This window comes from Cydia strobilella, chromosome 14 (genome assembly GCF_947568885.1).
Source record: "Cydia strobilella chromosome 14, ilCydStro3.1, whole genome shotgun sequence".
Classification (NCBI taxonomy): Eukaryota; Metazoa; Arthropoda; class Insecta; order Lepidoptera; family Tortricidae; genus Cydia; species Cydia strobilella.
The window spans coordinates 4,509,169-4,581,257 of NC_086054.1; the positions used below are offsets into that span (position 1 = coordinate 4,509,169).

The 72,089-nt window shown below is 40.4% G+C and overlaps 1 protein-coding gene and 3 long non-coding RNA genes across 4 annotated transcripts; 3 read left to right on the forward strand and 1 right to left on the reverse strand.

The window, feature by feature from the left end:
• Positions 1-9,172: 9,172 nt before the first annotated feature.
• Positions 9,173-10,274, forward strand: LOC134747072 (uncharacterized). Its single transcript, XR_010128290.1, has 2 exons — positions 9,173-9,675; positions 9,840-10,274. It is a non-coding gene; the product is annotated as an uncharacterized LOC134747072 (long non-coding RNA).
• Positions 10,275-10,711: 437 nt separating this feature from the next.
• On the forward strand, positions 10,712-11,408 carry LOC134747070 (uncharacterized). Its single transcript, XR_010128288.1, has 2 exons — positions 10,712-10,809; positions 10,974-11,408. It is a non-coding gene; the product is annotated as an uncharacterized LOC134747070 (long non-coding RNA).
• A 441-nt stretch (positions 11,409-11,849) lies between these two features.
• On the forward strand, positions 11,850-13,029 carry LOC134747071 (uncharacterized). The gene is made up of 3 exons (XR_010128289.1): positions 11,850-11,943; positions 12,108-12,906; positions 12,990-13,029. It is a non-coding gene; the product is annotated as an uncharacterized LOC134747071 (long non-coding RNA).
• Positions 13,030-24,996: 11,967 nt separating this feature from the next.
• On the reverse strand, positions 24,997-39,385 carry LOC134747381 (uncharacterized). Its single transcript, XM_063682007.1, has 6 exons — positions 39,307-39,385; positions 39,107-39,254; positions 38,876-38,931; positions 38,600-38,728; positions 30,416-33,192; positions 24,997-25,236 (listed from the first exon to the last, which is right to left on the reverse strand). Exons 1-6 carry the CDS (start codon positions 39,383-39,385, stop codon positions 24,997-24,999), a joined length of 3,429 nt encoding a protein of 1,142 aa, XP_063538077.1.
• Between the last annotated feature and the right edge of the window lie 32,704 nt (positions 39,386-72,089).

Sequence of the window (72,089 nt, forward strand, 5' to 3'; positions counted from 1 at the left end):
TACATCAGCTCGTATGGTGTCTTATTAGATACCTTACTTGGTCCGGTCCGGTTGATCACATATGCAGCTGTACTCACTGCCTCAGCCCAAAGTTGTTTTCCTAATAGAGCTTCCTGTAACATTGTCCTTCCTGCTTCTACTAAAGTACGCATTTCTCTTTCGGCCCGTGAATTTTGCTCTGGTGTGTAGCTGACAGATGTTTGATGAGTGATGCCATTCCTGTTAAACAAATCCATAACATCTTTAAAAGTAAAATATTCTTTAAGTAAGACTACATCACAATGGCGTCTCATACAATCTAAAAACACCTTCATTTGTTTTCACATTGACAGACAAATATCATAGACATCAAGTCTATACTCTTTATTTTTGTTGTTGACATTAACAAAATCCTTCCAAAGATATGAAATTTGGCGTTTCATTCACTTTTCTAAAGGCATGTATTTAATTAAACAGGCATCTTATATGTATCCTTTAAAACATAACAATGTGGAACTTAAAGATGAAGTTCATAAGGTAAGTATGCCTGTACCTATTAGGTGTGTTCAATTTGCTGTAAAACCTTAATCTAAACCAATATAATATTGTCTACATATGGTGCAAGTATTAAGATGTTTAATTCCACTTACACGTAATCAACTCCAAATATTGTAAACATTGCCTTTTTTCAGCTTGAATAACCTCGTGCTGATTTTTATTATTGTAAAATTATTTATCATGCGGAAAAGTAGCACCCGCACGCCGCTTTTATAGGGTTAATATATACAATACGATTAACGACAAATATATAATATGACATATCTGACAATACACATGCCATATAGTGACCGCTAAAACATTGCCATATATAATTTTTAATTGAATGACAGCTGCAAATTTTGGTTGGTTTGACTCTCACGTCTACGTAGACTGCCGACTTCAAGTTTAGTTCATCATGCTCTCTGGAAAATCCCCTTTGCTTTTTTAAGGTTGGCGTCGACTATACTCGCCTAATTATTGCAAGTGCTAAAGGTAGGAAATTCGCACGTGTATTGTACAACGTTTTACAGGACATAATTATGGCCCTTTAAATTTTCGACATACGCACGTATAGTGCTAGTTACCGCACTAGGGCGGTAAAGTAGCACCATATGTACTGTAATAGTTATTTACGATACAAGTGCGGAAAAGAGGAAATTCGAAACAAGTGGCGATAAATTAAAACACGACCGCAGGGAGCTGAGTCATGGGTGTTTTCTATGTATTTAAGTATTTGTATACATATTATATATATATCGTTGTCTGAGTACCCATAATACAAGCATACTTGGGCTTACCGTAGGACTCAGTCAATCCAATCTGTGTAAGAATGTCCTATAATAATAAAATCTCAGTCTCCAGTTTGCTGTTCATTCAAACTGAGAAAATACAAATTTCTGAGTCAATATACTACCGGCTGTCTTATATGCCATTAAAAATTCAACATTAAAAACCCCACGTCACGTCGCATAAAAACTAATTAGGCATAGCGTCCAATTTAGAGTATAGCACAGGCACTAGTTCTTAAGAATTTTACCTTAATTTATTAATCAAAGGAGCTGAGGTAAACATGAGTTGGAAGAGGTTGGTACGCAGATGCAACCAGCAGTTATGTAGCCGACGCTCCGCTTCACACGGGATTAGCCCTTAAGCCTGCACCTAACAGACTCCGGCTCATAGCTATGAGCTTGCTGTTGCGTCAATTTTCATTTTTAGAAAAAAACTAGTCTACTAACTATTAACAACACAATAATTCAGTACGGTTTTTTACTCACTATTATTTTTAGTCGCTTTTGGCGACATGTTTCGGATTCTTTGGGAATCCATCCTCAGGCACGAGTGTCCGCGGCGGTTGTTCGTCGTGCACAACACAATAATTGCTTATTTTGCCGCGTTCTTCACTATCTCGCCCTGTCTCACTGCCATCTAACCCAGAGGGGAAAAATATATCTGATTGTGGCTGGTCCGTCTTCCTCGTGATATTTTACTTAACCGAATAGCAATTGGTATTTTGCACACGTTACAAGAACCGAGCCGGGGTTAGGACCCACAACCATTGGTTTAAAAATCAAAATTTATACCTGTATAATTCACAAATTTATTTACATACAAGATATATACAGTGGTATTACGTAAACGAAATTAATAACTAGCTTAAATCTAAAATAGGCCCTTGAGGCATTGTACCAAGGATGCTGGCGGCATTTACCCGCTGTATCGCAATGCTGATACGTTGTGCGAGAAAGCCGCCAGCTCTTTGGTCACCAGTTACGTCAACCAGACGCTTCGCGATTTCTGCAAACAACTTATGCGCGCTGGGACCCCATGGACCTAAGGTTTCAACTCCAAATGGAACGAAATGATACTCTCTACCGAGGCTCTTATATTTATTACCTGTATAATTTGTATATTTATAATAAATCTGTTTTTTTTTGACATTTCGTAGTATATGTATTACTTTATGTTAATTGTCAAGTATTTTTTTAAATCATAGATAATTGTCACATGTTCGTTTTCATGATAGATCTACACCCACGCAACTGCATGCCACGTTCTTGCGGTTTATTTTTATGACGCCAAGATCGAAAGTTGACTATAACTCCATCTTGCGTCCAGTAGAGGAATCAAAATAGTATAGAAAAATAAAATAGCAGTTTACTCTATGCCGTAGAATCCCCTTTTGAATGTGATAAATCTATATATGGCGGCCATACCCATCGACAAAAAAGTCTACTTTTGAAATCATTTCATGCATTTGACAACTAGAATCCTGACTAGAGCCGGGACACGTAGGCAAAGTGCGTACCAAAAGTACGTTTCTATGAAAATACCAGTTTTACGAGTACGACCCCCAATATGCAATTTACGTGCTTACCGTGCTTAAGCGTCTTACAAATAAGGGTTATTTATGCAAATATCGACTTTTTATTAGTAGGGATCTGACGTATCGTGACGTTTTGAGTCAAGGCCATTAATCAACTGACATATTAACAACGTAAAAATTACCTCCATTATTTTTTGATCCAACAGACACCCAGACGACTGTCAGTTAACAAAAAAATATTTTACTTAAAGTAAAGGTAAGAATGGCTGTACGAGGTGTTGGAAATTTCATATTTGTTTTTTTTTTTGGTGGACTTGAGGGCGGTGTTGCCCGTAGCCAACGTCATGTAAAAGGGTAGGAAATAACGCGGAAAGGAATAAAGGAAATTCGGAATTTGGAATAACAAAAAAAAGTGGTCAGGTCAGGTACACAATAAATAAATAAATACAATGTGGTAAAATAAAAAATAAACTATACTTTTATATTATTACGCAAGATGAAGCAAGTTAAGATATTATAAAGATCAGGATCAATAAGTAAGGAAGGGATGTCTGTTGGAAAGGGAATATGTTTGGATTGTAAAGCTTCCATAAAAACAGTTCGATCGTTTAAAGGACAAGAGAAAAATATATGATTGTTATCAGCCACCTCAGCACCACAGTCACATTTAGGATTATCTATAAATTCAAACCTCGCAAGATGAGAAGGAGCACTTGTATGGCCCAGTCTCATTCGTGTTAAACATGATATTTCGCGTCTATTAAATTTTTTATTGTAAAACCATGGCTTTAAAGGGATGTCGTTTTGAATCTTAAGATAATAGCTTCCGGATTCCAAGCTGCTCCAAAACCAAAAGAACTCCCAGGCTAACCTGAGATATCTTTTGGGGAGCAACAGAAGATCATGACAATAGTTTTTATATGGAAATATATCACCAGAAGCAACAGCATCTACGGCCAGACGATCAGCTTTCTCATTTCCGGGAATGCCACAATGACTCGGCACCCATACAAAGTTTACAGTGAGCCCTTTCTTTTCGCATTTTAATAAGATGTCTCGGATGTCATATAACAAAGGGTTGACATTTTGAAAGGTGATTTTAATAAAATTTGGAGGCAAAAAATTACACATTTATTTAAATTGAACATGCAAACATACTCAACCGCTTTATAAATACCAAATAGTTCTCCAGTGAATACCGAAGATTCTAGAGGCAGTTTAATTTTTTGTACGACATTATACTGATAATGAAATACACCAACCCCAACACAGCCATATGAAGAACTTTTGGACGCATCTGTGTATATCTGATGCCGACCAGACCAATTTTCGCCCACTAAGTTGTTACATACAGGTTTTGCACTTATTTTATCCTTCATAATATTGGAGTCCAGAATGACTTGTGGAGAAATAATCAAAGAGTCAAAGTCAAAGAGTAGGAGAAGACAGAGACAGAAATTTAAGGTAGCTGTTAATTATACAAGGAGGATTTCTATGACGCCAATATGGAGATGCCTGTATATTATCATAAAGAGCAGATAATTTAGTGATCAGAGGATGTATTGAAAATTGCATAGTCCTAAAAATAAATCTGTCAGATAAAAATTGACGTCTTAAATGCGCAGGTGGGTCCACACACTCCACTTGCATGGCATTAGCAGGACTGGTTCGCATAGCACCAAGGATAGTCCTTAGTGACTTATTCTGTATAACATTGAGTACTTTAACACGTTGAACGCCACTTCAAAAATGTAGAATTTCCATTCAAGCCACCGGGGTCACCGGTGGGCCAAACCATATTGAACCATTGGAGCCATGGGGGACACCGGTGAGCCACGGTGAGCCTTCAACTAAAACCTGCTTTACAGGCCACAGATCGCTTGTTCCAACTAAAAACGTATCTAGGGTGAGCCGCGTGGCCCCAGAGAAAATACAAACCCGCTTGGTTCTTATGTACCGTACAGGACTTGAAATTTTTTCACCATTTTTTATACTTTGCTAGGGTTGCCTTACGCATGGTTAAGTGATATATAGTAGAAACTGACAATGAAGATTTAAAACATGAAATATGATCAGAAAATGAAATGAAACTAGTTTTTAATATTGTATTTATTAAGCAATTAAAACGTACATTATTATTAACTTTTGGTTAAGTAAGTGGTATATGAACATACATGCTATTAGGATGGCACAAAAGTTTCGAAAGACTTAGTCTTCTTAGGTAACATAAACGAGTAACTTATCACAATCAGAAAATAAACTAAAAAGTATTCTCAACATACAGTAACATTATATAAATCTTATCAAGTCACAAAACTATAAAATCAATCAGCACATAACATGAGATCAAACGTAAGAAATCAGTCGCAAATACTTAAATAGATATTAAAATTAGTATTATTACAGAGTAGTAGGTAATTAACCACTCTAAGAGTGAACTCTGTTAAAACAATCTAAACACAGCCACGGTTTATTAGGACAAATTGCGCAGTATGTCGTAACTTTTTTGGTTTTAGTTTTAGCCATTTTCGCACCCATAGTTTTTGCATTGTCTTTATAACATTGCTGACAGGTACGTCTAACTAATCTAGCTTTGCCCTCCTTTTTGGTTAAAACGTGCTTTGTTCGTTTGGGCCGTTGTACGGTGACGACTTTTTCATTTTGACCACACAAATTCATGAAAATTTGTTTACGGAAGTCTATAATCTGGATACTAGCCTTCTTAGTGGTTTTAAACAATGTTAAAGCATTCACCATCGACGTGTTGAGAAGTAAATCAATTGCCAATTTTTTGTACCACTTCACTGATTTGCGTAATGGGCTAGCATAGGATGACATCTGGTCAGATAAATCGACGGCACCTTTGCCCTTATTATAATCTAAGATTATATGAGGTTTAGACACTACTTTACCACGCTTCGTCACGTTATGAAAACGAACAGAGTGTTTTGTGGACAGAACGAGAACATCTCGTTTATCTTTCCACTTCATAACAGTAATGCCGTCTGGACTTTCTTTGGCAATGTATTCGCCTTTCTTCAGTTTTTTCAAAGTGACACTTTTGGGAATATTTTTCCGATTTTTTCGTAACGTGCCAACTAAATGAGTTTCCTGGTCTAATAGCTTCTTTGCCAGGTCAACGCTAGTGTACCAGTTATCGGTGTACAATGTGTGTCCTCTATTGAAAAGATCACCACATAAGTCCATTACTACATTGGTTGGAGAACTGTTTGTAGAATCATTTTTACCAGCATAAACACTGATTTTATAAGCGTAACCGGGCAAGGTACACAGTTTGAATTCCTTGATCCCGTATTTGTGTCGTTTCTGCTTGTTGTACTGTCTGAATACTATTCTTCCTCGGAACGGCACAACGCTTTCATCTATACAGAGTTCTTCAGATGGTACGTAGTATTTTTTAAAGTTCGTATTCAGCATTTCTAAAAGGTGCCGAACTCGATGTAGTCTGTCAGATTTGTGGGCCTCGTCGTCAACAGAGAAATGAAGCATTTGTAGTAGCAGCTCAAAGCGATTGCGCGACATTACTGTTCGTGGAAAAGGGTGACTTATAACCTTATCTGTAGACCAATAATCAGCGATTCGTGGTAGTTTTACAATGCCCATGAACACCAAAAGCCCAAAAAATTTTTTTATTTCTGTGACATTAGTTGGAACCCACTTCTTAAGCCTTGCGAATTTAAAAGCATTGTTTGATGTAGCAATTTTATGTATAGCAAATAGGTTAGTGCAGTTAACAATCTCTTCAAATATTTCGTCAGGCACCATAAGTTCAAAGAAATCACACGGAGTTTGGTTATTCATGCTGTTACGGTATTCAAATGGCATTCCAGGAATGTCTGTGTATGGTATAACTACTCTCTGATTACCTAAGGGATCCGTCCATCGGTCCGAAGAAGGTGTATTACCTGTAAAATATAAACTTTTGATTAGAAGACCATACGATTCTACCTACAAGTATAATTGAACGAGTGAGCGAAGCGAACGAAGTTTTTACATTCGACTTGCAAGTGGGACGGCTATGCATTTCGATGGCATTTCCAGATTGACAGTTTGTTAGACGATAACTTGAGGATCGTTATTCCAATCTTTACAAAATTTCCACAAAATTTACTGATTAAAATCTCAGCAGGATCAATCAAGGGGTTGTGGAGCCAAAGGACCCCAAAGATTTGAAAAGAGGTCTTGTTATACTTGTCACCGAGCGAGTTCCTAGTTCGAGGCAGACTACTAGTTATATGTAATTTATACCTTTACAACCAACATTCACTGCAGTTATTAGTACTATAATTTACTTCTTGCCTACTTACCCGAAGTATCAGGAACAACCCTATTATCGATTTCGCTTTCTTCGGAGTCAGAGTGCAAAATACGTCGTCTTTTTCGATGCGATGATACTGGTTGCAACTCATCTTCTGAACTTAGTTGAAAACTGCTGTTTAAAAGGTTTATTTCGACGTTTTCAATCTCTGCTAAGTCCTCTTGAGATATAACCAAGTCTTCAAAGCCATCGTCATCCATAATGAACGAACAAGTTAAAAACACTGTAATAATCTATTATAAACGAAAAATCGTATGTATACGCATGGCACGAGTGTTACGTCACTGGATACTAGCGGTACTGTCAGCCGCTGCGAGTGCGCAGGCAAGTGCGGGGGCCGCGGGCGGGTGGGCCACAGCATGACCCCCGCGGCCCCCGAGAATTGCAAACCGCAATTCCTTCCTATGAGGCCACGCGGCTCACCCGTGAGCCTTTTTAAGAAATTTGATTTTTTTTACTTATAACCTGTTTTTTTTTTTAATCCACATAAATAAATATCATGGTCCGCTTCCAAATTACTCAAAAAATTTTTTTTGAAAAATCGCGTATTACTTGATTTTACTATGGCGTGTACGGGCATATTGCGTTGGCTCACCGGTGTGCCATGTGGCGTTCAACGTGTTAAAGGCATCTTCTGTTCCCGGTGTTAGAAGAAAAGAACCGTAATCAACAACGCTTCTTATAACCGAATTATAAATGAGCTTCAAATAGAAAGGATGGCTACCCCACCATACACCAGCCAAACATCTCAATATGTTTAAAGAGCGTTCGCATCTACCTTTAACATAATTACAATGACCTTTGGCTGAAAAATTGTAGTCTAAAACAATCCCTAAGTACTTAACTTGTTCACGAAAGGAGATTATAGATCCACCATAGGATAAATTTCCATTAACAGTTTTTTTCCTTGGAGAAAATATTATTGCTGAGGTTTTCGGAACTGAAAGATCTAACCCATTATTATTTAAATATATATTTAATTCCTTCAAACTAACATTTATAAACTCGCAGGCCTTAGGTACGGATCTATTTCTAGAGTAAAATACTATGTCATCGGCGTATTGTAAAATGGACATACAATCTGGCAAATTAGAACAATTTGCAATTTGCTGGAGCCTTCCGGCGTCCTCAGGGACGATGGTAAGAGGCCGGACGGAATGTCATTGATTCCGTGGGAGATGGGGCGGGTGTTGGTGTGGGACGCTACTTGCGTGGATACACTAGCCCCGTCCCATCTTCATGGCACTTCCGTCTTATCGGGTGCGGCTGCGGATGCGGCTGAGCGGAGAAAAAGGGCCAAGTACAGCTGTGTCGGCCAAGAATATCTTTTTACCCCTTTTGGTGTGGAAACACTCGGCCCGTGGGGTCCCGGTGCCCTGAAATTTTTCGGAGCATTATCAAAGAGGCTGGTGGATGTGACTGGGGATCGTAGGGCTGGCAGCTTCCTCGCACAGCGCATTAGTATTGCAATTCAGCGGGGTAATGCTGCCAGCATCTACGGCACCTTACCGAGGGGTGAATTTTTATTTTAGTTAAGGTTTATGATAGGTAGTATATTTTAGTTACATTTAGTTTATAAGTTTTGTTACTATATTTTTATTTAATTTGTTCCAATAAATTTATTTACAAAATTAGAACTAAGGTCGTATGTATATACATTAAAAAGTAAAGGGCTTAAAACTGAACCCTGCGGTAGTCCTTTCCAAACTGTCCTGTGTAATACTTTATCATCTAAATCTAACCTGATCGACCGTTCATAAAACATAGCAGCAATAATATTGCACAAGCGTTCAGGAACTCCCAAGAGGCACAATTTATTTACAAGAATTGATATATTTACATTATCGTAGGCAGAATTAATATCTATAAAACAAGCTACTACATATTCTCGTTTTGGAAAGGCTAAAAGAATATCAGAAACTAACAAACTAACAGTCTAAAGTGCTTCTGCTTTTGCGAAAACCATATTGAATATCAGGTAATAATTTCTTTCAATAAACCATTCTAATCTATTTTTAACTAAGTGTTCTAAAATTTTAATTAAAACGGAAGATAACGCAATTGGACGGTAAGAATTTGCATCATTACGGGGTTTATTTGGTTTGAGGAAAGACAACACTAGCTGTAATTTTCAACTTGGTGGAATGTCACCTGTCAAAAATATGCAGTTGATAATATTAAGAAAGTAACCTAGAATATTATCACTAGAATGTGTCAAAAAGGAATATGGAATTCCATCGCATCCTGGTGCAGAATCTATGACATACGATAATACATTCTTTAGTTCCAATAGTGAGAACGGACTGTTAAAACGCTGCATGTTATCATTATCAATATTAGACGGGGAAACCAGTTCAAGACACACAGGGAATGGAACAAATGGAGGAGCTAATTTAACTAAAAACATTTCGGCTACTGGAGGATCAAGTTTGGTGGCGCTATTTTCTACAAAAGCTCCTCTAAACATTCTAACCTTTCTCCAAACTTCTGACGAGTGAGTACTAGGGCTTAAGGATGCACAAAAGGACCTCCAACTGTCAACTTTCTTCTTCTTCAAAAACTGTTTTGTTACTTTTAAAGTAACTAATAAGGAATTAAAATTATCTTCGCTCATATTATTATTATACATTAACTCACTCTGTTTTCTCTTTTTAACAGCTTCTGAACATTCAGAATCCCACCATGGAGGACTGGGAATATTAAATTTAGAGGACTTCTTATGTGGAAATACTTCATCAGCTATATTAATTATAAACTTAGCAAAGGCATCAGAAGTTTTAAACAAATGTTCCAAGATACATCAGGCAATTCTTCCAACCTCTCATCCATATGTTTACGAAACTTATCCCAATGTGCATTTTGAAGTTTATATGCTAACAGTGGAGATCTTTTAAAAAATGGTTTGTTTTTAGAAGGAAAAGAAATGACAATCGGAAAATGATCACTGCCATAGGACAGAGGGAGTACCTCCCAGAGTAAGGAGTGTGCAATGGAAGAGCTACAAATTGATAAGTCTAATGCACTAGGATTCTCATTGGGAGCAGACCGACGCGTGGGAACACCTGAGTTCAATATATATAAATCATAATACTCTGCTATGTCTATTATTTCCTCTCCTAAACTACTAGCATTGTAACACCCCCAAGCTGGGTGATGGCAATTAAAATCTCCTAATATTAAACATGGAGTAGGAAGAGATGATATGATATTTCTTACTTCACTAAGTATGGCTATCGAGGGATGAGGTATGTACACTGAAACTATACAAATGTTATCTACAAGTGCTGAAATAATGGAAAATTCATTATTATGAGGTGCTAATGAAACATGAGAGAAATGATATGATTTTTTTACAAGAATGGCTACGCCACCATGCCCATCCGACCTATCTTCACGGAGGCAGGCATAGCCAGGAATTCTGAAATATAACTCGGACCTGAGCCATGTTTCAGTTAGGGTAATAACAAAAGGGTCATACTTCTTAATTAAATGGATTAAATCGCTTTTTTTATTATTAATGCTGCGACAATTCTAAAAACATTTCGGCTACTGGAGGATCAAGTTTGGTGGCGCTATTTTCTACAAAAGCTCCTCTAAACATTCTAACCTTTCTCCAAACTTCTGACGGGTGAGTACTAGGGCTTAAGGATGCACAAAAGGACCTCCAACTGTCAACTTTCTTCTTCTTCAAAAACTGTTTTGTTACTTTTAAAGTAACTAATAAGGAATTAAAATTATCTTCGCTCATATTATTATTATACATTAACTCACTCTGTTTTCTCTTTTTAACAGCTTCTGAACATTCAGAATCCCACCATGGAGGACTGGGAATATTAAATTTAGAGGACTTCTTATGTGGAAATACTTCATCAGCTATATTAATTATAAACTTAGCAAAGGCATCAGAAGTTTTAAACAAATGTTCCAAGATACATCAGGCAATTCTTCCAACCTCTCATCCATATGTTTACGAAACTTATCCCAATCTGCATTTTGAAGTTTATATGCTAACAGTGGAGATCTTTTAAAAAATGGTTTGTTTTTAGAAGGAAAAGAAATGACAATCGGAGAATGATCACTGCCATAGGACAGAGGGAGTACCTCCCAGAGTAAGGAGTGTGCAATGGAAGAGCTACAAATTGATAAGTCTAATGCACTAGGATTCTCATTGGGAGCAGACCGACGCGTGGGAACACCTGAGTTCAATATATATAAATCATAATACTCTGCTATGTCTATTATTTCCTCTCCTAAACTACTAGCATTGTAACACCCCCAAGCTGGGTGATGGCAATTAAAATCTCCTAATATTAAACATGGAGTAGGAAGAGATGATATGATATTTCTTACTTCACTAAGTATGGCTATCGAGGGATGAGGTATGTACACTGAAACTATACAAATGTTATCTACAAGTGCTGAAATAATGGAAAATTCATTATTATGAGGTGCTAATGAAACATGAGAGAAATGATATGATTTTTTTACAAGAATGGCTACGCCACCATGCCCATCCGACCTATCTTCACGGAGGCAGGCATAGCCAGGAAGTCTGAAACATAACTCGGACCTGAGCCATGTTTCAGTTAGGGTAATAACAAAAGGGTCATACTTCTTAATTAAATGGATTAAATCGCTTTTTTTATTATTAATGCTGCGACAATTCTAAAAACATTTCGGCTACTGGAGGATCAAGTTTGGTGGCGCTATTTTCTACAAAAGCTCCTCTAAACATTCTAACCTTTCTCCAAACTTCTGACGGGTGAGTACTAGGGCTTAAGGATGCACAAAAGGACCTCCAACTGTCAACTTTCTTCTTCTTCAAAAACTGTTTTGTTACTTTTAAAGTAACTAATAAGGAATTAAAATTATCTTCGCTCATATTATTATTATACATTAACTCACTCTGTTTTCTCTTTTTAACAGCTTCTGAACATTCAGAATCCCACCATGGAGGACTGGGAATATTAAATTTAGAGGACTTCTTATGTGGAAATACTTCATCAGCTATATTAATTATAAACTTAGCAAAGGCATCAGAAGTTTTAAACAAATGTTCCAAGATACATCAGGCAATTCTTCCAACCTCTCATCCATATGTTTACGAAACTTATCCCAATCTGCATTTTGAAGTTTATATGCTAACAGTGGAGATCTTTTAAAAAATGGTTTGTTTTTAGAAGGAAAAGAAATGACAATCGGAGAATGATCACTGCCATAGGACAGAGGGAGTACCTCCCAGAGTAAGGAGTGTGCAATGGAAGAGCTACAAATTGATAAGTCTAATGCACTAGGATTCTCATTGGGAGCAGACCGACGCGTGGGAACACCTGAGTTCAATATATATAAATCATAATACTCTGCTATGTCTATTATTTCCTCTCCTAAACTACTAGCATTGTAACACCCCCAAGCTGGGTGATGGCAATTAAAATCTCCTAATATTAAACATGGAGTAGGAAGAGATGATATGATATTTCTTACTTCACTAAGTATGGCTATCGAGGGATGAGGTATGTACACTGAAACTATACAAATGTTATCTACAAGTGCTGAAATAATGGAAAATTCATTATTATGAGGTGCTAATGAAACATGAGAGAAATGATATGATTTTTTTACAAGAATGGCTACGCCACCATGCCCATCCGACCTATCTTCACGGAGGCAGGCATAGCCAGGAATTCTGAAACATAACTCGGACCTGAGCCATGTTTCAGTTAGGGTAATAACAAAAGGGTCATACTTCTTAATTAAATGGATTAAATCGCTTTTTTTATTATTAATGCTGCGACAATTCCATTGAAGAATTTTGGAATTGTTGGCCATTGTTGAAGGAAAGATGAGAGTATGGACTGGTAATGTGTGCAACGTTGGACGGTTCTATCTTTTGATAAATTAAAATGTGAAACCGTATCAAAACCTTTCTGAGGTTTTGGTGGACTGCGAGGCTTAAGAAATACTGTTTTTGTATATGATTGTGTATGCTGTGTATTAATACCTAAATTATTAGTTTTAGTTGTCTGGGTCTGGAGAGATGTCGGAGTGGCCATAAGCACATCTGCATACGGTTTGGTCACAGGAGGGTGCAATTTTGATGCCTCAGAGTAGGATATAGCACTTTGAGCCATAGATAGCTTGATATTTTTCTGTCTCTCATATTCTGGACAGCGAGACTTATTGGTTGCAAAATGAATGCCAGAGCACAGACAACAAGATGCACTATCCTCTTCAGTAGTGCAAGAGGAGCCAGTGTGACTCTGTCCACACTTTTAGCACCGGGGTTTTGATCTGCATTGCGCCTGCGTATGACCAAAGCGGCAACAGTTGTAACACTGGATGGTTGGATAAACATATAAGTCGCCTGGCAAAGCGTTATAACACATAAATATGCGTTTTGGGAGAACCTGGCCACCAAAAGTTATAACGATTGTTTGTGATGGCTTCCACACCGGAGCGCCATCCACAATAACTATATAATTGATTATTTTTAATTTTAGAACTTCACCACAACCTATTGGAACACTGATGCTTTCCTTAACCTCGTCCAAAGACATTTCAGATGGAACACCCTTAACTACACCCATTCTAATGACGTTGAAGGATGGAATGAATGCTGTATATCTATTCTCCTTCAGTCTGCTGTCTTGCAGAAAATGGTTGGCGTCCTCATATTTTGAAAATGACAGTGAGACTCTATTGCGGCCGTTTACGTGAGTACGTTTAACACTGCCATTTACAATATTTTTAAAATTGTTGCGTTTTAAAAAGTTGCCAAAAGCAACTGAATGAATTGAAGTACCATCGCTGAGAGATTCTTGTTGCTTCTGTACGTGAACAATATATGGTGAGCAATCTGAGTAAATATATTCTTTCCTAACCGTGACTGTGGGCTGAGAGGTGGTAATATCGGCAGAAATCGCGGCTGAGGCCACGGCAGCAGCCGCGGCTGGGGCCGGGGCTGGAGCAGGAGCAGAGGCTGTAAGTGGAGCGTGAGAATGTGAACCATCATTACTGTTTGTGGAAACCTGACAATCACAATCGTCTTTGATAGATTCCCTATCCCTATTTTTATTTTATTTATTTATTTATTTTAAACTTTATTGCACAGTAAGAATATACAGTGACAAAAGGCGGACTTAATGCTACACGGCATTCTCTACCAGTCAACCTTTAGGCCAAACAGAGAAACATAGTTGGTGCGGGGTATGTAAAGAACACTAAAACTAAATGCTTTAATAGACACAAATATAAATAATAATATAATAGTAATATGTAGATAAAATAAATATATAGGTACAACAATAAATATCAATAAATATGTATATATATATATATATATATGTACCTGCTACTAACTTTACTATGCAGACACTTAATCGTGAGACTTTTCAAATAGATACTTGCGCAGCTTGCGCTTGAACGTCAACTTAGTCTCGGCTTGTCGTATGCTGAGAGGCAAATCATTCCAGAGACGGGTGGCTTGCACGGTGAATGAATTGGTCGTAGCACCAGAGCGGTGGTGCGGGATAGCTAAAATAAGTTTACGAGCAGTGCGAAGTTCGCATCCTGGTCGAGCAGTTACAAATTTAAATTTAGATCGCAAGTATTCTGGCGCCACTGGGTCAAAAAGAATGGAGAACAGGGTGCATAAAATTTTGAGACTTCTGCGCTCACGAATGCGAAGCCAGTTGAGTTGTCGGCGAAAGGCGGTTACGTGGTCATACTTGCGAAGGCCATAAATGAACCTAATACAGTTGTTCAATACTCGGTCGAGCTTGTCCAGTAATCCTTGCGTCACATTAGTGCAGCACACATCACAATAATCAATGACAGGTAACACCAGAGCTTGAATAAGGAGAGTTTTGGTAGAGATCGGTAGAAAATGATTAAACCTATACAGTGATCGCAAGGTATACGCAACTCTTCGACACATATCGGACACCTGGGGTTCCCAGGTCAGGCCACAATCAAACAGCAATCCTAGGTTTTTAACTTTTGTGGAAAAAGGAATGACAATCTTTTCGAAGAGAATCGGTGCAACTTTCGTGAAATCGGTATTAAGGACCAGGCGTGGACTCCCGATAATGATGAAATTTTATCTTTGTTATGTCGTTTTTTTTTATTACAATGACGACAAATCTTCCTCGATGCTGTCCTACGTTTTCTTACCACAGAAGATACAGAGCTATCCGTATCCACATTGTGATTTTCTTTCATTTCTGTATCAGAAATGATGGTATGAGAAACTGGAGGACCACCTCCCCCTGGGTCGTAAGGCTCATCGTCGTCACCGCCCATGGCGGTGGCGAATATACAATAAAACTTACCTAGATGATAAATTTATATATACAAAATATAATAAACTAACTACTAATGATATTTACAAACTATTTACACTGAATTGACCACTATTAACACAAAAATTATTTAAAATTTGTTAAATGAAAAAAAAACACGCGCGCACAGGTCGAAGTTTCCCGCCCTTTTTTTTCTTCATATTTGTTATGTTTCAACAATTAAAGTCCTTGCTTTTAAATACTCGACAAATCTAAAGGTCGTCCATTAAGAAATACCTGTTCCAAAAACTATTCCAGTAAAACGCCCCACCTCTAGTGTGGAAATGTTCAAAACCTGTCAGCGAATTTACCTATTCGACAACACACGATTTTTTCCATTCAAGACGAGGAATTCATAGATCGCTTCCGTATTTCCAAGGAAGTATTTCACTATCTTGAAAGTCTCAAAGAGACAAAAATTAAGGCAAGAACGGAAAAGTAAGTGTTAGCGCCTATTTGGGCTGTTTAAATAAGACAAGGTATCAACTTGAGATTACCATTTTAATGGGTTTTATTACAATGTACAATAACTATATGTATAGGTTCTATGACTAGGACACGCGCGTTTATCGTGGTGGTTAGATTGCAAGAGAGGGATGCGCTCGCAGCGATGCCCGAAGATGCGTCGTATGTGTGAAATTCTGGCGCTAGCATCGCGCTTTCTGGTTGGACGCCGATCCCGCCGTCTATGTTGGCATCTTGGGGCTGCAGGGCTGCGTTTCCACACATCATTGGTTGGCGAAGCTAGCGGTGTTGCCACAGCGCTAACATACTCCGGGGCGCTGAAAGACTGTCTTTCAGGACTCTCCCTGTTGGACAGGCAGCGGGCATATTCGGTTGAGTGCTCGCTTGACTATTCCCCTAGCGGTGTTGATGTCTGCTACGCGCGGCACGCCATCCTTTCCATTATACAGTTTGACGACTCTGCAAATGCGCCATAGCAAGGCGGCAAGCCTTCCTCCTTGACTAGTACGAGCTCTCCAAGCTGTAGATCGCGTTGCCTCTCGCGCCACTTGTATCGCTGTTGCTGTAGGGACACATGTGTGTTGCCCAAAACTCGTTTGAGATGAAATTTGGCGCTTTTAATACCGGCCTCTGCGTAGCCATCAAAGTTAAGTGCATAAGCTGGCGCGAATTTAAATCTTATACCCTGACCAGCTGCAAAATCAGATATATCGTTTTCATGTGACTTAAAATAATTATTTATTTCTTTGGCTGCAGCTACAAAGTCTCTACCATTATTACAAAACAGCTCCGCAGGTTTGACGCGCCTGGCGATAAATCTGCGGAGTGCCAGGCCAACTGCGTCCTTAGACAAGTCGCTAACAGCTTCAAAATGAACACATTTATATCTTAAGTATATAAATAGACACATATAACATTTAGTGATATTACATCCACGTCCACGGCGTTCAGTTATTAAATAAGGACCGGCTAAGTCTACACTACAGCTGTTGACGTGAATGGAAAATCAGCCTTTATGCGTTGCGCTGGATACCTATTATATTTTTTAAAGTTTGGCCAGCGATTCTTTTACAAGTGACACAATTGTGGGCCGCGCTCCTTGCTAGGTTTCTGCCCCCAACCGGCTATATCAAGTCCCGTACTGAGCATAGCAATAGCTGTGGTCCTGCATGTAGGAGACGTATGTGTTCATGTGTAAAGATGAGTTTGGTTAGTGTGTGTTTAGCACGTAATAACATGGGATGCTTCTGTTCGTAACTACAATCTGAAGCATCTAGCCTTCCCCCGACTCTCAAGAGACCTTGCGAGTACAAAAATGGGTTCAGTGTTATAATGTGTGACCTAGGACTCAACCTGTGACCTATGCGCATCGTTTCAAGCTCAGAATCAAATGACTGCTTTTGTGCAATTTTAACTAATGTATGTAAAGAGTTTGTTCGAGGCATTTTTGGCGAGGCGTTGCTTTGGTCGAGGCATCATACTCGATCATTAACCCGGCCCCTGGGGAAATAGAGCCTCTTCTCTATTTCTCACTTGGGTAATTCTCGTCCGGCGCGTCCCAGTCGCGGGGGTGGGCATCCTGCACCTCAGTAGTTCGGGGTGTAAGGGTGGCGGAGTTCGGATGAGGACCCAGCACCGCGGGGTATAGCGTGGTCCCCTGCCCAGGGTTACGGGTGAAGACCTCAACGGCTGCTAAAGCGGAGATGGCGGACATCGGTACGTGGGAGCAGGCGGAAGAGGCAAAAGCCCAGTGGAAAGCTGACCTGCACTGGAGCTGCATCGCCAGGCAGGGCGATGCAGTAGGGATGGCGGCGGATGAGGCCTCGGCCCAACGGCGGCGCCCAAGCTCTCCAGGAGAGTTACTGCCTTGGCGTCAGGCGGCAGCCGGCCGTAAAATCTAAAGCCAAAACCAATTTCTCCTCACAAAAATGAAAGTACAACAAATGGAATTGGGCAATACTACTAGGGCGTACCCCGTAAGCGACGCGAATACGAAGGATGCGATTAATACTAGGGCGTACCCCCCAAGCGACGGTCTATTGGACAAGAACAAAAATTCGCATAAGAACTTACTTCGCATAAGACTTGCAACATGGAACTTGGGGTCTCTCACAGGAAGGAGCCAAGAGCTGAGCAAAATTCTACACAAACGGTGCATTAACATCTGCTGCATACAGGAGACGAAGTGGAAAGGCTCAAAGTCTAAAGACATTGGAAACGACTACCAGGTAATATATCACGGAGTGGACAATAAAAGAAACGGGGTGGCCGTGGTTCTGGATCACAACTTCAAGTCACGAATAGTAAATATCACACGAAAGAGCGACCGCCTAATATCGGTAAAGCTGGCATTAGATCACCAGCAAGTAACCAACATAATACCAGCATACGCACCACAAACTGGCTGCACAGAAATGGAAAAGGTAGAGTTCTGGGAGGATTTCGATGAACTACTGCAAGGCATACCATCAAATGAATATAAGATAATTGGCGGCGACCTCAACGGACACGTGGGCGCAACAAATGACACTTCTAACAACGTGCACGGAGGTTTTGGGATGGGTAAATTGAATAAGCAAGGGGAAGCTATCTTGGATTTTGCAGCGAGACATTCACTAACCTTAGTTAACACAAACTTCAAAAAGAGATATGAACACCTAACCACCTACAAATGTGCGGGGAAAACATCACAAATAGATTACATCATCTCGGACGTCTCTATTAAGCAAAAGTTTAAAGATTGCAAGGTCATCCCGGGTGAGGCTCTGACATCTCAACACCGGATTTTGGTAGCCGTATACGACCTACCCAAGCCTATAAAAACAAATGTAGATAAAACACCAAGAACAAAGTGGAAAGAACTGGATGGCCCTAAGGGTGAACTGCTACTGGCTGGTCTAAAGACTTACTTGGAAGCTGATTTGGACGTAATGTATGAGCACGCTGAAGATATTTGGACTAAGTTTGAAGAGCACTGCAGAACAAAAGCAGCAGAGATTTTGGGAGTATCTAAAGGACCTCTATGCTCCGGCAAAGATCCCGAATGGTGGAACGATAAAATCAAGGAGGCTTTAGCTAACAAGAAAACTCTATTTAAAACATGGCAAAGTTCGCAGGCAGAAGAAGATAAGGCCAAATATAAAGAAGCAAAGAGACAAGCAAAGATCTGCATTGCTGTGCAGAGAACAAATGCAAACCAAGCTTTCTATGACGGATTAGAAACGGCTAAAACAGAAAATGAAGTACTCAAAATTGCTAAGGGCAGGCATAAAGCCACCACCGACATCAAAATTAACAGGTACATCAAAAACAGGGACCAAGTTCTGTTAACTGACAGCACGCAAATCAGACAGAGATGGTATGAATACTATGAACAACTGCTAAACGAAGAATTCCCCCACGAGGATCCCGCACCTCTTGAACCTGTCTATGGGCCAATACCTGAAGTCGATCCGCATGAAGTAAAGCTAGCTGTGGCTAAGATGAAAAATAGAAAAGCTCCAGGCCCAGATGAGGTCCCAGCTGATTTATGGAAACGACTTGGCCCGGTAGCAGTCAGTTGGCTGACCAGACTGTTTAACATCGTCCTGTCCACAAAGAGAATTCCAGAATCATGGCGCCAGAGCTATCTGCTACCATTCTATAAAAACAAGGGAGATGTGGCTGAGTGCGAAAACTACAGAGGAATTAAACTGACTTCACATACGCTAAAGATATGGGAGCGAATTTTAAATAGCCGTCTCTCGTCTCTAACGGAAATCTCCCCAAATCAGTTTGGTTTCACGGCATCCAAATCAACCATGGATGCTATACAGGCGGTCAGAATCCTGATGGAAAAACATCGAATAAACAAAAAAGACCTGCATCTTGCATTCATTGACCTCGAGAAGGCTTTTGATAGGGTGCCCCGTAAACTGGTGTGGCAGGCTCTAAGGGCGCAGAAAGTGCCAGAATACTATATAGACCTAATACGAGACATGTACCACGACGTCAGTACAAGAGTCAAAACCTTGGCAGGCTTAAGTAATGCGTTCGAGGTCAAGGTGGGCGTTCATCAGGGATCTGCACTCAGCCCGTTCTTGTTCAATCTTGTGATGGACTATCTCACAAACCACATTCCGGCACCATTACCTTGGACGATGCTGTACGCCGACGATATCGTACTGGCGGCTAATACTGCACAACATCTGCAAGTACTTTTAAATACCTGGACACATTCTCTCGAGAAGCATGGACTCCGAGTGAGCAGGAGTAAGACAGAGTATCTGAAATGCCCATTCAGCGGGAACACAACCCCTGAAACAATCTGCATCGGATCAACACCCATCCCTACAGTCAACAAGTTCAAATATCTGGGCTCCATGCTTACGGCGGATGCCAATATAGATGCCGATGTTACGCACCGAATAAATGTAGCGTGGCAAAAATGGCGGACTCTCACCGGAGTTCTGTGTGACCCCCGCATGCCTATAAAAACGAAGGGCAAAGTCTATAAGACAGCAGTTCGCCCGGCATTACTGTACGGATCGGAATGCTGGACAGTAAAGAAGACACACGAGCAAAAAGCCCACGTAAACGAAATGAAGATGCTGCGGTGGGCGGGAGGGGTGACCAGGATGGACAGGGTGCGCAACGAACACATACGGGGTAGTTTTAAGGTCGCGCCTATCACAGACAAAATGATAGAGTCCCGCCTTAGATGGTATGGCCATGTAATGAGACGCAGTGAAGACCATGTGGTAAAAATCGCTCTAAACTTACCAGAACGTAAGAAAGGTATCGGCCGCCCGCCATTGACCTGGTGGTCTAACATAGAGAGAGACCTCAAGAAAACCCAATTGCCAAAACCGACAATCCAGGACCGACGGGCCTGGCGCAAAAATGTGAGGAGACCCGACCCCAGATAACGGGAGCAGGGACGGACAAAGAAGAAGAAGAAGAAGAGTATGTAAAGAGTTTGTAAGCTCTTGTGGCGATAGTGAGCCGGTTAGTTTAGGCATGCTAGGCTTACAGTTATTTATGAACCGGCGTACATAAGCCACAGTATGTTGTATCCTTTTATATTTTGAAAATCTATTAAACTCTATGACAGATGGTTCGTCGCCTGTGCTTGTAAGCATAGACGTTACCTTGATTTCAGGCAAGACCTCCGGTTCTACAAACTTTAGTTCTGATTTAGTTGAGTCCGGAATGATTTTTATATAAGTGCAGGCTACATAATATGCAGTCTCTGCGGCGTCAGAAAAGCCATGTGATTCTGTCGAGTAGTGTGACTCGCACCATACACGCCTAGGTGTACTAAGCGTTTTAATGTGATGTAAGTTTTTAATAAATTGTGACCAGAATGACCAGATTCGCTGTATTTCAGGAGAAACTGGTGCGTCCCAAGATTTGCCTTCTTTCCACAAAGTTTGAATTAATATTTTAGGTTTGACTGTGCATAGGCTTAAAAGCCCTAAGGGATCAAATACTTGAAATGTTTTAGACAAAATTGTTCTTTTTGTAACTGTTTCATCAGATTGATCATTTTTAATTGAAATTTTTAATATATCTTGGCTGGGTTGCCGCCCTAGTCCAAGTGTTTGACAAGATTGACTCAAAGCTTGATGATCATCTTGAATAATGAAATCTGACTTTAATAAAGCGTTTGAATTTACACGGTATTTACTCAAATTAAAGCATCTAGAGGCCAAAGCCTGTGAGACGTCAGCTTGTATAAGAGGCAGCTCTGATTCAGAGTCTGCGTCTGTTAGTAAGTCATCACAGTAAGAATCATTTTGTATACTGGTCCTAACCAAAGAACCCTTGCTTTCAGCCCCTAACTGCCACGAACAGCGAGCTGCTAACCAGCTTGACGAGTCTGAGCTATACGTAACAGTATTTAAAGTAAGAGAGTGTATGTTGCCTAGGCAGTCTGGTGTATTTTTTAAAGGTAAGAGAGTTCCAGATCTGCCGTCAGATTGGCGGTGGGTATTTTCAACAAAATGTTTTTCTATAGGGTGAGAGTCGAACTCACGCCCATTTTTAATGGAGTCCGCTTCTGGCGGCAGCTCCTCTGTCTCCCAAAACTTAGTCGTGTGGGCCGACAGATCAGATAAGCAAAGATGGCTACGTGTGGTCAGCGAATTTACATGTGTAGTGGCTCCCTCTACGGGTCCAGCTACAAGCCACCCAAGTATAGATGGGATTAGGTAGGTGCGCTTGCTCGTTGGCATTGTTTTAGCAGCACCTGTTACAATGGCCCAAAACATTTCCACTCCCAACAGCATATCAATTTGGGATGGGACATTAAAAGTTGGGTCAGCAAGCTGCATATAAGCAGGTAAGTTAAGGTGACTAACGTCAACATATTTGTTTGGGAAGCGATCAGTTATTTGGTCTAAAACTAGAAAGTCAAGATTGGCATTGAAATCGCTTGATTTAGATTTAATATGAGCTGCACAAAGTACAGGCTTATAGGTCAGAGGTGTATTTCCTATTCCTGTAACATTTGAGGCAGTTAGAGGCTGAAGATCAAGTTGCAAGCGTTGTCTTAATGCTTCAGTAAGATAATTAGACTGTGAGCAACTATCTAAGAGACATTTCACAGTTTCCTAGTGCCGGACTCTTACCGGCTAAAACCCAGTTGCTCGCTCATAGCTCCTGTTTCCTCTCAGACTCAGACTTTATTTACATTTTTCTTACTTATTCAACTACATTTTTGTCTTATATCTTACTCTATGTTGTGATTGTAAACATTACATGCTACTTTGTGTCAAAAACTTGATATTTACAATTTTCGTACTTATTTAAATACATTATCATCTTATTTCTAATTTTACATTATGATTACCTTGCATTACATTATGATTGGATTGCGTTGTTTTTACATAATGGTTGGATGCTGCTTTATGTTTTATGCTTCTCCTGCGTATTCATTATAATACTGGTGAGAACATTTGTTTCCTACTTATTTCTGTTTCTTACAATTTCAACAATTTTAGTGCAATAATCAATAAATATTTCTCTACTGTGTTTGTTGTTTACTATTTCAGGTATATTTCCTAACTCAATCCTTTCGTCCATTTCCATTTCGCACTTCATTCTTTCATACGCGTGTGCTGGGCACTCTGTTATGATGTGCTCCACGGTTTCTGTCCGGTTTGCAGACACATGATGGGCTGTCCTTGCACTTGAACCTGTGCAAGTACGAGTAGAAACCACCATGCCCCGTCATCAGCTGTGTTGTAAGTCCTGTTGGTTTTATCTTTCGGACCAGCCTGTATTCGGTTTGCACATCTGGGAGGAATATCTTCGTTCCTGAGGCTGTTTTTCCCGATCTGTATCTTTCAGCCCATTCGCCAATGATTAGGTTAGGTTAGGTTTTTTTTATTTTTATTTCATTACTTCTACCTCCACATGGATCGGAGCCTATTCTATCAAGTATCTCATTCATTCCAGTTCTCGCTATCTTGCCTCTCGCACTTTCATTCTTCATACTGTTCTTTCTTGCTTTCTTCGTCTTTCGGTCTCTACGGCTGGGACTGCCGTTTGTTTATTTCCCTATGCTGTTGATCTACATTATTTGCAGTTTTTTATTTGCTTTATTTCTAGGATCTGGGGGGAGGTAATGTCCTCTGACATGGTTTAAGTCAGAGACTTTTTTCACTTTTATTATTGCTTTTTACAAACTTCTTATATCTATTGCACTTAATTATATTACATTTTCTGTTTACTTTTTTTTTTTTTGCACATCTGGGAGGAATATCTTCGTTCCTGAGGCTGTTTCTCCCGATCTGTATCTTTCAGCCCATTCGCCAATGATTAGGTTAGGTTAGGTTTTTTTTTTAATTCTTTCTACCTCCAACTGAATCGGAGCCTATTTTTGCTGTTTGTCTTTCATTCCAGTTCTCTCTTGTATGCTTCTCGTACTTCCATGCTTCATTCTGTATCTTTCTTTCATTCAATCTCATTCATACTGATCGGGTTCCAGCCCGTCTATTTTTCCTATTCTACTACTTTTTTATATTTGCTTATTGATCTACGTGTACACAGGACAGGAAAGGGTGGGTTATATTTATTTTTCATTATACAGTTATTTCCTTACGCGCTATTACATTTTTTACTTATGCTATTGCGATACATAGGTTATTGGGTTTTTATTTTATTGTTATTTTACATTTCCAGTTGCGTTTTTATTTTATTTACATGCTATTACATTTCTAGTTTATTTTTTTGTAGTTTACATCTTGTTTTGTTTGCATGTTTCATTTTATACTTATTGTTAATATAATTATTATATTACAAAAACATACATTTCCTAATTCTTATTTCTCTTATTCAGTTTTCACAATGTTGATACAATATTTTATAAATTCTTCTCTATTTGGGCTTGACATTATAACACTCATATTGTTTTCCACAATGCTTACGCCTAGTTTTTGCTCAATGTTGTACCTCTCCACTGCATGTATCGGACATTCCGTCAGGATATGCAGGACCGTCTCTTCCTTTGCTGGGTCACAGTGACACGATGGGCTCTCTTTACACTTAAAGCGATTTAAGTATTCAGAGACCCCGCCGTGCCCCGTTAGTACCTGGGTTTTCAAGCCGCAGGGAGTCATTTTTCTAACCGTCCTATAAGCCGCTGTAACAGTGGGGAAAAACATCTTTGTAGTGGAGGCGGTGTTCCCAGTCACGAATCTATGGTTCCACGCGTCAAGTGTTTCCATTCGGATACTTCGCTTGACATGTGCGATCGGGCATAAATCATAATGCGGTTTCCTTTTGGATCCAACAGCGGCTTCCTTGGCTAATTGGTCAGCCCTCTCGTTGCCTTCCAATCCTGCGTGAGCCTTTATCCAGTACAAAGATACCAGTTTGCTCTGCTGAGATATAGTTTTTAGGTTATCTCTTGTTTCCACGGCTAGCGGATGGAGGCAACGGTGATTTATGACCGTCTGGAGCGCAGCTCTGGAGTCGCTATAGATTCCAAAAGATGTCGCTCGGTGTTTTATTATGACCTTGGTTGCTTAGCTTAGTGCTAAGAGCTCAGCCTGGTACACCGTGCAATATGCGGATAGGGCAAGTTTGAGGGCTTTCGTTTCTGTGTCGCCACTCCACATGGATAGCGCGGCTCCAACCTTGCCCTCAATCTTGCTCCCGTCCGTGAACACACGGATGTCATGCTCGCTGTTAGGTGTCTGCGTGTAGGGCTCGTTGCGGCGCTTCCAAGGATGTATTGCACCTGTGTGTTGCGATTTCCTATCGCACTGTAGTATGGAACACAAATAATTGCCTTTCAGCGAGGGAAATCGAAGAAAATCGATGAAAATATCCCTATTGGAAATTCGAAAACTCTAAATAATGTCCCACCAGAACTTTTGGATGTTCCTCCAGGAGGAATCCTCCTACAGGTCATTTAATAAAAGTTCCAAAAGTTAAAGGTGCTCCAAATACAGAAAATAACATTTTCACATCACCTATTCGAAAAGGGAACTTTTCTTCCCTGCTAGGAGGGATCAAAGTGGCACTTTTCTGTTCAAGGACATTTTGTTGCCAGTATGAAATATTGACACAAAGACATATGAAATTAGTATGCAGATAATCGATTACAATTTCTTTATAATCGATTACGTGCATACAATTTTTCTAACTTAAATAATATTTTGTTGTAACTGTAAACAAAAAATGTAATTATGTAATTAACGTATTTTAAATTAATTAATATCATATTTAAATTAAGTAAATTAATTAATTAGCGTAATATTTACAAAGAAACGTAAAAAAACTTTAGTTTAATAATTTAATTTTCATTTTGACATTTTAGGTCTCCTTAAACGCAGCCATACTTGTCTATGCAATTTAAAAAGTTTATATTTAAAAAAAAATGTACAAATATTTCACCAAGCATTATGCGGTTCTGTATTCTGTATAAATTTGTAAATACTTAGTGTAAATCAATAATAATAGGCCTTTTCATCTGTGTCAGATGTTTTAAGCAGCATCCCGGTAACGACACTAATAATAATAAATATAAGTGATATCAGTCTTCATAGTGTTCTTCCGAAGATTTGGTTCAAAGGGGTAAGAGCTAATTTGTTATCAGAAAAATCTACAAAAATAATGTACTTGATTTTCATTGTATCATTTTAGTTGTTTGCTGTTGTTTTTGAAAATATATCCTCAGTACATAATTATGAGCTGTAGGTACTTTTAATTTGTCACTACAGTCACGTATGAAAATATCGATACGGACAAAGTGCCAGAAGTATGTACCTATACTAAGGTCGTGTACACATATTTTTGGCACTGTCCGTATCGATCTTTGCTTAAAATAATAATGTTTTGAAACCTAATGTTAGTATGTAATTTCCTCATAGGTGATGTGAAAAGCAGTATGTGTCACATGGTAGCAAAATAATTTTCACCTTGGGCGTTAACACTTGAATCCCTCACTACGCTCAGGATTCTATGTTAGAATCCCTCGCTACGCTCAGGATTCTATTATAGAATCCTTCGCTTCGTTTAGGATTCAATTGTACGCCCTCGCCGTAAATATGTCATTTTGGTCCCTTGTGACACAATCTACTATTTTTCTCAAAACACACGGAATTGTTTGCATCGTCGAAATATGACGTGGTTAATAAGTCGCTCCGAAAAAAAAATTGGAAAAAACTTTAAAACGCCACAAGCCCCAGCCCAGATCTTGAAGGTGATTTTAAGTTATTATTGTTTATTAACTACGGAGTGGGTTCAAAAACGTTTTACATGTAGATGTATAGACATTCACTACTTCATGTGTAGTCGTCATGCAAATCATACAAGCTAGGAACTGAACGAAGTTATGAACTTGGAACTTGACTTTTTGTAGAAACATAACTTACCTAAGGTTAATTATTAAACCACAATGTTTATCGATATTAGATGATTCGAGATGATAAAAACGACAGCCTCTCATTTAGGAACATATAATAGTATGCTGCAGTACCGTTACCATGAGTTGCTATCGAAAACTTACATTACTAATGCCTTAAATTGTCAGGCGAAACTAATATTTGGCAATAAATTTAGGTACCTATCACCCGTTGAAACGGCCATTATCGTCCATAATCTCCATCTCATTAATCCATTTCTTTCCTTCTACAGCTAAATTTATACGCCGTAATCTTTCGCACGTACACCAGTTCACGCCACTGCGGAAAGCGGACCGTCAGAAAAACAATTTGTTTTGGTTATATTATTTTTTTAAATTCTATGTGTAAATTTTTTTAGTGACTTTCGGAAGTGCTAATAAAATTATACGTGTTGTGCAGAAGTATTTGTTTTACTGCAAATTCTACACTCGCTAGCGCCTAACTAAACGCGGTTTGAGTAATTTCGAAACAACTGGTACCATGAGTCAGTTACTCGTTTACTATACTCGCTAACGTAAGCTCGATTCATCGTGTAGTTAACGTTACGAATCGTAACGTTAACTACGAACCTATCGTAACTTACGATAGGGAATGACCTTGGAGTGACGCGCCTAACTTCACAGCAAAGAAAGCTATCTCTTTTTGACCATACTGAAACGACAGAATAGGTAGCACAAAGATTGAAATTTGGTATGTATGTTAATTAAAGGTCTCTTTTTCATGTCCACACTATTTGACATTTGGGAACCTCGAGGAATCGCAGCCATCTTGGAAAATGTGTACCATCCTGGAGAAATTTGCGTTTTACTCTAAATATACGTTCTCTATGAAAATATGGTGTAAGGCAACATTAAAGCTTATCAAATTCTACACAAAAAAGTCCTAGATATCTTATAGAAATTAATAGCTGAACCCAGATTTAGCGCTTATACCCTTTCAGGGGATATTCTCTTAATATGAAACTTGGAGGAATATGAATTCCACTTTTGTCTATACATTTGTACACGTTCTCGTCTCCCTAGTTTTTATGGTGAAATATTTTAGTTTCAAGTGGTTAGCAAAGTATTTTAAGTGCCCTCTCTTTGTGTCAACAGGCATGGTGACAAGCCGAATGATGAGCCACATGGAAAAGCGACTAATTTACGCCAGTGGGCCGAACTCACAAAACTTTTAAGTGCTGATGCTACAGGCGACAATAAAAGTATAGAGAAGTGGAGAATGGTATGTATATAACCTATGTGATTAGCCTTTTATTTATAATGTTTTCATTTTATTTTTCACTTACCTATTCGTTCACATCATTTTTTCTTTGCATGTACATTTGGTTCGCTCTTCTTCACTGGTTTTGTGTGTGTGTGTGTGTGTGTGTTGGGTGTGAAGGTATGGAGTGACTTGAAAAACAACACCAAGAAAAAGTCTGCACGGATATACAAAGCTGGAAAAGGAACTGGTGGTGGCAGTGCCGGCCCGAGTCCTTGATCAGGGTAGAACGAAATCGGGTTTTGGCGCCCTTCGTTGAAGCTTTTTACCCAAAAGCAAAACGAACCGTATTTTGGGCCTGCGTCACACTCGTGCCTTTTAAAACTTATTTTTTTTTCTCATTTGCCATTTTGGCGCCCCCCTTGCCATCCGGCGCCTAGAGCGGCCGCTCCACTCGCTCTACCCTGGATCCGGCCCTGGGTGGTGGTCCTGGTCCTGCTTGTACCCTAAAATTAAGTTTTTTTTTTGGCCTGGAGGTAGGGTAATGGGTACTTCATGCTTAATAACAATTTCATTCCATAGAGGTTCTTTTACCTGTCATTACCTAGCGCTGGCAATACACATAACTAATAAGTCATTCATTTAATATCTATGGATTAAGTATAAATAAAGAGTATGAACTCCCATACTTAACTCAAATTTAATGATACACAGAAACAGCCCATATGTTAGGTTTATAATACTATATCATAAAATCCCTGAAAGTATAAAAGCCGAGGACAAACACCACATATTTAAACGTAAATTAAAGAACTTGCTTACAGAAAAAGCGTATTACACTATTGATGACTTTCTAAATGATAAGAACTTGACATATACACCGAAGGTATGACGGTGTTGTTCGCCGATGACACAAGGATCACGTAGATAACTTATGTGAAAGGTTGGGCAGCGCTGTGTTTGCGCTGCGCAAACTGAAACCAGTTGTCTCAAATTACGCGTTAATACAAATATATTACGCGTATTTCTTCTCACTAATGCACTACGGCATTATTTTGTATGGCAACTCAACTGATTCAGACAGAGTATTTCTGTTGCAAAAACGGGCTATACGAATATTGGCAGGTGCGAATTCAAGGCACTCATGTAGACAGCTCTTTAAAAAATTTAAAATATTGACCTATTACTCGCTTTACTTGTATGAAATTATAATGTTTACGCGCAAAAATATTGATAATTTCAAACGGTCGACTGTGGGGATCTTAATGTGGGACCTCTGGTTGACCCGCGGTATCCTGAGCTCGTTTGCCTGGAGCGCGCGCCTGGCATGCTGGAGCTCCGCGGCCAGATGCTGGTCATCACATCGTCGCTCCAATTGCAAAGTTACGAAACTGCCAAAAACACATTTTTCAGGGCAGGCGATTTGAAGTTGCAAAAAAAATTTTTTTTTTTTTTTAAGTGGTCGTTGAAGTTGTATTGATGAGTATACTATGTAGTGTATTCAAAATGCATTTAGTGCATGATTAATTTGCCAGATATGCATTATTTTATTGGAATTAGAAGTTACGGTACATTCGCAAGTTTGCACCTCCATATAAAGTAAAAAAAGGTATGATTTTTCACCATAGAAAACTCATGAAAGTACCAGTTTCGCAAATTAAAAATCGTTTTAATCTATTTAATCTGAGGTCAAGTTACGAAAATGACAGTTTCGGGTGTTTACTATGGTGTCTTTGAATTAAAATGCCTACTTATTCACCATGGTGTTCAGTAATAGATTTGCGAATCTGTATTAATTTTTGGTTCCAGCAAAAAATATTTTTTTATAATAATATATTTATCATGCCAATTGTTTTTTGAAATACGAACTCTATGTGCTACACACAAAATTGACAATTGGATTAAATAATATTTCGACTTATCGGGTTTGACCACGCAACCCTCGTTATGTATATGGGTAAGATATCATTGTTGTTCCTAATTAAGCAGTTTAAATCACTTATATTTGATTACTTCCAGTGTGTTAGGCCAATTAACTATTAAAGGGATTACTAATATTCGTTATACACACATGTGGAAGTGAAGACGATTTAAACTGCTTAGTTAGGTACCACAGGATCTTTTTAGTGTGAACCTAAAGTGGAATTTACAGTGCGTGCGGATAAAATAAACAAAGATCAATTTGCAAGTATTATTTATTTATCAACAAATTCTCATGTGAAAAAATGAACTTAAATAATTAACAAAACCAAAAAACAATATTAGATACATTTATCAAAGTTATCTATAAAAACTAACATTCTTCGATATCGGGTTCCGGTAAGCGATCTATTACTTCTTCAGAATCTGGAAGACTCTCATAATAAGAGTGATAGCACCTAGGTATCTGATTATCATGACAAAGTTTCATGAGGTCCCGTTTTTTTGCCTTTGAAATGGGTATTTTGGTTGCATAAGCACGAGCTGGTACTATTGCAGCACTTTTTCCTCTTTTAGGTTTTAATTTGAGTTCTGTGAATTGTGTCTCATTATAGTCAGTCTTTATAAAGATTGACTTGGGGCTCTCTTTTCTATACTGAATCCACACTGCGTTACTGAAATTAGTTTTTTCTTTTTTTTCTGTCTCATCTTGAGACGCGTTCTCTTCGGCTTCATTACTTTTGTTACTTTTCTTTTTTCGCGGCCGTTTCGTAGCCTCTACTGCAAATTTTACTTCGTTAGAGTTGAAGTTCAGAAACTCCTCATGGCCCATGATATTTACTTTAAATGGACGGGGATTCATTCTAGCCGTTCTCATTACTTGAATCCATCCATCAGGTGTATAAATTGGTATTTTTTTTGCCTTTTGTTCAATTTTGGAGTGAACCGAGTCGCACTCCATGTGGCTATGTCCTGATTCATAGAAAACATGATCTACTACTTCAATCGTTTGGTGCGTCGAGACAAGGTGTAAGAGCATGCAACAGAAGGCGTAATTTTTCTGTTGTCCACCACAATTATCCGACATCATTCTAACATGTGTGATACCTTCGTTATTGACAATGTATTTGTATACGCAGGTCGCAATCTCGATACTGCCACGATTACCTTCAGTTTCATCCCAAGTATAACAATCTACATCTTGGTTACCAAACTTATAAAAAGTCAAGTTATAGACTGCCAGCTTTCGAACATAAAAGAAAGGCCCTGCTGGTCCTTTATGTGTATGGAGAACAGCTTCCAAATCAAAGTTAAATGCCAAAGTTGTCACATCATTATTTGCAGCGTTTTTATCGGCATCCCGACGCCGATAAGACTCGTCTCTTCGTTTCAGGTGTTTGGCATGATCGTCAGAACTAGTGTCGCCATTTTTAAAAGCTATGCATGTTTTGCAAAGATCTTTTTTTGGCACATGAAACTTTAATTTATAAGATCTGAAAATGTTTCTGTATGTTTCTGAACATGCTGGAATAAGTTCTTTCTCTACACATTGCTCTTTATAAAGTGTATGCATTGTTTGTATATTGAGCGAAGCCTCTAAATATTTATATTCTGTGGTACTTCTGCAATAATGTGAGTCCATGGTGGGAAATGAAAATATATGTGACTTTATATCATTCAACCTGTCAGCGGAGAGTTTGTTAGGTGGGGATTTTCGGCCTCTGTTGTCTTGTTCGAGAACACCTTCAGAGGAAACCTTTTTCAATGTTCCTCTAACCATACCTTCTGTTATGTTCAGAGTATCCAAAAAAAACTCTCTGCATACGTGGACCTTCGTATTTTCGCCTATTGTGAATGAATAATGGTTAGTACATTCTTTACGCGAAGGACCATCCGTTGTTGATCGTTTTTTTTGCTCTCTATGTACGTGTAGAGCTATAAAGTGGCGTTGCTCATCTAATGATTTCAGAGACCTGAAAGAATTGTAAATACTTTCTCTTAACGATTTTGGCACGTTTTCATTACATTTATGTTTTGGTTTCGTCACACACCTAGGTTCTTTTATCGGTCTTGCTGCAATGTCTTTACCATTAACGGTCTTGTATGCTTCTCCTCTGGCACGTTTCTCCCTTTGTACATAACGTTTCCACTTTGTGGGATCAGAACGAGCCCTTTTTTTCGGAGAAATAGGTTTATTTTGCTCGAGTGGCAGAATAAGACCTGACAGCGAAGCACTCCTTCTTACTTTTTTTACAGATTTTGCAGTTTCCAACAAATCATTTTCTGAAGCTCTTCTTTTGCGTGCATTCGGGACAAACGCATGCAATTCCGGATTATGGCCTAACATTTCTCGACTTTCGGATCCAATTTCTGTAAAAACCTCAATGCCATCACCGTCCATTGGTACATGTGACGAAGCATCATTTTTATTACTTTGTAATTGTCCTTTTTGTCTTAATGGAAGAATATGAAAGGAAGATGTGGGTTTTTCTATATGAACATCTGCTACAGTCAAAACACTAGAGGAAACACGAGTAGAATCATCAGAGGAACTGTCATCTGAATCATCGTCCGGAGCAAAGTCGGGATCTTTAACACTGTCATCATTTAAGTCTCCGAATTCAAAAGCATTAGATTTCAATAGCGATTCAATCACGTTTAGTTGATCAGGTGATATTGATATCGATCGTACTGGTGAATTAGTTTCGCTACTATCGCCAATAATTATATTTTCATTCTCTGAAATTACCGGAAAGTTCATCGGTGCGTCAGATATTGCCGTAGATATTTCGGAGTCCTGAATTGAGTCAGGGCTTGCATTTTCATAATTTATGGACTGGAAAGTGTTTTTGCCTATGGGACTTGCTGTTTTATTTCCAGACAAAAAGGTATATTTGTCTATTGGGGTTATTGGTGAGTATATAGGTGCTTCAGGGGTTGTTAGGGCGAGATCACAATCGTTTATTGTTGATGTCGGAGTTGGGATACTTTCATTATCTAATCCTGGACTGTCATGTGGAAGCCCAATTTGCACATAATTTTCCATGGGTATACTTATAACTTTCTCTTGGAGGACTTTCACATGTTGTTTACCTCCTAACTTGGTTTTCTCGAAGTTCGGACTTGTACCTTTATTTCGAAAATCGTTTAAAGAATCCATTGACAGGAACTGCTGAGCTGATTCTGATGAAGCTGAAAACAAAGACAAAATAAATATAATTTAAAGTTGGAGAAATAATGTAAGAAATAAAGTTTATTAGTATGCATATTTGCATACTAATGAACTTTATTTCTTACATTATTTTTCCTTGCTTTCAAAAAAGGAATTGTTAAAATCTAATTGGTCATTATGTTAATTGAAAGCGAGTTAAATTATTGAGGGAAATAAAATTAATCATACGATAAATTTCAATAATTCGTTTACCCAACTAGCGTGAGTTGTTACATAAAAATGAACTTAGTATCAATTTTGTGACGACAATTACGTATTCAATTAGTATAAAAGTTAACTATTTCTTTTCAATTTAGAATTTCTAAATTGAAAAGAAACGCATAAAGACGTTATTTAAATGTATTCAAGTAAAATATTACATAATTTATATGCTTAATTGTCGTCACAGAACTGACACCGGCTTAATTTTTATTTAACACTTCCGCTAATTAGGTACGCAAATTAATAAAAATGCCTACACGCATAATAAACAGATATAATGAATGATTATGACATAAGCTTTATCTGTTTAGCAACCAAAGCAAACTTGCGAATATGCATACTCTACACATTTTAAAACATACTTTAAAGTATTAACATTTAGGTTGATATTTCAAGTTCACCAAAATTGAATATTCGCAAGTTTACCATGGTTGTGATTTCTATTGCTGAAGGTTTCTAAAGTGCAATGTAGAAGACCCATTATAAAAACACGGTGGCAGTCATTTGTTTTTGCACTGATAAAAGAGTTAATTTTATGTACGATCGAAATCAAATGACTACTACCGTAATTACCAAAACAATAGAGAATAAAATTCCCAAGAGCAAACGATTAGTTTCAGTTTTTTTTTCGTGTTAAGTAGCCTTTTACCATGGAATTTTGCAGCTGACTGTACCTACAGGGTACAAAATTCCTTAGGTGTAGCGCACAATATGGCGCTCCATGAAATTCAGTCATCGATGAAGCCAATCAAGTGTTTACGCAATATAACAGCCAATCTGTCACGTTACGGCGAACTTGTGCGTCCGAAAACAATTATCTATGGCGGCGCGTGGCACGGAGCAGGCGAGACTTGACCAAAAATTGGACTAAGATACTTACTCTTCGATGATTCAGCACATTCTTCATCTTCAAAAACTTTAAGGATCATTTTCTTGTTTCTTTTCATATTTAAAATACCTGTTTCCACAAAATGCAAAAAAGAAGCTCAACAACAACTTGCCATTACAACGATAAACTACTTTTCACGTAGTGTCAGGGTGAAAGTTTAAACCCAAATCGGCAAAGGTAATTAACTTTTCAGCCAAACAACAAAACAATTTATCATTTATTTATGAATTAACAATTCGTAATGTTGATTATTAAAATTCGCAAAGTTTATTTGGCTCATTTATGTAATGTGGTAAAAATAGTCGCCATAATAAATTAACAGATATGCCAGATTCACAAACTTGCTATGGCTAGCTTGGTTGCTAGGTTTTATTTTCCACCATAGTAGATTAACGAATCGGTGGATTCGTAATTATGTAAAGGGTTATGAATGTAAATAAGCATTAAATGCCACCACAATAAACTAACGTATGTGTAGATTCGCAAATATTCTGTAGTTTACTAATATAGATGAGGAATAATTGCCACCACAGTAAACTACCGTATCTGCCAGATTCGCAAATTTGCTGTGGTCTACTTGTGTAGTTGAGTAAAGTTGCCACCATAATAAATTAACGAATGTGCTGATTCGCAAATATGCTATAGTTGACTAATATGTATGAGGAATATACGCGACCACAGTAAACTGCTGAATCTGTCAGATTCGCATATTTGCTATAGGCTAATCATACCTGTTAATAGTAATTCCCACCAAAGAAAATTAACGTAAATGGCAGATTCGTTAACTATCCACCGGCATCACAACTTTATCTGCCAAGATAAATCACCTTATCTACACATCGCAAGTTTACCATGGGACAAAAAACGTATAAATGCAGATTGGTACAACGGTAACTCGGGAAGCTTAAAAGATAGAAGCCTGAAAATTTGTGACATTGTGCGTTGTCATAATTGGTACACTTCTACATCATTAACTCAATTTTGACAAAAAAGCAGTTTCGTTACTTTAGCATTGGAGCGACGACATATCCTCTGGGCTCTCTGAAACAAAGATTTGCCTACTGTAACAAGTTGACTGGGATCCCAGTCAACTTGTTACAGTAGGCAAATCTTTGTGGGTATCATATGTCGGGCAGACGAAACGGAGCATTTCCACTCGGGTGAAGGAACACATAGCTGATGTCAAGCACCGTCGACCTAGGTCTGCAGTCTGTGAGCATGTCATGGATAAAGCCAATCACTCAATCAAGTTTGATAAGCCTCTGGTTCTTGCCAAGGAGAAGCGTTACATACCCAGAATGCTGCGCGAGGCCATTGAGATTAAGAAATATCCAAACTTTAATAGGGAAGATAAGTATATATATATTATAAGTATATCTTTCCATGAAGTTTCAAGTACCTAGCTTAAAATAAAATTAGGACCACGACAAACTTTCAACCCCTTTTTAACCACTTTAGGGGATGAATTTTTAAAAACGTTGAAATCACTTTTCTTGTATTCTAAATTCTAATAACATGCCTTTATGCAAAGATTCAAGTCGCGTACTTAAAAAATGTTTGACCTCCATACAAAAACTTTCTACCCCTTTTTCACCACCTTAAGGGATGAATTATCAAAAACGCTGAAATAAGCTTTCTTCTCTTTTAATGAAATACCTTTTAACGAAGTTTCAAACTCTTAGCTTAAAATATAATTTGGACCCTATACAAACTTTCAACCCCTTATTAACCCTTTTAAGGAATGAATTTTTAAAAACGCTGAAATTACTTTTCTTGTATTCTAATAATATGCCTTTATACAAAGATTCAAGTCCCAAAAATATTTGATCTCCATACAATTTCAACCCCTTTTTCACCACCTTGGGGGATGAATTTTTAAAAACGCTGAAATGAGTTTTCTTGTTTTTTTATTATAATTAATAAACATTTATATTATAAAATTTAACCCCAAGACAAACTTTCATCCCCTTTTTAACCCCCTTAGGGGTTGAATTTCCAAAAACGTCAATATTACTTTTTTTTGTAATCGGCTATTATGCCTTTCTAGGAAGTTTCAAAGTATTTGTAATGGATTCAAATTTTCAACCCTTTTTTAACCCATTTAGGTGATGAATTTTTAAAAACGCTGAAATCACTTTTCTTTTATTTTAATAATATGCCTTTATACGAAGTTTCAAGTCCCGCACTCAAAAAAATTTATGATCTCCATACAAACTTTCAACCCCTTTTTCACCACCTTAGGGGATGAATTTTTGAAAAACCCCTTAGTGGATACTATTGTGAATAATTCAGCTCTCTAGGTCCAACGGTTTGGGCTGGGCGTTGATTTAAGTGAGTCAGTCAGTCAGTTAGTCAGGACTTTTACGTTTATATATATAGATTTTACATCTCAATTTTCAAGCGCCTTGTAAATATACATGTTTTGATAAATTTTGTATACTAAAAATACTAGCCTAGTTTATTTTTTGTAAGTAAGTTAATTATAATCTTTAGTTTTGTGAATGGTTATGCTAAACATACTAGATATTGTAATATCAGAACAAAATGACCTTAACAATTATAATAGAAATAGAAATATAAATAATTTATTCGTTAGCACACACAAATAGAAAGTTATACAGAACAGAGAAACATAAATAAAAGAAAAAGTGCCACGAAATGGTCTCACCTCAGCATGTTCCTGGCGACTTCCAGCGCTGATCTTCCGGTGAGACCATCCGGTGAAACAATCACGACAGGTAACAAAAAAAACAACAAAATTAATATATAATATAACATACAAAAGACAAAGAGATATAAGATACAAAGACATTACTGCTTTATTACTAGATATTTCAAGCATTTTTGTGTTTGTTTGTAAACAAAATGGCGTTTCACGTTCTAAACACATGGCTAACTCCAAAAGTGATAATTTTACCTTATGTAGAACTGACAACTTTTAAAAGGCTATATTTGATGTGGTATTCAACTTTAATGGTTTATCGTGATACATTGTTGTTTAAAGGTTATAGAGAGAGGTATCTTATACCTGAAATACTTAAAAATAACTTTAAGCTGTAATAATGTTCGCACAAACACTCTTGAAGAGCTACGGTTCCATACTGCTGTTATAGCACTTCTAGCACTAAAAAACTACGTGATTTAACAGGGAAAATTATGTCGGTTGTATCACTATATTACTAAGAGCTATAAGAATTACTGTTGCCAGTCTTAAATGGCTTAAGAGTATTTTTATAGCTGTTGTAACACTGTAGGCGGCATTAAGCAAAAAAAGGTAAACATAACACGATTAAAGAGCTATAGCGCGAGTAAGTTATAATGGGCACCCCAAATAAACCTTCAGCGTTAAAATCTACTTACCACCATAATATATAAAGAGGCAGCTAATACCACCTTATTACAGCCTTGAGCTGCATTATGCAATCATATGTCTATTAAATCACCTTACCCCTGGGCCAAGCCTGGGCTTAAAGCCTGGGCTGGGCCAAGTTGCAACCAAAATCCGGCGACATGAAGACCTTGGGAATAAGCTCGCGCGTGCTCGTTGCACTCTGTATTTTGTGATGACGCGCCACAGCACGCACACATACAAGGCGGCACCGCAACACAGCCACGCAGAACCGGCCACCTGTCCGCGCGCCGCGCCCCACCGCCGACCGCGCCCCGCACCCCGCGCGCCGAACCGTATATAACGCCGCGCACTCGCAGCGATCGGCCCAAATCAGAGGAGGAGTACAAGGCGGTCTACGACAACCTAGAGAACGACGACGTCGAATGGCACGTCTACGAGCTGGATGGGGATAAGAAGATGAAGGTGGCACTTCGAGGCCTCCCAGCAGACACGCCAGTCGACGAGATCAAAGAAGCATGTGTGAAGCTCGGCTTCCCTGTAGAATATATCAGACAGATAAACGCCAGGGGGGGCAAGCCAGGCTGCGTCTATTTCCTGCAGCTGGCAGGGCCCCCGCGAGACCACACCGCCATCTACAGGGTCAGTGAGCTCCTTTACTTGAACTGCGTAAGAATAGAAGCGTGGAGAGGAAAGTCTGGCCCCCCGCAATGCCACAGATGCCAGGGGTTCAGACACCACTCCAAGGGGTGCCATAGGCCGCAGAAATGCGTCCGATGCGCAGGCCCCCACCCAGCATCCCAATGCCCTCGGCCAAAGGAGGAACCCTGCACGTGCGCCAACTGCGCGGGGCCCCACACGGCCAACTACAGAAGATGCCCAGTTTACGTGCGGGAGGCCCGAAATTGGAAGGCGGGCACGAACGCACATACAACACCCAGGAAGGCGGGCCCGGTGACAAAGGCCAGCATAGTCAAGCCCACTGTGGAGGAGTCGGCGCCTGCCTCACTCATGGCGCCGGCCAACGCCCCCACCCAAAGGGGCGATACAAGCCAGCCTGCAGTCGCCAAGCCCAATAAAAAGAAGAGGAAAAAGAAGACGCCCATCCCAACCACTGATACCACAGCAAAAGCCTCGCCCCCAACCGCGGCTCCAACTCAGGCGACAGGGGGAGAAGAACTGGCAGCAATAATAACTGCCTTACTAGAAGCAGCAGCCAACCACGGTCCAGAGGCGATCCGGTACGCGCTAGAGAACACACTGAAACCCCGCCAAGTTCAATTATAAGTTGAGGGTGGTGTTTTGGAACGCGCAATCGCTGACCGGCAAGGAAGCCCTGCTCCGCCACTTCCTCCGCGAGCAGAATGTGGACATATTGCTGGTCAGCGAAACATTCGCCAAGAGAGACCTGAAGATGGGGGGCTACGTAGTATACCAACGGAACGAGGTAAACCAGCAGGGACGCTCGTTCCGCGGAGTAACCGTGATGGTCAGAAGATCCATCATCCTGTCGACTTCGTGCCCTATGACTCCTTCACGGCGCTCGGAGTCGACATTAGGGTGGCCAACGGAGACCTCCGGCTCTACACGATCTACAGACCCCCTCAGAACACCACCAGCCGCCTAAGAGCAGACCTGCGTGCGCTATTCCAGTCCTCAGGGCCGACCATCCTGGCGGGGGACTGGAACGCCAAGGACACGGCATGGAACGCATCCAAGATTGACGCTGCCGGCAGGACGCTCGACAGCGCGATCACAGACGCCAACTACGATGTCGCAGGCCCAGGGGAACCCACGCACTATACAGACCACCAGAGGACCTGCGACATCATAGACTTCGCAGTACACAGTCAGAAATTGCGCTACTGACTAAGCAGGTCGCCAAGCTCACCGCCCAAATGTCGAATATGGAGCGGTCAAGGTCGCGGCAGAGAAACCAGAAGCAGCGAAGACGCAGCTACGGGAGGTCAACGTCGCGCGGTAGGAGCTCTTCGCGCGGACAGCCTCGGCGCGCCAAGGACGATCCAGAATGGCTTTGCGGATATCATTTCAAGTTCGGCGAAAAGGCCCAGCATTGCTTCCAGCCGTGCGCGTGGAAACTGTCGGGTTCGGAAAAATAAAAACGATGGTGCAATCGTCGAAGGAGGTTTGCACTACATCGGTTAGCCGTCGTTTGTGTGTTACGGATAGGGAAAGTGGACTTAAGTTTTTAGTTGACACGGGCGCCGTTGTATCTATTCTGCCGCCCAAGAATCGTTTTTATTGTAACGAGTGCGCGAGATATAAACTTTATGCCGCGAACAATACGGAAATAAAAACGTTCGGGACTAAAACGTTAGTGTTGGACCTTAAATTACGTAGACCGTACCGTTGGGAGTTCGTCGTCGCCGACGTTAAGCAGCCTATTGTAGGAGCTGATTTTTTAGCCCAACATAAGCTGGTTGTTGATTTAAGTGCACGTAGGTTGATAGACCTGACGACGTTTCTCAAGGTCACCGCAAAAATGGTAAGTACCACTCAGCCCTCTATTTTCGCATTTAGCGAGGAGCATCCCTTCCGTAAACTGTTGTCCGAGTACCCGGAAATTACTAAACCCGCCTCTTTTAAAGAAACGGCACCGCATAACGTACTACATTACATTGAAACTACAGGGCCACCAGTTTTTGCGCGTGCTAGGCCACTTCCCCCAGATAGGTATAAGAAAGTTAAAAAAGAGTTTGAATTAATGCAGGAGTTAGGTATTTGTCGTCCATCAAAAAGTGCGTGGGCTAGTCCGCTACACGTAGTAGCGAAAAAGAATGGCGACATTCGACCTTGTGGGGACTATCGGATGCTTAAAGCTATAACTAAGCCCGATAGGTATCCCATTCCGAGACTGCACAATTTTACTTACATTCTGGCGGGGAAGAAAATATTTACTAAATTAGATATTAACCGCGCGTACCACTGTACTAGCGTTGCGCCAGAGGACATAGAAAAAACAAGTATTATTACACCATTCGGATTATTCGAGTTCCCCCGCATGAGTTTTGGCCTCAGGAATGCTGCCCAGACATTCCAGCGATTTATGAACAATTCCGTACTTCAAGGTTTGGATTTCCTTTTTAATTACTTAGATGATGTTATCATAGCGAGCGACGACAGCGAGCAGCATGAGCGACATCTAGCTTTAGTGTTTGAGAGGTTCACAAAGTACGGAATCACGATAAATCTTGACAAATGCTGTTTTGGTCGCTCTTCGGTTGAGTTTTTGGGGCACCATGTCTCGACGGCAGGTATCAAGCCGCTCGAGGATAAGGTAAGTGCCATAGTCGACTATCCGAAGCCAGAAACTGTGGAAGAGCTGCGCAGATTCCTAGGAATGCTCAATTTTTATAGAGGTCACATTCAGGGCGCGGCCGTCAAGCAAGCAGAGTTAGATAAGTATTTAGTTAACACCAAAAAGAAAGACAAAACCAAGATTGAGTGGACAACAAAAGCAGTGCCCAGGTAGCAAAATGACGTCAAATGACGTCAGCGACGTCATAATGACGTAATAATGCCGTCATTATGACGTCTCTGACGTCATTTTGCTACCTGGGTGGAGGCATTCGCGCAGTGTAAAGCAGGTCTTCAACAGGCGGCTACACTCGCGCACCCCAAGCCCGACGCCATTTTAGCCCTGATGTGTGACGCATCAGATAATGCCGTCGGCAGTGTCCTTCAATAACTCATGGGAACCCTTGGGATTTTTCTCAAAAAAGTTGTCCTCGGCCCAAGCTAAGTACAGTACGTACGATCGAACGAAGTTCGCGAACTTCTAGCTATTTACTTATCGATCCGACATTTCCGAAAGTCGTTTGAGGGTCGCCAATTGACCTTGTATACCGACCACAAGCCCTTATGTACAGTGTTTAATAAGGTAGGTGATGACAGCAAGGAAAGTCCCAGACGCGCGAGGCAACTCCTTTTTATTAGCGAGTTCACTACGGACATACGTCATATAAGTGGCAAGGACAATGTAGTCGCAGACACACTGTCTAGAGTCGAAACAATTGATTGCCCGTCGGTATTAGATTTCTCAGAATTAGCCGACGCACAAGCTAAGGATGATTATGTTTTGAGCATGGCGCAATCGAGTACCAATGACGCGAGCAAAGTGCAACTCAAACTAATAACATTACCGACTTGCACTAAACCTATTCTTTGCGAAACGTCTACACACGAAGCTCGACCTTATTTACCTTTAGAGTTCCGTCGAAAAATATTTGACAGTTTACATTCATTAAGTCATCCCGGAGTCCGCACCAGTAGGAAAATGGTTAGTAAGCACTACTTTTGGCCAGAATTAAACAAGGATGTAGGAAATTGGGCTCGGTCGTGTATTCAATGTCAAAGGGCGAAGGTCAGCCGACATACGGTATCAGATCTCGACACATTCCCCGACTCAGCAGCGTTCGAACATATACATGTAGACATCGTGGGGCCATTAATAACAACTGCAGACGGGTATAAGTATCTCCTAACCATTATAGATAGGTATACACGTTGGCCCGAGGCATTCCCTATTTCGGAAATAACCGCAGAGATAGTGGCCAAAACCATTTACAAAGGCTGGATTGTTCGCTACGGTTGTCCGCTAAGGCTAACTAGCGACCAAGGACGCCAATTCGAAAGCAGGTTATTTTCGGAACTAATGAAGTTATTAGGGGTAGATAAGATAAGAACCACCCCCTATCGACCAGAGTCAAATGGCCGTATCGAACGCTGGCATAGGTCACTCAAAACTGAGCTCATGGCAAAGCTCGGAGATGGAAGCTCATGGGTAGATTTGCTTCCCAGTGTAATGCTCGGGTTACGCACCGCGGGTAGGTCCGACAGTGGCATAAGCGCAGCGGAAATGACGTTCGGCCGCACGCTTCGTCTGCCAGGAGCGTTTTACGATACGACGCGGGATAGGGACCCCGTCGATCCTTACAGCGTGGTAGAGAAAATTAGGGATCACATTTCTAGTCTCAAGCCAGCATTCAAGCGTGATAGACGAGATAGGGCTATTTTCGTACATAATGACTTGCTTACGTGCACGCATGTTTTCCTTAGAGACGACACCGTGCGTAAGCCTTTGAAACCGCCGTATGATGGACCCTTTAAGGTCATCGAAAGGGGTGAAAAAGTATTTTTAATACAACTTCCCAGCAGACAAGCTCGTGTATCTATCGATAGGTTAAAACCGGAATTTATACTTAATTTGAATACCGATCAAGACGTTTCTGATAATCAAAGTAGCTCAAAGAATATGCGTACGTCCCAGGATACGGGGGATCGGGAAACGCCATCAGCGGCCCCATCGCCCATTCCTGTTCCGGTGACTCGGACCACACGTAGCGGAAGGACTGTTAAGAGGCCAGTTCGATTTTTGATTGACGATTGAGTTCGTATTAACCTATGTGCACATTAGATTTTAGGATCGATCCATAGCATTAATATACCTATATATTATGAAATAATTTAATAGTGTTTATGTAATTATGGTGTCGATTTCCGTAAGGAGAGGAGAGCATTCTTGTGTAAAGGAGCAAAGTCCTCCTTACATACATGTTGTATTTATCTACTGTCATGTGTTATTTAAAATATGACTTATTACTTAATGGTTATGGCACCAAGTTGCATTGCTGTTGTAACATCGTACGGTTCGGCCGACCGAGATGCAACGTCAGTAATGTTTACGAGGTCAGCTGTAATGCAAATGAATCATTAACACTTGTGTTTAAATTATACTTACCTATAGCGCTATATCTTAGGTTGCAACCTAGTTAAGATTGTTTTGAATTAGACATACTTTTAAATAAATCTTGTGAAACCTCAAGTTGTATTTTGCCAGTAAGCTAATCTTGTAATATTTAAATAGCGATTTCGACGGGACGTAACCAATTTCAATCAGAGACCAGCGTAAGCGCTACTGCCTTACGTTTCGTTATTATTTTCGTTAATCATTATTTTACTTGGAAGAATGGGTCTGGGTCAAAGTAGAGACGAGAAGTCCCAGAACAGCAACATCGCGATCGCCCAGGTTCAATCGATCTCCGGGCAGGTCGAAGCAAAATTAAATTATGTGGGAATAGGGCTCATAGTAGTCGGCGTGGTCCTATTCCTCGTATTGGTGTATGTCCTACGCGCCAAATGTAAAAGTCACATGAGAAATTGGTTACGGAAAGCCGTCGCATCGCTGCCGCCTCCTACTGCAACTCGAGCCGGCAACGTGATACCGGAGCAAGTGTATTAAAATTATTTTGTTATTTTTTTTGTGTGTGCTTGATTTCTTATTTTTTCAAAAAGGGGGGGATTACTGTGGGAACACACTTGGTTAGCTAATCCCACTACGCAGCGAAAATGGATCGGGCGCGGGACGCGCGGGGAGTAAGCGTCAGGTATGTTCTCACGGGCCCCGCCACTTCATTAGAGACCATTGCTGTAACTATACGTGAAATAAAATAATAAGTTAAACCTTCTGATTTTTAATGGGTCACCACTCCATCTAGCACAAAGACCTTGAGCGTGCGGCATAAAACCATAAGTCGCACAACTGCAACGCCACGCTCACACTGGAAGTGCTGCCGGTCCTGCCGTCAGACCATCGCCCAGTACTCATGACGATCGAAGCAGCCCCATATTCCGTCCCGAGGAGGAAGTCGGGACGAAAGACGAACTGGGGGGCATTCACAGAAGCGTTAGAAAACCCACAAGTCAGGCCGGTCTCCACCGCCGAGGAAGTCGAAGCCGCAGCAAACGCCATCACCTTCAATATTCAGCAGGCGCTTGAAACATCATCGCACACCATCGCTGCTGGTGGGAGGTGCAAACCCCTCCCAGCGGCGATTACGTCTCTAATCCAGCAGAAGCGCCAACTGAGAAGGAGATGGCAACACACTCGCTGCCCCGCCATGAAAACCGAGCTCAACAACCTCGTGGAGAAGGTGAAGACCGAGCTCAAAAACCACGCAGCAGCTGACTGGGAGGCCCACATTGCCAGCATAGGGGATGACGTGCCCTCCATCCATCGCCTGTGCAGGCAACTGGGCACCGCCAAGGAGGAGTAAGGTCACTAGTGGACACAAGGGGATCGCTCCACTACAAGGCCGAAGAAAGAGCAGAACTGTTCGCGGACGTCCTGGAGCGAACATTCCAGCCAGAAGTGGAGGAGCAATTGGCAGGGTACTTCGAGCAACCGCCGAGAGCAGAGGAGGACCCGGTCTTCTTCTCACCCGGCCAAGTGAGACGCGAAACTAGGAGAGCAAACCCGAAGAAGGCCCCGGGCGCCGATTCGATCCCGAACATGGCGCTCCGTCACCTGCCACAGCACACTATAGTGGCGGTGACCCGCTTGTTCAATGGGATCATGCGCTCGGGGCACTTCCCAGAGACCTGGAAACTTGGCCGGGTCATAATGCTGCCAAAACCGGGGAAAGACAGGAGAAGACCGGAGAGTTACCGGCCTATCACACTGCTCAGTACCCTGTCAAAAGTCTTCGAGAGGCTCCTGCTCAGAAGACTGCAGCCACACGTGGTGCCGAGACAGGAACAGTTTGGCTTCCGGTCAGAGCACTCCACTACGCTGCAACTCACTAGAGTCCTCTCCCACATGGCGGAGAAAATGAATCGGAAGGAGCACGTCGTCGCGGTATTCCTCGACATGGAGAAGGCGTTCGACAGAGTCTGGCACGAGGGCCTGCTAGCTAAACTGTCGAAGTCATCGGCCCCACGTCGAGTCATCCGAGTCATACGCTCCTTCCTCACCGACCGGCGCTTCCAAGTGGCAGTTGAAGATGCCACATCTTCAGCACGCCCAATCCTCGCGGGAGTCCCACAAGGAAGCTGCCTCTCGCCCACATGCTACGCCTGGTTCACCGATGACATCCCGGTGGTCGGCGACGTCAAGCTGGGTCTGTTTGCGGACGACGCGGCGTACTACGCGTCGTCCATCTCACCAACCCACGCTGCACGAAAGATCCAGCGCCAGCTTGACGCCCTACCAGAATGGCTGACCAAATGGAGACTCACGGTGAACGTGACGAAGACTCAAGCACTCCTCACGGGAGCAAAACACCATCCGCCGCCACTCCAACTCCTGGGCGAGGAGATACAGTGGCAAGGAACGGCGAAATACTTGGGGGTCACTATAGATAGGGGCCTCACGATGAAGACGCACACTGAAGAGGTGGTAAGGCGGGCCAAAACGACACGCACCCTGCTTCGGCCAGTACTCAATAGCAGCCTCCCCATCCGCACAAAGCTGGGGATCTACAAAACATACATAAGATCAAGGCTGACATACGCAACTCCTGCCTGGTACGCCAGGACGGCTGAGAAGAACAGGCGGAAACTCAGAGCCCAGGAGACGCTCAGCCTTCGATCAATAGTAAGAGCCACACGCGGAGTGCGGAACGTAACACTCTACAGGGACCTCAAGATTCCGAAACTGGACGAATTCATTGGCCACCTCGCACGTAGGATGTTCGAGCGTGCCGATTCGTCCAGTCACCCACTGCTGCAGGGAATAGCCCCTCTTCACACCCGCCCCCCCCGAAGCCCGCCGGACACGAGCCCAACCACGTGAGCTCGTGCCACCACAAGACCCCTAGTCTCCACAAAGTCGCAGATGGCCAACATGTCCGCAAAGCCATGATGGCCACCAAGAAGCTATATATAGCAAGAAAGAAGAAAGGCCAGCAACTTGAACGCTGGCCCAAACAGACCGGGCTGTAGTGACAGCCCGCGACAGAAGCCGCCAAAATGGGCCTAGCCCAGAAATGGCCTCCTCACACCCCTAATGGGGAGTGTAAGAAGACGAGTAGAGCGATCGGCCAGTGTTCTTCGCAGTCACGGATCGGCTGCTAGGGGCACTGCACTCTAGCTGAGCGGTGTGTGGTTCACGCGTCAGCTCCCTAGAGACTCCTTCCCCCTCTTCCTCGGTACGTTGAGCGGTGTGTGGTTCACGCGTCAGCCCGGGTACCTTGCTAGAGGATTCTATACCTTTCCCTTGGGGACAGTAGTGCCGGGAGCGTGGTAGACGCCCAGCACACTGTCCTTGCCCCGAGATCCCGTCACTCCGCCCGAAGGAATAGCAGCGCAGCGTGTGGTTACGCGTTGGCACTCTATCCTTCGGTACAACCCCGATCCCCGTTCCGTACACCGTAAGCCTGGCCCTGCCGACCGTCCCGAGGGTCAGCACAACCCCGTATGGTTGTCGCGGATAGATTAGGGATTCGCGCCCGTCATTAACATCCCGGATAAGGGATCCCGTTCCGTGCGCATTAGCGTAGGCTCTAGCATACAAGTTTGATCCTATTATAAATAAACCGGCATAAAAGCCCGTAGATTGTAGAGATATAAATCAGTGTTTCTTTACTCGCCCCTCTGTCCTCTCATCCCTGAGCTGTCGAGTCATAACCCGAGGTCCCGTCTGGACCGAGGGAGATCGTACATACTGCCAGACTCGTCCCGACGCGTGTGACAACATTACATCTGGCGCCCAACGTGGGGCGCGAAATCAATAACGATAATAACTCGCACAATATTCAATGCACCTCACGGGAAGCAGAGATGGAGATCACAGCGACTTGTAAACAAACGAGGTCGAGCACACAAAAATGAACCGTACGCAGTCCGCATAAGGTCTAACCAAAAATTAAGTAAATAAAAACTCAAAATTAAAATCCAGAATAACACAGATTAAGTGAATACAACCTCGAAAATGTCTCCAAAAGGGTACAGACGGACTATTACAAATAAGAAAAACGATATAAATATACAGGAACAAAAAATAAAAATTAGAAAATAGTAAAAATAAAACGTACAACCACAAACCTTAAACACAGGCAAGAGAGGATAGAATGCAACGTCGGAAATAAAATACAAGATTACCCGCAAGTTCAAAAAACATCAAAGCACAGTATAAAACAGGGATAATCACATACAGAGTTCATATAGCGATCGGAAATGGACCAGTGCGCGACGAAAACCCCGACACCCGTACTCGTGCCAACAGGCACCAGACCGCGGTTGACACTTATAGTGTCAACAAATCAGATAGCAGAAGGAGACCCGGCACGCACCAAACTATGGCCCGGCGGGCTAGGCGTAGTACAAAGCGAGACCCAAACCCGAACCCCAGACCCACCGTCACCGGCGACACCGGGACAACAGCAGCCCGGCAGCCCCGCGGGGGCAGGGGCAGGGGTACAACCGGCCCCCAATGAAGAGCCACAACCGGACCTACGCGCACTCATCGCAGAGGCCGACGAGTGCGTCCCCCACCTTCCATCTCGCGAACTAGCGTCACCAGCAGAGCCGGACGATGTACTGGCCCTGATAGCGGACTACCAGGAGTACAGCGCGTTCTTCCAGGCTCAGGACGGGCCAGTCACGCCGGAACACCCACCGGCATCAATACAACCGCCGACGTTTCCAGCGCCAGCCCAGGCCGGAAAGCATAAAAAGACAAGACGGGCCGGAAAGGGGAGGAACGGCGGAACACGGCTGGGCATGGTAAGGGGCCCTAGAACGAGACAACACCAGAAGACCTAGCGACCTCACCCAAGAACTAAATAAGGTACGAAGAGTAATAAAATCACGGCGACGAGTATATATATTTATAGGCAACAGGGAACACCTACATATAGTTTAGTCGTCGCAGTAAATATAAATAGGGTAAAATACAACCCACATTATCTTTTCTTTTCGTATTAGTCGTATTTTTATTTTATTTTTAATCTGTTTTAGCCAAGCAACGTGAACGTAACTTAGTGATATAAATAAGCACGATCATAGGTGATTTTTTCCCCTACAGGTAAAAATCTCCTCAGCCGGGACGGGACTGTGATGACGCGCCACAGCACGCACACATACAAGGCGGCACCGCAACACAGCCACGCAGAACCGGCCACCTGTCCGCGCGCTGCGCCCCACCGCCGACCGCGCCCCGCACCCCGCGCGCCGAACCGTATATAACGCCGCGCACTCGCAGCGATCGGCCAGTGTTCTTCGCAGTCGCGGATCGGCTGCTAGGGGCACTGCACTCTAGCTGAGCGGTGTGTGGTTCACGCGTCAGCTCCCTAGAGACTCCTTCCCCTTCTTCCTCGGTACGTTGAGCGGTGTGTGGTTCACGCGTCAGCCCGGGTACCTCGCTAGAGGATTCTATACCTTTCCCTTGGGGACAGTAGTACCGGGAGCGTGGTAGACGCCCAGCACACTGTCCTTGCCCCGAGATCCCGTCACTCCGCCCGAAGGAATAGCAGCGCAGCGTGTGGTTACGCGTTGGCACCCTATCCTTCGGTACAACCCCGTTCCGTACACCGTAAGCCTGGCCCTGCCGACCGTCCCGAGGGTCAGCACAACCCCGTATGGTTGTCGCGGATAGATAAGGGATTCGCGCCCGTCATTAACATCCCGAATAAGGGATCCCGTCCCGTGCGCATTAGCGTAGGCTCTAGCATACAAGTTTGATCCTATTATAAATAAACCGGCATAAAAGCCCGTAGATTGTAGAGATATAAATCAGTGTTTCTTTACTCGCCCCTCTGTCCTCTCATCCCTGAGCTGTCGAGACATAACCCGAGGTCCCGTCTGGACCGAGGGAGATCGTACATGCTGCCACACTCGTCCCGACGCGTGTGACAACATTACAATTTCTTGAAGAGGTGTCGAGATGAAGATCTTTTGAAAAGGAATTTGCCTAGAGATGAATTGGCCGCGTTGAAAACGTTACGCGATGATCCAGACCTTACTATTCTTCGAGCGGATAAGGGAAATGCGACGGTTGTACTTAATACTTCAGATTATAACCAGAAAATTTGGGAATTATTAGCGGATACTACAACCTACAAACATGTAAATACGGACCCGACTATGAAAGTATTGAAAACCACTAAAGAACTAATTGGTGATTACTCGGACAGCCTTGATCTGAATGTTGCAAGTTTAGTTCCTGACTGCCCCGTGCCTCCAAAGTTGTATGGGTTGCCAAAAATACACAAACCAAGTGCCCCGCTACGTCCCATAGTGAGCCAGATAGATGCTCCCACATATAAATTGGCTCAGCACCTCGCGGAAGCCCTCTCAGCATTACGTGGTAACACCAGCACGCATACAAAGGATTCTTACCATTTCATCGGTGAGATTAAAGACCTAACATTGACTGATGATGAGATCATGGTCAGTTTTGACGTTCAGTCGCTATTTACAAGTCTACCGGTACAAGACTGCATTGAAATTGTCAAGAAGAGGTTATGTGAGCAGAACATGTCAGAGGAATATGCTAAGCTGTTGGAACATTGCCTTACATCTGGCTACTTGCTATGGAATGGTGAATTCTACCTTCAAGTCGACGGTGTGGCCATGGGGTCTCCGGTGTCTCCAGTAGTCGCTGACATCTTTATGGAGGACTTCGAGGAGAGGGCAGTCTCATTGGCTCCTGTGCGACCGAAGATATTTAAAAGATACGTAGAACTTTCTTGGATCACCTAAATTCCATCCATAGCAAAATAAAATTTACTATGGAGTTGGAAAAATACTGTTCTCTCCCCTTCTTAGATGTATTGGTAAAAAGAAATCCTGATAACACCCTAGTTCGCACTGTGTATAGGAAACCTACTCATACTGATAGGTACTTAAATGGCAAATCGCATCACCATCCCAGTCAACTTGTTACAGTAGGCAAATCTTTGTTTCAGAGAGCCCAGAGGATATGTGATGACCAGCATCTGGCCGCGGAGCTCCAGCATGCTAGGCGCGCGCTCCAGGCGAACGAGCTCAGGATACCGCGGGTCAACCAGAGGTCCCACATTAAGATCCCCACATTCGAGCGCAGGCCTGCCATTCTGCCTTTTGTCAGGGGGGGTCACGGACAGGATCAGCCACATCTTGAAGCGTGCTTCTATAAAAACATATTTCAAGCCAATGAAGAAGATGTCACAATTCCTGAGGCCAGTAAAATGCAATACCCCTCTAAAGATTGCAGGAGTGTACAGGCTGGACTGTGAGTGTGGCCTATCATAAGTCGGGCAGATGAAACGGAGCAATTCCACTCGGGTGAAGGAACACATAGCTGATGTCAAGCACCGTCGACCTAGGTCTGCAGTCTGTGAGCATGTCATGGATCAAGCCAATCACTCAATCAAGTTTGATAAGCCTCTGGTTGTTGCCAAGGAGAAGCGTTACATACCCAGAATGCTGCGCGAGGCCATTGAGATTAAGAAATATCTAAACTTTAATAGGGAAGATTGCTTTTCTCTACCACCAGCTTGGGATCCTGTAGTCCATCTGATAAAGGAGCAAGCGAGACATAGACTGTGAGACCTTAGTGTTGGATAATGTTGCACATTCTGAGTATAATATGTTTTGAAAAGATGTGTCCCGTCGAGTTTGTTGCCGGTCCCATATTGGGATACCCTCCTACAATTTAGGAGGGAATTAAATCTTCTCGGGTCCGTGGTGTAGGGTTGGAGCCGGCGTAGTTTTTATCGCGTATGAAAAAAAATGAAAAAATGGAAAATATATTTATTTTGCACACAAAGATGGGAATTTGCAGATGGAGTATACATGAGGTCCAGGTTGCGCGCATACAGCGGTACATTTATAACAGTATGAACAGGGGTCCCCAAACTAGGCATAGCCTGTATCTTGGGCGACCAGTTAGTGAATTAAAAACTAGATTGAAAAAAAAAGTATGTCTAAAGATGAAGATAGGTGCTAATGCTAATAACCTTAGCTACTAGGGATTTACGTTGGTCAGTCTGTCAGTCAAGTCTCTTGCGGCTAAGTGTCTATACCTATAGGTTAAGTGTCTAATTATGTAACATAGAGTACCACTACATATGGACAGAAATTGAGGCTTACGGCCGCGATATTTAGTAAAGCATTATACAATTATACAATTTAGAGCATTATACAATGTTTCCTTTCTCCATACAAGTGCACCGTAGCGTCACTGCACTATCTCCTCAGTCTTATTATAATCGATAGTTAGCAACCAGTCACAAATAACTCGCTTTGCCTGTGAAACAGGGAGGTCTTTGATGTAACAGTGTTTTTAGTATTGAATTGTACACTGATGTTTTTCCATAGCTGCCAAATCTCTTTGCAAATTAAGTTTTAGTTGGGGGTTTTTTTAGTATGAAAGTGCGCTTTTTTAGCATTTCTCTGTGCAATTCCGAGCCGATCAAGTTTTTATGGGTAAGTATACATGTTCGGAGTATAAAGAGCTGTCGAATGTTCAAGACCCGGGCTTCTTTGTATAATTGAGACGTGGGGAAGAGAAAGGGTTTTCTAAGCATGACTTTTAGTACAGATCTTTGAGCCCGTTCTGCTACTATGAGCGCGGTTTTTGCTGCGTTGCCCCAGATACTAGCGCAGTTGACCCACGGATTGAAAAATAGCTGTGTAGACCATTTTCAGGACTCTCCGGTCTGCTGCGTTTCTAACTCGTTTTATTATAGCGATTGTTTTCCTTAACCGTTTTGACAGGCCTTCAATATGTAGTTTAAAGTTTAGATTTTCATCCAGCATAATTCCAAGGTATTTTATCACGTCGCACCGCGCGATAGCATCACAGTTGCATACTCGTGATTCAGAGAGAGGGTACCCACATTTACGTATTTTAACTTGTAGATCCTCTGGGGGTTTAGATGCAGCAGTTTTATGAAAGCAGACGTGATTTGTTTTCTGTATATATATCTTTACTTGAAAATAATTGTAGTGTATAACTAGCCTTATGAACCGATTTTGCATGTACAACCAGCCTTAAAGTTTATAGTCTATGATTGTTCATTATTTTAGTATGTGGGTATTTTTGCACTTTGTAATTTTTCCTCAGTCACCCGTTGACCACGAACGCTGTAAAGGGTTCGAAACGTCGGGATGTATTATAAATTCAATATACGCGATATAATCCGTTTTCATAGTTTTATTTCATATATGTATTATTATTTAGTCGATGTGGTCTTGTTCAGTTACGCGTTTGTATACTTACAATAATTTGTCTTCTAATTTGTTTGTAAAACTTATAAAAGTGGCTACATTAACTATGGATGAAGTCGTTCCTTGTGACGGTATGAGATGTGTAAAATCGTTAAAACGGGATATCATTTCCGCGCCGAAACCAACACACGACTTTTATATTCTCAGATAAGTCAGTCGCATAAGAGAAAATTCTGTACGGCCGTTTACAAAACACAAGGGATTGTTGTTTTACTCCAATTAAGGCGTAATAAGTGTGACAGAGAAAAATGCCTGCAACTAGCAATCTTCGGTGTTCGCGGTAGGCCCTGATATGTTTGTAAAATTCTATCTAGTAGTAGTATGAGTATGCTCTGTGCGCTATGATTAGCTCGCCTCGATACGGTAGGAAATTCATTTGAGTACAAAGAGTGAAGATTGGACAGTTATTTCGAAACATAATCTTTCGGCTTGCCTTACTCCAAAACTCTAGACACGCCACTGATGATTTAGCCCAGAATTTTGAATTCAGATAATTATAAACATTATATGATAGCTTAAATAATATTATTAATATTAAATTAACAATAAACACATAGATACATACAAGAAAGTAAATTACGTAGACCGCGTAGACGTGAGCAAATATATCAATGTCAAAACTGGTAGTTTGCTAAGGATTTCGATAGGTAATTTACCGTTTACTCATACTTTTGATATTTAGTTCTTTAGGTGACACCTAGAGGCGCTGTACAATACTCCGATATAATTCTTGCTCTGTTTTTCAGTATACTTAGAAAGGGACAGCATCGTTTGCAGTTGAGTTAATTTAGGCACATAAGTACGTAAACAAAAGTAAATATGTGACGTACGGCGCGTTTATTCACTTAAAGTAAGTGAAATTTACTCTGGCAACTGATGGTAGAGGTAATTGAGACAACGAGAAACACATCCATACCAGTTTTAGGTATTCAGAAGAGATGTCTACGAAAATCTTGAAGGAGACGACTTTTGTTTAATATGAAATACATCATCTGTGGAAATTTCAACTGTCTAGTTATCACGGTTCATGAGATACAGTCTGGTGACAGACGGACAGACGGATGGACGGACAGCGAAGTCTTAGTAATAGGGTCCTGTTTTTACCCTTTGGGTACGGAACCCTAAAAATGCACAAATTTTTAGGACATTGAGTAGTAAAACTATTAAAAATTTCAGCAAATTTTATAACCTGACCTAATTTTGCCCCCTTAAGATAAAAATAACAAAATTTCAATATTATTTGACAACGACCTAAAGTTTAGTTTGCCAAACTTTATCGTGACATGTAATTCCCTCCAATCCCTCCTAAGAATTCATACCTACTAGAATTCATTGCAACTAAAACACTCCTTTGATGACAATGCATTGTGAAATTTCAATTAAAACGTGTCATTTATTACAGATATTCCATAACGGAGGGTACTTGCTAATGCAGAAAATACGTGTGAACACAGCAATCCTCTCAAGCAGCTTCTGAACCGAAATTTTCGCTTGAAATCGCTGCTAACTAGCACACCACGTTTAACTAAAGCGGATAGATGCTCATTAGCTAGATTCATCGTATCCCATCTTATTGAGACGACGCCAGGGTCGATATTAAAGCCACAACAAATAGAACAGTGGGCTCAATATGTGATAGAACTGTTTCCAGAGGAAGAAAAGAAATTTTATTATTTTTCCGTAGGAAATAATTCATCTTCCAACGAAGCAAGTAGTAGTCGCCAACTACCTTCAAAAAGTAGGCGTTACTATGGTTGCCTTTGGGATAATTGGAATAATATATGTATTTTATTTTACCAATAAAGATCTGTATATCTGTATATCTGTAATGAACGTAAGAAGCTGCGTTCCAAAAGCGTAATACCATTTAGTAAGAGTAAAAAATCTTTAACTGCAACAGAAATAACTACATTAGGTATGTATGAGTAGTTTAATAACTAAAGAATTGAAATAGTATAGAATAGATAAATCATGATATTATATTTTTCAACATTTTACGAGAGAGGTCGACTTCCAATTGCCCATTGTCTTGACTATCCATACTAATATTATAAATGCGAAAGTCTGTCTGTCTGTCTGTGTGTTACCTCTTCACGCTTAAACCGCTGAACCGATTTAGTTGAAATTTGGTATACAGATAGTTTGAGTCCTGGGGAAGGACATAGGATACTTTTTATCCCAGAACTCACCCCTCAAGGGGGTGAAAAGGGGGTAGAAATTTGTATGGGGAATCAATAACCGCTCAACCGATTTATGAAACTTGGTATGGGGATAGTTTGAGCTGTGGGAAAGGATATAGAATAATTTTATCCCCGATATCATCCCTTATGGGTGTAAAAAATGGGGTGGAAATGTATAGTGTGGACCAATTTGGGGGTGAAAAAAGGATGTATTAAAAAGCAGATTTGTTTAAGAATTAAGGTACCCAAATTACTAATTCCACGCAGACGAAGTCGCGGGCAAAAGCTAGTTTTGTATATATTTTTAATTATTATTCTCTTACACCAAGTAAATGACAGGGAACGTTCTCTATAAATTGTCGAAGACTTTCAAGGTGACGAGATCACTGAATATCTTTAAGACGCTTGGAAGAGAAGCAGGCAGTAGCGTCGCGATATTTTAGATAAATTTCCTGTATTGAAAAATAAAAAAATTGGGACACATTTGATCGACATAGATTTCAGAGAATTTTCACCATTAGTAAACTGATATCGCTTTGGCTGAAGAGTTACAAAAACATGAACAAGCCGTAATATGTAAAGCAAAACAAATATACTCAAAGTTGCGGGACATAACCCAGAGGGCCGTACTGGATAACATATTCAAATGCATAGACTCAGGTTAGTTTAAAAATATTATTCTAGAAAAAAAATGTAATCATGTTGGTTTTGTAAACGCGCTTTAGTTCATTTCTTCTCTCTTTACTACTTAAACCAAACCTTTATTCTTAACGTAATACAATTGCATTATTGGGACCGTGCACGACGACAGCGCCACACAGCGTTTGAAACTATAGGCCCGTATTTTCTCATAACTATTAAGCGAGAAGTACATAAGTAAATCAGCTTGGTTACTAAAATACTATATTATTTAGCTTGTTTTTTTACCCAATATTTAAAATAACAGCACGAACTATTTTAACCTCACTTTATCAGAATCAGAATATTTTTATTTGTGAAAACATAGGTACAATAAAATTGTGGTGTTAAATTATGTACAGTACAGGTTTCTCTATGTTTTACCCACGGGTGCAGGTATACAATTTTTTGATCGCATGCAGCATGCATCTTAACTATAGGGTAGCAATTTATATACAACATAAATTACACCAAGTTAAAATAAGTATGATAGGACAGGAGTCACGAACATTATTAAAATTTTGAAATTATTATTATAAAAATGTCACTATCAATTTACAAAAAAATTATAAGACACAAAAACATCGCAGATTAATTATACCATTAGTACAGCCCAAAATAAAAACAAAGCTACATGGAAAATAATTAATAATTCCAAACAAATATGTCCTAAGGAGCCCATACTTAAAGTTCGTATTGACGAAAACAGTGTAGCATCGAAACCTAAAGAAATTGCAAATACCTTAAATAATTTTTTTATAGATCAAGTAAAATCATCAGCAATAAATCTACCATACAAAAAGAACATTCCCACTACATTAAAATCCATGTTCATGCGTCCAACTACGGCTGAAGAGGTAAAAGATATCATAAAAAACTTAAAAAACACGAAAAGCGTTGGGCATGATAATTTGATAATATTGATAAGACAGTAGTTAAATTTGTAAGCGATTCTATAGCTAGACACCTATGTCATATAATAAATCTATGTATCAGTACTGGCATATATCCGGATGAATTAAAAACAGCCATAATTAAACCTCTTTTCAAAAAAGGTGATAAAGAAGACCCTGCGAATTATAGACCTATAGCGCTGATTCCTATATTTTCTAGTTTTCGAAAGGGTTATATACAAAAATTTATACGATTACCTAGAAAAATGTAATATTTTATGCGATGAACAAAAAGGTTTTAGGAAAAATAAAACAATAAATATGGCAATTTTTGAACTTCTTGAAATAATTGTGAGAAACGTAGATAAAAGAACCCCGATATGTGCAATTTACACAGATATGACTAAAGCATTTGACCACGTGGATCATGAACTATTGCTTTAAACTTAACGCCTACGGTATAAGAGGCAATGTCTTGAACTTAATTAAGTCCTACTTAACCAATAGAGTGCAATCTGCAATATACCGAAATAAGTAGAATCTGCACAAAACGGAAATTTGACCACAAATACAGTTCAGATCCTCGAACAATAAGTTGCGGCGTTCCGCAGGGCAGTGTCTTAGGACCCTTACTCTTTTTAATTTACATAAATGACCTGCCTAAAGTCATAACCCACCCGATGATACTTTTTGCTGATGACAGTACCGCAATAATAAAATATAATGATATAAGCAATTACGAAAATGATATAAATAAAGCTCTTAATGATATTGTAACATGGCTTAGTAATAATAACCGGCGTTTATCGTCCTTTAACGAATTTTAAGCCTCATCTTTTTAACTGTGCAAGAAGTTGTATGCGAGTTGCGTTTCATTGCGGCCTATTGAGGGAGAATTTATTTTGTTGATCAAACAAATACCGCAATGTAATGAATCTTGCACGCAAGTTCACGCATCGTCTACATGGGGCTTTAAATTTTAAAGATTATCAGACTTACTTAGCTATCAAAATAACAACACACACACCCCTAATTGTTCTTATGATTGTAACTAAATTGCCATATTTAATATTTCAGGAGTCACGACAATCAAGAAAAGAAAATGTGATCACAGAAGTTCCGGATACACATACTTTGCAAGATTTGATTGTAATAACTTCCCAAGCTCCTCAGTCAGTTACTCCAAATAGTGAGATATTACCATCACCTCCAAGTGTTGAATTCATTACTGGAAATCATACTGGAATAAATAAAAGTTCAATGTACATAATGTCTGAAAACTGTGCACCAATGGCGGAACCATTTTCGCAAAATACGACGGCTAATAATACGATCGGCACAAATGAAGTTCTGGTTAAAATCATGAAAAACTCGATCAAGTTCAAGAAGAGGTTAGAACACTAACTAGAGACGTGAAAATTATTACTGACAATCAGCAAACAATTTATGACAATCAGAATAGTCTAGTGTTAAAATTTACAGAACATCAAACCCAGTTTGAAGAATTTGTAAAGCTATCTTGTAAGCCAAAAGGATCTGTCTCGGACATTTCTGAGTTCAAACCTATTAGTAACGAAAATGAGCTGAAAAATTTAGAATTACTTTTAAAAGATCCGGATTACAAGTCCAGCATGATTAGCAAAATAGAAGTTGTTTGTAGTAAAGGTAAAGACAGGGGCATGAATAACGCATATGCTTTAAGTGATATAATTTTTCAAAGACAATTTTTAACTAACTGTTCCTGGGCAGGGGGGTCTAGAACCGATGAGCCCAAAACTGCTCTTAAAAGTTACACAAATAATTTGAATTTAATATTCTCTCTTTGTCATGAGTCAGATCCTGACTTCAAAAAGCCACACTATGAGACTTTTATAAAGACCATACTCAAGAATGCACGGCAACGCTGTGACAGCCACTAGCTAAGGACATCCACTGTGAGGCATCGCCAAAAAGGAAAAAAAAACCGGCCAAGTGCGAGTCGGACTCGCGTTCCAAGTTCGCGTTCCGTACATTACACAATTTAAACAATGTATTTTTTATGTAAAATGTCTTTAAAAGACCCGTAGGGGTCGGATCAAAAACTAAGTAATTAAGTCCGACTCACGCTTGACTGCACATTTCTAATAGGTTTTTCGGTAATCTATAGGTGAAGATCTATTTTGTGTATTTTTTTCAAAATTTTTGACCCAGTAGTTTCGGAGATAAAGGGGGAATGGTCATTTTTTGCCTATTTTCTTGAATAACTTCTAAACTATTTATCTTAAAATTATAAAAAAAATATATTTGAGATTCTCACAATGAGCTCTTTCATTTGATATGTAACACGATATAGTTTGACAAACTTTATTTTTTAATTTTCTCATTTACCCCCCAAAAGTGGCCCCCGTGTTTAAAATTAATTTGTTTACGTTACATGTCCATCTTTGGGTCACAAGCTTACATATGTGTACCAAATTTCAACTTAAGAGGCCTTATTCCTACAAACGAGCGTATTTTGCAAAATGCTTCCTTTTCCATTCAACATTACGACGTAACTATTAATATTTATTCAAAAACTGTTAAGGCGGTTCCCTGAGCCAGAAGGCGAAAAATCTCCTTATATGATCCTGTTTTTCTAAGAGGCGTTGATATTCGTAGACGTGGAAAAAATATATGTAGTTCTTGACTATATTATCTTTAATATCATAGCTTCCGATACACGAATTATGACACTTCGCTCGATACAATTAATTCCCAAAGTAACCTCTAACTCGGACTTTTAATCCAACTTTACTCGGTTATTTATTATGTGATACTATAAACAAAAAAAGAAGAAAAAACAATCTTAACTTAAATAATAATTTCGTAGCTTTCGAATTTCGATATTGTTGGATAACGTTTTTAAAATAAATAAAAATCGACAAAATTCGATCAAAATTGACACTTGGCGCGCATGATCTTTCCCGTTCTTTCTTGCGAAATGTGACAGAGACAGCGGCAAACCGATGGAACGGCCTTAACGTTCTCAAATGATCATTTCCTAAACTAGCGGCTGAAATGGATAGCATTTTCATTTTATCTTTTTAAACCTAAAATAAATGAGTTTTCTTGGGAGTATTTTCCAGAATTTGCAGTGAGAAGTGTCGTTTCGGTTGTCGATTTTGCAGTAAACAAGAATCATTTGGTACATGAATGATTACAATTCAATTCACCATATCTTGTACGAGGGGCTAAAATGATTGAAAATCAAAGATTCATTTAAAAAAATTGATAAAATACCTTCCGAGTTTTCTCCATTTTTTCGGTAAAAACAGGGTCGCATTATATTTTTTTATCGCGAATTGGACTTATATTTTGCCCTCAAAATAATATATTAGCAAACTCTAACTTTATGTGAACCCATAAAAAAAAAATCATAACTATAGGACCTATGTTGCCGTAAATTTAAATATTTTTAAAAGACGTATAAATCACGCTGCACCGACGCTGCGCGATCAGTCGCCGCCGGGCGCGCTTAGAGGACGGACCTGTGCTCGATCGTCAGGCGTTCTTTGCGATCGTAATCAGCGAGCGAATTCCGAGAAGTGCTGTATACAGCGATAAAAAAAACTTGATCCAAGTAAGTACATTGTTTACACCATATTTAATTTTAACAACTGACTCACGCTTATGTGATATATTTTCAGTGTCACTTGAATTCTGGTTAGGGTTTGCATTATTATTATACCCAGAAGACCTGGATGATGCCCAGGGTCACATGATGGGAGTCAGGAGTTAGTTACCAGAACTCCTAATCTACTCATTATCACCCCATCGTGTTTGGGCTCATTCGATTTGCGCTGACGAGCACCATCGATCTAGATGAGGTCCAGGGTCTCATGATGGAGTCAGGAGTTGGTCACCAGAACTGCTAATCTACTCATCATAACTCCATCGTATTTGGGCTCAATAGATTTGCCTTGACGAGCACCATCGATCTAGATGAGGTCCAGGGTCTCATGATAGAGTCAGGAGTTGGTCACCAGAACTCCTAATCTACTCATCATAACTCCATCGTGTTTGGGCTCAATAGATTTACCTTGACGAGCATCATCGATCTAGATGAGGTCCAGGGTCTCATGATGGAGTCAGGAGTTGGTCACCAGAACTGCTAATCTACTCATCATAACTCCATCGTGTTTGGGCTCAATAGATTTGCCTTGACGAGCACCATCGATCTAGGTGAGGTCCAGGGTCTCATGATGGAGTCAGGAGTTGGTCACCAGAACTGCTAATCTACTCATCATAACTCCATCGTGTTTGGGCTCAATAGATTTGCCTTGACGAGCACCATCGATCTAGATGAGGTCCAGGGTCTCATGATAGAGTCAGGAGTTGGTCACCAGAACTCCTAATCTACTCATCATAACTCCATCGTGTTTGGGCTCAATAGATTTGCCTTGACGAGCACCATCTATCTAGATGAGGTCCAGGGTCTCATGATGGAGTCAGGAGTTGGTCACCAGAACTGCTAATCTACTCATCATAACTCCATCGTGTTTGGGCTCAATAGATTTGCCTTGACGAGCACCATCGATCTAGATGAGGTCCAGGGTCTCATGATAGAGTCAGGAGTTGGTCACCAGAACTCCTAATCTACTCATCATAACTCCATCGTGTTTGGGCTCAATAGATGTGCCTTGACGAGCACCATCTATCTAGATGAGGTCCAGGGTCTCATGATGGAGTCAGGAGTTGGTCACCAGAACTGCTAATCTACTCATCATAACTCCATCGTGTTTGGGCTCAATAGATTTGCCTTGACGAGCACCATCGATCTAGATGAGGTCCAGGGTCTCATGATAGAGTCAGGAGTTGGTCACCAGAACTGCTAATCTACTCATCATAACTCAATCGTGTTTGGGCTCAATAGATTTGCCTTGACGAGCACCATCGATCTAGATGAGGTCCAGGGTCTCATGATGGAGTCAGGAGTTGGTCACCAGAACTGCTAATATACTCATCATAACTCCATCGTGTTTGGGCTCAATAGATTTGTCTTGACGAGCACCATCGATCTAGATGAGGTCCAGGGTCTCATGATGGAGTCAGGAGTTGGTCACCAGAACTCCTAATCTACTCATCATAACTCCATCGTGTTTTGGCTCAATAGAGTTGCCTTGACGAGCACCATCGATCTAGATGAGGTCCAGGGTCTCATGATGGAGTCAGGAGTTGGTCACCAGAACTGCTAATCTACTCATCATAACTCCATCGTGTTTTGGCTCAATAGAGTTGCCTTGACGAGCACCATCGATCTAGATGAGGTCCAGGGTCTCATGATGAAGTCAGGAGTTGGTCACCAGAACTCCTAATCTACTCATCATAACTCCATCGTGTTTTGGCTCAAGAGAGTTGCCTTGACGAGCACCATCGATCTAGATGAGGTCCAGGGTCTCATGATGGAGTCAGGAGTTGGTCACCAGAACTCCTAACCTGGTCATCATAATTCTATCGTGTTTGGGCTCATTAGATTTGCTCCGACGAGCACCATCGATCTACTCTACATCTGTAGATGAGGTCCAAGTTTTTAAATAGGTAGTTGAGTAAGGGAATTTAGTAATTACTCTATTTCTTTTTTTAGGTCCATTTTCTCAGAATAGAACGTGAGCATTTGGATATGGGCAGAAAACGTAAAAATCAAACTTTTGGAAAAGTGAAACGCAAATCTGTGGCGGCTATGATTAAAAAAAAGACACAAATGAAAATGTAAGTGTGTTTGTACTCTTTAGCTTTATTACATAGTGACACATTATAAGAGCTCTGCTGGAGACTGATAATAATTTCAAAATATTTCCATTACAGTGACCACACTCCCTGTCATGTGGATTTAACGAATCCAATCCCTAAACAGTCGTTGGCATCTGAACAGTCCTCATCACACGAGCCTGCAAATGATGTAGCTACGAACATGGACATCAGCGCTACAAACGATTCAGTTAGTAACTGTGTAAAATGCTAATCATTGAAATATTTATGTTTAAGACGTATTTATAATCATGTTTTTATCATTCGTGTTCGAATCACAATTAACTGCTTTATTTGTTTTGTAGATCCAATCACACGTTGAATCATCATTTGTAGATTCTGAAATCGATGCCACATATGAAAACGGCACCGAGGTAGATTCAGATGTTGAATTAGATTTGACAATGGAAGAGGTAAATATGGCGTTTTAAATTATCGATGATTATGATATTTAATTTAATTTGCCTGCTATATTTCAATCATTCGCTCCATAGGATATGACGAAATCAGAAACCCCAGTCATGGTTAAAGGAAGACGAGTGGTAAAAATGCAGTATTTTATAGACCAATTAATTGAGATCTCCAATCACAGCAGCACATTCGGTTGTCAGTTGAACTTCATAGAAATAGTAAATGAAAAAAGCCTTGGGCTTAGATCCACTTTTTCGTTGCGCTGCAGCATGTGTAATTCTCAATTTAAACTTCACACAGAAGACACTGAGCGAAATCTAATCGATGTTAACCACTCCGCAGTCTCCGCCACGATTCTTATGGGTTGTGGGTATTCCAATCTGAAAGAGTTTACTGCATCAATGGACTTACCTACTGTAAACCAAAAGGTGTATGATCAGTGCCACGAACACCTGTATAGTTGGTGGAAGGAAGCGGCTGAAAAATCGATGAAAGATGCTGCTCTACAAGAATCACAAGAAGCCGGCAAAATAAGTCCCAACGGGAAACCAATGATAGCGGTAACAGCGGATGCTTGTTGGGCTAAACGCTCCTACAGAAGCAATTATTCTGCACTCTCAGGAGTTGGGGCGATTGTTGGCATAAAAAACAAATACTGTGTAATATGTGCACGAGCTAGCAGTAAAAATACCACTCCGCCTGAACATGAATGCAGTATTAACCACAAGGGCTCTTCTACCAGCATGGAGCAGACAGCAATAGTTGAGGGGTTTAAGGAATCAGTAGATAAACACGGGTTAATATATTCACAGCTTATTGCAGATGGTGACGCTAGCACCTATAAAAATATAGTCTCTGGTAAAAGCCATGTTGTATAGTTATTCTATAGATCATGTTCCGGCTATACAACATGGTAAAAAACATGAAGCTGATGCAATTAAGCAGCTTGAAATGGAGATGCAAATTAATGTGGAGAAATGTGGTCTCCACATTGACCCAAAGCATTACTTTTTGGGCGCGACTCCTGATGGGTTGTACGAAGATGGCATAATAGAAATAAAATGCCCAAAATCGGCCTTCGGTATGGACCCGGACGAGGCCATCAAACAAAAAAAAATTAATATGTGGAAGGTAGTCAATGGTATCATGGTTTTAAATAAAAACCATGACTGGTTTTACCAGATTCAGGGCCAGTTGCATATCACAAATAAAGAAACATGTTTATTTGCTGTATGGACTGGCCCTGACTATCCGCTTAAAACAGAAATAGTACAAAAAGACGACGATTTCTGGGCAGCAAAAATGGAAACAAAACTAATAAATTTTTATGAAAAATGTTTGCTCCCAGAAATTATCGACCCTCGAAAGACCAGAAGTATGCCTCTAAGAGATGACCCGTTTTAATATTAGCCTCCCAGATCAGTTTCATTCGAGTTATGACTGCAGCAATGTTGCTACCAATATACTGACCCATATGAGATCTGCTCAGGGTTCAATTTTGGGCAATTATGTTTAGCTCATCAATTCCCTATGTCCTATCCCATAAATAAATAAGGCTACTGTCATTTCCCTACATAAATATGTATATTCCCTAGATAAATATGTATATTCCCTAGATAAATGAGTATAATTTTATAATGCTGAACCTTTTGTTTTATTTCCTAAATACTGTCCTAAAAACCGTCTATACTGATACAAAATCTAGTGTAATGTAGTATTTTTTTATACCATGTCGATGGCAAACAAGCATACGGCCCGCCTGATGGTAAGCAGTCACTGTAGCCTATGGACGCCTGCAACACCAGAGATATTACCTGCGCGTTGCCGATCCTTTAAAAACCTGTACACTCCTTTCTTGAATGTGTAATGTAATATGGATGCAGTGTTATGTTCCTAGTGTAAGTAAGGTTCTTAGAGCTTTCATAGATGCATTGTAATGCATGTGAGATCGTTTTATTCCTTTAAATTGTTAGTAAATTCTTATAAGCTTAGACTATCAGCAAAGCGCTTGTGACACTAATAAAGTTACAAGCGTTCATAGGCTGCGGTGATCACTTACCATTAGGTAGGTCGTATGTTTGCCGTTTGTCATGGTATATAAAAAATTACAACACTACTCCAAACGGAGATACTTACTTCTGTTTCGAACAAATCGAAATTCAGAGGGTTCAGGTGTACGAAAGGGTAACCAATTTGGATTTCGTATACATATTTTTGAGCACCTTGTCTGTATACACGTTTTTGACCCCTTTGCCCGTACCGCACTACCGCACCGTACCTACTACGTAAATTGTGTTTTTACTTAGGAATGGTGTCAATGTTGATACCATAAATGAATTCAGCACCCCCGATTTATACGAAAACGATCCCAAACCCGGCCTAGCAGCTTTACTGATGTAGAAAATCAAGATAAAAATGAGAGCTCTAAATAAACCTTCAAGAGCGGATATCTCAAAAACTATACAAGATAACGAAAAATTTGACTGAATAAAATTTGTAACAAATTAAATCTCTTTTCATTTTGTGTAAGTGGCCAAGTCGCTCAGACGCACAGTTTCCGAGATATAATCGAAAAACCGAAAAATGGAACCTCCAAATACCCCTCTCCGCCCCAGCACCAGGGTTATGGCCGGGGGCTTTTGATATGTTCATCTCCTAACTAGTCCAAACAAAGCTACGAAGTCAAAAATTGTGTTCCAAGCAAATCTCTCTACACCTTTTTTTGGGCATTTATTTCCTGGCCTATAAATCATCTCGAAGTTATTTCCGAATCCTTTTTGATAGCGAGTCGGGTGTGTTGTGGATGCAAGATACCTAAAACTGTGTCACCTTTGAGGTCGAATATCTCGGCCATTTTTGATTTTAGAGAAAAGTTTTTCCTACAAAACATGCTGATTTTAGCGTATTCTCTACGATTAAATAATAATAAATAGGTGTCATAATGACACCAACATCCATCGAAATTTTTCCAAGTCCTGGTTACCCTTTCCAAAGAGGATATAATAGGATAGAGCGGTACTGTCATAGTAAATTTTGTAGCCACAGTAAATTCACTGCCATCTATCGACACACGATTTAAACTTAAAATAAAAATATCAAAAAATGTATTTATATATGGATTTTTTTTATTTGCAATATTTGCATTGATAATTTTTATATTAATTTGACCCTTTTCCTCTACTGATATGCGTTAAAATTGTTAAATAACAAACGAAACCGTCAACGCCATCTATACGAGAGTAGGCCAAAGGTAGTGGCGCCATCTGATCGAGAATCAAAATTTCTTGATTTTCGAGGCACGTTTTTTCCTTAGACTGTATCCATCTATTACGGAGTTATATCTATCTTTGCCCTTTCGTACACCACAACCGGTTCGGTTGTTGTTAGTACTCTCAAATTAACTTTTATTACACATCATATAGGTATTACTATTATTTAAAATAACCTGATCTTTAAAACATTTAATTATTCAACTTCCTTGATGAAGTGACTTGACTTCATGGATGAACTTGTCACAATAATTCCATCAAAGCGGTAAACAATCTTTATTATTTACTCGTCTCTGGTTATGTATTATCCTAACACATTCACTCTATTGACTACTACCATGCTTATAAAATAAAATAAAGAGGGCCAATATAACACTAAAAATAATGTTACTTGCAATTTAATTGAAAAGTATCAAAATTATTCTTGTCTGCGTTGAATCGCGCTTAGCGTTGCCGGCGCTCGCGCACCGAGCGCCAACGCCATCTATCGAGTGTTATTTCGTGGAATCGATGAAAGCTCCAGGGAATAAGGGCTCTTAATTGATCCAGTAGTTTCGGAGAAAATAGGCTGTAACAGACGGACAGACAGACAGACAGACGCACGAGTGATCCTATAAGGGTTCCGTTTTTTCCTTTGGAGGTACGGAACCCTAAAAAACAGTGCTGCCCCCACTTTCAAGCAAAGCAGCAAAGGAAAAGAAAAAATAAAAGATAACATCAATGAAGAATCAAGTAAGGCAGGAGCATCGACAGCGTTGTTTAATGAAAACAGTACAAGTGGGGATGAGGATTCAGATCAAACAAGTAGACCAACACAAAAAAAACTACAAAACTGTTACCTAGTCAACTACCCAGTTTACCTACCACCAATATTTTTTTTAATTTTTGGATCTTATCATTATGTGCACATATCGAAATTGAATACTTAATTTCTCATCAATTTCATCGCCGATAGTGTAGAGGAGCCATAAAGTAAAGCAGAACATCTAGTTAGAACCCTAAAGCGCTAAAAAAATATTCAGAAATAATGTTTTACAATGTTTTTGTAAAACCGGTTTTTAATCGGTTAACCTGTATTGTGTCATGTTTTTCGGTTAATAACCGGTTTTGAATTTTGTCCGGTTTTTGAATTCCCTATTGTTAAATGTGTCTTTTATCAATAAATTCTGTGAATGCAATGTTATAGTACCATTGACCTAGTCTGATGATGAGGCTTTAGGAACTCCTAAACTACTCATGATAAGCCCACATACTTTCAGTAACCTGTGAATAGAATGGAACCCATCAGGGATCCCAGAATTGGAATATTATGCAAATGCTAATTACGATTAAAGAGCAGAATACTGTTATCCTGGAATGGATTCGCAAACAAAATGCAAACGAATTCCAATATAAACCAAGGGACCTGCAATTGCCAGTAGAATTTCCAATAAATTACTATGAACAACTGCTACAACTAGAATCATTCTTAGCGACAAACGAAAATTTTACGAATTTAGTAAGTATATCCCGTGTGGTTTCTACATTCGCGCTGAATCGTTTGTGTTCTGCCTATTGAGTTAATATATTTTTTTTTGCAGTGTGAATACTTTGGTGAGTTTGCGGGCCCCACAGTGACAGGAACTATCAACAGTATTCTGAAGCATACTCTGACAAATCATCTCGCTGCAACATATAGCTTCAGAGGCAAGAAAGAGAAGAGAGCATTTGAAGATCTTACTTTAAAAGCGGTTATTGTTCGTAAGTATTTTTTTTTTCTCATCACTTCTAATAAAACACAAATGACCCCTTCCTAACATGGTAGTGCCTTTTTCTGCTCACACGTTTGCCTGTCGTGGCTCTTATCGTTGATAAAGTAGGTAATACATGGATCCACTACAATTATTTAACGGGTCGCCATGGCCTACTGACCTAGCTTGACTGAACTCTGTGCTCCATACAAATATAGATTTGTTCTTCTAAAACGGTGTGCAAAATTAACATGACACTGTACTTTATTATTTTAAAACAGCGTGCAGAATTTATATGAAACTACATATACACAATGGAATAAGTCGTATCTATTTCGAGTTTTAGTTTTTGTTGCTTAATATCATTTGTATGGAGAATCGGCGGTCCCCTTTCCTCTTAAGAGTAAAAGTCCGCTTTGTTCTGTCACTGGTACACTTACCTTAGTAGCTAGATAAAACTGTATTGTTTCTATTCTTAGGCCCACTTGCACCATTCCACTAACCCGGGGTTAACCGGTTAAACCTGGAGTTACCATGGTTACCAGTACAATTTGATATTGGGTTAACGGTTTAAAATAAAAATATTAGTGGACTTCTTACACAGATCAACCTAGCCCCAAACTAAGCAAAGCTTGTACTATGGGTGCTAGGCGACGATATACATACCTATATAGATAAATACATAGTTATATACATAGGAAACACCCATGATTTAGAAACAAATATTTGTGTTCATCATACAAATAAATACCCTTACCGGGATTCGGACCCAGGACCAGCGGCTTCACAGGCAGGGTGTCTACGACAACAAGTTACCGCGCGGGGCGCGGGCGCGCGGGGGACGGACCCCACCACAAGCTATTAGCTCCAGCGGCCGCCACAGCGCCGCACGCGTCTTACATACATAAACGCGAATATCAACCCTTGTATCAGTTTCGGATATTAAATCCCTATTTCACATACATCAAGATCTTTTACTTGCACCATAATCGCCTGCAAGTTTTTGGCGACCGTGACAGGACTAGTTACCTCAAGACATCTGCGCGTACGCGGCTTAGCAACAGAACGTTCGAGAAGCGAGAACAAAGAAACTACCGAGCGCGACCTTTGGACTGGATGCCACGCCGGCGACGCGGGTCTCCACGGCGAACTACTTCCAGGGGAGTGCCCAATTCTTATCCTTTACCCTTTTACCTATCCTAGTTTTGATTTTTGTGCTTAGTGTACTTTATTCCAAAAAATATATAAATACGACTTTTATTAAAATTTTAGGATTCCGGTAATAATATTTCTTATCTTGAGTGCATTCTTCGCCTATGTTGCTACGCGCCTATACATAATACAGCAATAAATACAACATTAAAATCACTATAAAAGTAAAACATTTAAAATTAAAAGCATTTTATTCGTTGGCCTGCTAGAGCTAATCAACCTTAATATATAAGTCATAAAGTGCTAATTGCATTGCATCTTGAATTTGCACTGCTTAAAATTATAATTTAATCAAGTTGTTGTTTACGTAAAATACTTAATAATAAGTGCTTGTGCACCGAACACGCCCTTGTTCACGCTTTCTTTATACAAAGCATTCCTTAAATATTATTTCGCTGAGCTACTTCATAAAAGCAATTAGTTTAAGTAACTTTAAATTAGCAAAATTAAGTGGTTACAAGTAAATAATTGTTTTCTCACATTATTAAAGATAGTGTTTATTCCTCAAAGGTCCAAACCATTATATACCTTATATACTTGCATCATTGCTCATTTCGTTTCGGGCCGACATTTCCAGGATAAATACATCGGACTGACTGCGCTCGCGTCGGCTGTGCCTACTGCCTACTCTCCGCAGTGCCGACCTACTTCGCGTCAGCTGTTCGAGCGAGACTTGACCTAGTTTCGCGCGGCGTCTCCGCGCACCTGGAACTCCTGCCTGGTTTGATGCACAGTTTTCTTATCTTGTTTATTGATTGCCCTTCGCTAGATCTTGTTTATTTACCGTTTTTTGTGTTGGGTCATTATTTATCCATTTCAACTTTAGTACCTCACATATAAAAAATATTAATATAAATTTACACAATGTCTACACCCACTTCTCACGGCGGCGTAGACATAAATCCGCTAGAAAATGAATTAAAGCTTAAAGATTTAATTAAACAGCGCGGTTCAATTAGAGGTAGATTGACACATTTTGAACAATTTATTGAAGAGTTGAAACGGATACAACCTGACCAGATTTCCGAAGCGCGATTTAATGAATTGAATTTGCGAAGTGTAAAAATGGAAGCTTTATTCTGTGATTTTGAAAAATGTCAAAGTCAAATAGAACTATATTCTCCTGACCCGGATGAACAAATTCGAGAAAGAGAGAAAACTGAAAGACGGTTTTACAGTGGTATTGCCAGTGCTCAAACATTATTAAAATTGCGACCCATAAATAATGAGGATAAACAAAGTTCGCACAGTAGTTGCTCACGTCAGGATAACGTAAACGTAAAATTACCCGTTATCAAATTACCGATATTTGACGGCAATTATTTTTGTGGTTGGAATTCCACGACACGTTCGAGTCATTAATACATAATAATGACACTATCCCAGACATAAACAAATTCCACTATTTAAGATCGTCCCTACAAGGGAGCGCGGCACTTGTAATCAAGTCTATCGAATTTTCGTCACAAAATTACAAGGTCGCATGGGATTTGTTATGTCAGAGGTACAATAATAAGAAAATTCTTATTAATAATCACTTGAAGGCTCTCTTTAAAATAGAACCTTTAACCAGAGAATCACATAAATCTTTAAGATACTTAATTGACCTTGTGACCAAAAACTTGAGGGCACTGACCACGCTTGGACAGCCGGTTGACCAATGGGATACGCTCATTATATTTATGGTGTCCAGTAAACTGGACTCGACCACCAGTGGTAAGTGGGAGGAGCATAGAAATAATCTCTCCGACTTGCCACTCTTGGACGAATTTATCGAGTTTCTTCGCAATCGAGCGGACATTTTAGAAACAACATTAGCTAATAGACATGAAAAAAGCTTCTCTCATATTCCTAAAGATAGTCAACCAAAAAATGAACATAAGGGCTCATTCACACAAAATGAACATAAAGGCTCATTCACACATAGCAAATTTTCAAAAAGTTTCCTCACGTCTAGTCCTTCTAAACCGGTAGGTTTATCGTGTCCAATGTGTAGTCAAGGTCATAGAATCATAGACTGCGAATCATTCAAATCTTTACCGCTCGAAAACAAGTGGAGCGAAGCCTTAAAGTTAAATCTTTGCACCAACTGTTTACGACGCGGACATGAAACACGCAATTGTAGATTAGGAGGATGTAGGTTATGTCATAAGAAGCATAATACATTATTGCATAAAGAAAATAACGTAACTAAACCCTTGCCTGCGACGACACCCACGGTTGGAACATCAAATGACCTTGAAGTAGTCAACCAACCGCCTAGGGCTTTAACAGTCCGATCAGGTAAGCAGATTATGCTTGGTACCGCTTTAGTTAAGGTATCCAACCCCAATACAAATGTAGCTTATGTAGCACGCGCTGTCCTTGATGCAGGCAGCCAAACTTGCTTTATTACTGAAGACCTAAAAAATAAACTTGGATTAGGGAATCCTGAACCCGATTCTTTAGATATATCGGGCATTAAAAACATTAAACTCTCAGTATCCGATCAATGCGACGTGACTGTCAGCTCCCTGTCCAATCAGTTCCAAGTGACCCTACACTGCGGAGTCCTTGATGAAATTACAGATCAGTTGCCTAACTTGCCCGTAGACCTTAGTCAACTAAACATACCTAAACATATTCAGCTCGCTGATCCTGAATTCCATAAAGTTTCTGATATTGATATATTGATAGGTGCCGAAATATTTTACGAACTATTATGTTTGGAGAAAATAAGTCTGGGAAAAAATATGCCCCTCCTTGTAAGTACAGAATTCGGCTGGATCGTAGCAGGTCCTTTAAGTCCAGCAAATTTTCCTAATTCTATAACGTCACAAAAACTTCATTGTTTTTTCACAAAAGAAATCAGTGAAAAGTTAACCAGGTTCTGGAACCTTGAAGAACTTCCAGAAGCCAAGGCTCCTTTGTCAGCTGACGAGGAGTATTGTGAAGAGCACTTTAAAGCTCATACTTACCGTTTACCAGATGGCAGGTTTTCAGTTCAGATGCCACTGAAAGAGACCCCTGAAAAGTCATTAGGCGACTCTTACCGAGGTGCTGCCAAGCGATTTTATACCTTAGAGAAAAAATTAAATAAAAATCCTAATTTAAAAAAAACAATATAGTGATTTTATACATGAATACGAGTCTTTAGGTCATCTCACACGAATCGATAGGCCGAAGTTCGGCTATTACCTAGCACATTTCTGCGTTATAAGAGAAAATAGTGAAAGCACCAAATTGAGAGTAGTTTTCGATGGAAGTATGAAAAGCGCCTCTTTAAAG

Excerpts from the sequence above, each read along its gene's own strand:
- LOC134747381 (XM_063682007.1), bottom strand. The coding sequence starts at position 39,385 with ATGCGTTCCATGCCGTGTCCTTGGCGTTCCAGTCCCCCGCCAGGATGG. Across the intron at positions 33,193-38,599 it reads CGCCTTCCTGGGTGTTGTAT|CTTCATCAGAATCAGCTCAG; the intron begins GTGCGTTCGTGC and ends CTTTGTTTTCAG. Across the intron at positions 25,237-30,415 it reads GTCTTCCAGATTCTGAAGAA|TGCGATAGGAAATCGCAACA; the intron begins GTAATAGATCGC and ends TCCATACTACAG.